The 72,089-nt window shown below is 36.8% G+C and overlaps 1 protein-coding gene and 1 long non-coding RNA gene across 3 annotated transcripts in view; both read right to left on the bottom strand.

The window, feature by feature from the left end:
- Positions 1 to 6,209, bottom strand: part of LOC147916317 (uncharacterized) — a 21,403-nt gene extending 15,194 nt beyond the window's left edge. The window contains exons 1-2 of the long non-coding RNA XR_015553233.1: positions 6,059 to 6,209; positions 4,776 to 4,921 (exon numbers count right to left, since the gene is read on the bottom strand). This is a non-coding gene — a long non-coding RNA (uncharacterized LOC147916317). The remainder of the gene's footprint in view (positions 1 to 4,775; positions 4,922 to 6,058) is intronic.
- Positions 6,210 to 31,891: 25,682 nt separating this feature from the next.
- NUP35 (nucleoporin 35) lies at positions 31,892 to 60,341 on the bottom strand. 2 transcript variants are annotated; one of them, XM_087435462.1, is made up of 10 exons: positions 60,234 to 60,341; positions 56,737 to 56,907; positions 54,491 to 54,618; positions 51,275 to 51,335; positions 43,139 to 43,177; positions 38,909 to 39,050; positions 36,403 to 36,472; positions 35,230 to 35,358; positions 33,747 to 33,911; positions 31,892 to 32,548 (listed from the first exon to the last, which is right to left on the bottom strand). In XM_087435462.1, the coding sequence occupies exons 1-10, from the start codon at positions 60,271 to 60,273 to the stop codon at positions 32,471 to 32,473; spliced, it is 1,023 nt and encodes a 340-aa protein (XP_087291588.1). In that variant the 5' UTR covers positions 60,274 to 60,341; the 3' UTR covers positions 31,892 to 32,470. The 2 variants fall into 2 exon arrangements, with proteins under 2 accessions (XP_087291588.1, XP_004426765.2); XM_004426708.3 differs by lacking the exon at positions 43,139 to 43,177 and having other exon boundaries at positions 60,234 to 60,340.
- Between the last annotated feature and the right edge of the window lie 11,748 nt (positions 60,342 to 72,089).

Genomic DNA, 72,089 nt, shown 5'->3' with positions numbered 1-72,089 from the left:
TCTAAAAATGCTGATTCTAGAACCCTTATCCAGAGATTTAATTCAGGGGCTGTGGGATGCACCCAGCGATCTATACCTTTAGCAAATACTGGGGGTGATTCTGAAGCAGCAGTCCTGCATCATGCAAGTGCACTTTGAAAAGCAAAGAACTCTGCAAGATTTTCTTTACTGGACGAATAACATAGGGAAGAAAAGTCACGATTTAAGATCTGTCTTCCAGCTATGTCTAGAATGAATTGAGATTACAGAAAAACAATTAAAGCTTATTATATTAACCTATTCATGAAATTCTCAAGGACTAGACAAGACCAGTTGAGGTGATAATGGAACATAAGTGGTGGATATGAAGCATATTTCTAAACAAGAATCAAAAGGACTCTGATTAATTGAATTTTGAAAATAAAGGCAATAAAAAAATCCGGAAAATAATACCAAGGTGTCAGACCTAGAAGACTGGGTGAACGGAATTAAAGAAATTGGTAAGAGACATTGATTTACAAAGGAAAGGTGATAGAATTCCATTTCCAATATGTGTAGTTGAGAATAACAGTGGGAGGACCCCCTGGCAGAAATAAATACTTGAGTGAGAACACAAGATTAATAATAAAATATTAATAATAAGATATTTAAAATCTGGAGTTAGTGGGTAGTTAGTGGGTATGTCAGTTGGGTAGTTGGGTAGACAGTTGGGTAGACACATTGCAATATGAGGACTAGGACTATACAAGTTAAGTATGCAATGGTAACCCACATGATTTGTGTAGCTGACCCTAGAACCTAATTCCACTTTACATGTAAATACAAAGTATTTTTTGCATTCTTTTATGCAATGACCATATATGTGGTACCACGTAATCAAGGAAAAAGTGCATTTTTTAAATTCAGAACTTAACCAAGAGTTGCTCATCATTTTGGAAAATCATATCATCATCAGTCATGCTTCCTCAACGTATTAGTACAATACAATCTGCATTATGAGCTATTGCATTCAATATGCTTCTACGTACACGTGCAAGCCCCTCACGAAATCATTCTGTCTTCCAGTGTAACCGTGCTCATGGATTTACACACTGAAATACGTGTTTATATTATTTTATTTTTATTCCTTTTTTATATTACAATTATGGCATTATATTTATTTTCCTAAATTTGTGAGCGTAAGTAGGTTAAATTATCTATGAATTCCATGTTAAGGTAGTAAACGAAGCATAATGAAACATTTGTTCTGTAAAGGGAGCCTTAGAACTGTGCTGGACTTTCAGGGCTGTGACTAGCATTGATCTTCACTTTGGCATTGATTTTATGTAGCCTTTGAAAATTACAGATGCTTTTTACTACAATCACCAAATAACTTTGAAGATTTTGCTGGCCACTTTTAAACTTCAAATAATTTAGTTGGCTGCTTACAGCTTTGTTATATACCATGGTTAATGGTCTAGAATGTGTCCCTCTACTAGACCCCAGGGACTTTTTCTCCAACACTACTCAGTCTACAGTTGTGGACTGTGGAGACTATAAGAACATTAAACGAAAGTATTTTATTACACTAATAATATAGGATAATAATAAAATAGATCCAAATTTTTAAAAATAGAGAAATGTTATGACATCAGCTGTCTAGAAAACTACAAGAATTTGATTTGTGTTAAAAGTGCATTTTATTTCAATAAGATAAACAGTATGTTCATAAAAAGGAGTTAGATGTAGAGTTTTAGGCAGTAGGTGTCTGTAGAAGAGATAATGATTTATTCTCTTTTTTAAAAAATGAATTAATATTTTGTATTCCTATCTTCAAACTTGGGGAAATAATTTTCCATCTCCTAGAGAATTCTTGATGTACATGGCGAGTTCTTAGAGGGAAGGATCATTCTTTTAAAAGGAAATATACTGGATAACCCTAGGTAAGAGGAGATATACCCATAACCTAAATATACCTAGGCTTCCACAAAGCCTATTTCTGCTCATCAACCAAAAAAAAAAGAAGAAAGTATTGCAGAAGCCTTTAAAAATGATGTATTTACCACAGTTTTCCTACAAGAGGCAGTACAGGGTAAGTTTTACATAGCACATCACACAGAAAGTTGCCTAAACTTCCTCTTGACATTTCTCCCTCCTCTCAAAGTGTCACCTACATGGCCGTTATTTAACTTTCTTCACAGCCCCTATATATTTTCAAATTATGAGACTTCTTACCAGCCTTTTAGGATAAGGATTTGTACCCCAGGATGACTGCTTTTCTTAAGAGACCAGTCCACCAAGAATGCTGCCAAATAAAATTCTTCTCAAATTTCTAAATTAAGGTTTATTAATCATACATCCCAGTTGGTTTACAAGGCTTCTGCTCCCCGCCTTTGGCTCTGTCTTAGAGACCATCTTAGTCAGATGCTCTGGGCCCTTCTGCATCTCATCAGTCTATAATACCACTTGCATTCTCCCAAATCAGGAGCCAGACCAGAAGTTTCTAAATCTGAGATATCCTATGGTATCTGAGCCATTATAGTTATCACTAGAGTCTACTCGAATATGTTATTCTGTGCTTGTTTTCTTCATGTGCTTTCTTTCCATTAATCTTAGACCCAATTCCACCATCTCCAAAATCCATCCAAGATGAACTTTCACTTCTTCAGGAACTAGCCACATTAAACAGATTAGGAAGCAACCATTTCAACATTCTCCTTTCCTATGAATTTGTCACACACTTTTGATTTCTTAATGGTGAGACTATTTAAATATTCATTTTAAATTTTCTAAAATATTATTTACTGTGAAACCATTTATATAGTCTTTATTGTAAGAAAAGAATTAAAACTTTTTGGAACTCAACTCTAATAAATACTTTTCTTTGCCTCTGTTACTCAGCAATGTGAGATTAATTATAGTTTCTGTTCAGCATTGCCCAAAGAAGACTTCGTATTTGGAAGACATGACTGAATGTTGTAAATAGAAATATGCACCCTATAGAGAAGTGTTCTAGACAATCTACATTAAAGAGACCACAGAATTACCCAACCCTCTGCTCTGATTCAATTTGATACCAAAGAGTAATCAGTGGATTGGAGTTAACTGGATGGATATTAGATAGATAGATAGATAGATAGATAGATAGATAGATAGATAGATAGATAGATGATAGGTAGGTAGGTAGGTATGTAGGTAGGTAGGTAGATAGATAGATAGACAGATAGATCTACTGATGACTTTTTATTCCTGAAAATTCTGCTTTGCTTAGGTAGTTCAACCTGAAAATGGGACAGCCACTTCTCAGAGCTAGTATATAGTCTCCTTATTACTAATTTGGTAATATCAGCTTTCCCATAACACCTGATTTTCTATTCTATGCAAAAAATCCTCAAAGAGAAAACCAAAAGTGGAATAGACAAAATGAAGAAGCAATTTCCTATTTATGTTCTTCAACTGATGTTCCCTTTAAATAATTTTTATCCTGTTATATTGTATATATTTTTAGAAGCTACTTAAATGCTTTTTGGAAAAGACCAGAGTACAAATATAGACATATATACTCACATAACACAGTTATATTATACTTTCTTCTGACCCTTCACATTCTAATTCCTGTAAAAATATTTTTCCCCACTCTGGAAAAACCTCTCTTTTACACAGACTGTGGTTTAAAAAAAAAAAAAAAGTTAAAGCAGCATCTATCAAGCTTAATATAAATATAAATAACTATTTTAGGAGCCTCAAATATCACCATCTTTAGCAGGATGCAAAGGGCCTTATAGCCGAATGGTAATATAATTAGCATTACGCCCAGCAAAAAACCAAAGCTAAAACTTTAAGGATGTTTTTAAAGCTATAAGGATCACATTATTTTGTACAGTCACAGAATTGCTAACCTCAAACTTCTATAGCTCTGAAATCCCTCAGGGAAGTTTGCTTTAGAACATTTAACAGAATGGACATTTGCTCCTTGAGCTGATCTATAAGTGCTATCACTTTTCTTCTGCCTGCTTCCTACTCTCTACCAGCAAGTAAGTCTAAGCAGCATTTTGAGTGCAGTGATTGGAAACAGAATAAAATATTTCAAGCACATTAAGATTTATCCACCTCACTAATAAAATCATTTCTTGAAGACTTATCTCTTTATGAAGTAATTTTCTGCAAGTACATAAGCTTTGTAATTTCCCACTAATAGGAAGTCTACACTTAATAATACTAAGAATAACTTGCTTAACATTTATGTATATAACATTTATTACTTGCCATGCACTATTCTAAGCACTTTACATACATTAATTCATTTAATTCTTTCAACAGTCCCATGCGATAGATATCATCTCCCAAGACCATACAGCTAGTGAGTGGAGGAATCTGCCCCAGAGTCCACACTCAGAATCATTAGACTAAACTGTCTTTCCTTTGTCTCTGTTTGGGAAACATATTATTTTTAGAAGCATTACTGAATGGGATGCCTTTTTTAATGGATATAGGTGATCAAAGTTGGGATGAGGGAGAGATGTGCCTTCACAGGGAAACATGACCTTTTGTCACCACAAAATTTGTGATACCTTGAATTTAATTGCCTGAAAGTCTTTATAAGCTTTTTTTTAGTGTCTATATATGTTTCCATGTAAACATACTTTGGGTAACTAAATTTAGGCTTCGGCCATATAGAAATTATCAATTGTCACAATAATGCTGCTTAATCAACAATCCCAAAACTTAGAATCTTAAAATAACAACCATTTACTGTTTCTCATAGGTCTGTCAGTCAGCTGGGCAGTTCTTCTGGTCCCAGCTGGCTTCACACATACCTCTGCAGTCAGTGTGGGGCAGGCAACTCTGCTGATCTGGGCCAGGCAGGGTTGATTCAATTACCTGGGGTGACTCGGCTTTGTTCTACCTACTCTCTCATCCTCCATTAGGCTAACCCATTCTTGCTCTTATGGTGACGGCATGGCTGCAAGAGAGAGAAAAGAAAAGGGCAAGGTTCTTCAGGACTTGGGACTTTAACACTATCACTTCCATTGATTCCATTGGCCAAAGCAACTCACTAGGCCATCCCAGATTCAAGGGGTGGGGAAATGGAGTCCAATTTGTGAAGCAAGAAACTGCCAAGTCACATTGCAAGGGGTATGGACATGAGGTGAATAATTGGGCTTTTTTGTGATCTATCCACCATTTAACATGTCATTTCTTTTGTAGTATTCTGAAACATTCTAATATATGGTCAATTCCCAATTATTTCCAAGTATATAGAGAATATGCAACAAGATATATTCAAGGCCATAAAACAAATCTTATCAAATTTAAAACAATAGAAATCATAAAAGTACATTCTCAGACCATAACAGAAGTAACTAGAAATCAATAATAGAAAGGTATATGGAAAATGCTCAAGTACATGGAAAGTTAACAACACATTTCTAAATAACCCATAGGTCAAAGAGAAGTCTCAAGGGAAATTTAAAAATATTTTGAAGTAAATCAAAATTAAAATAAAACATTTTGAAATTAATAGAATACAGCTAATGCAGTGCTTAAGGAAAAATTTATAGCATTAAGTGCCTATATTAGAAAAGAAGAGGAGACGGCGGAGTCAAGATGGCGGCGTAGGCAGACTCTGAACTCACCTCCTCCCGTGGACACAGCCAATTTACAACTACTCGTGGAAAAATTACCCCTGAGACAGAACTGAAAACTGGATAAGAGGAACTCCTGCAACAACGGACAATCCTAACTGAGGAGGAAGAGGCAGAGACTCCCTTCTGGAGAGGAAAAACGCCGCCTTCACAAGCCGCCAGCCTCACGGCCACCGGGAGCAGCTCACAGGTACGCAGCCTCCCTGGAGGCGCGGGGCCCTGAGCCGGGGAGCGCCCCCGCTGGGGGCATTTTGTGGACCCAGCACAATCGAGACCAGCGGCATAATATCTGACTGTGCCTGCTACTAAAGCATTGGGGGTACCCCCAGAACCCGGTTCACAAAGAAACTAATACTGGCTCTTAAAGGGCCCACGCACAAACTCACCCGTTCCAGAAAGCATCCTAAAATCACCAGAAAGAAAGGTGCACAGTGCTTTGGTGACAAGAGACTCACCTAATAGGCCCTGAGTGCATCTCGGTGAGGGGTGAGACCTCTCCAGGGACTGGGACATTGGCGGCGGCCATTGTTGTGGCCTGGTGTGAGCGTGCTGACACAGACGCCATTGGAGTTCCCCCTGAGGCCTGCTAGCCCAGGGTCTGCTACACCCACTAGAGCACCGATTTAATCCAGCTCAGCCAGGGCAAGCAGCCCACCCTAGAGACTGGCCCCACCCAACAACAAGCCCTCAGGCAACGTGTGGGCCTGCATAGATTGGTGACTGGATTCTCTGCAGCCTGGCAACTGAGCCGACTTGAGCAGGGCAGGGTGTGCACAAGGCACGGGTGGAGAGTGTGGGGCGGTGGCGGAGTGTGTGGGGATCCCGCCGTGGTGAGACTGGGTCCGCTTGGGGAGGTTGAGGCGCTCACACGGGGCAGGACTGTGTTGACTGTGTGTGTGGACCTGTGGGCAACAGGGCTTGTCAGCTGCAGAAGACTTGTGCTTCTCAAAGACCCACATAGGAGGTTTGCCCCACCTTCCAAAGCCTGAAACAATTGGGTGCTCCTGTGCCTGAGGCCAGCCCCACCCAGCTGCAATCCTCAGAGAGCTGACAAGAGACCTAATAGGCTAGAGGCTTACAGCAATTGTAAGGCCCTGAGCCTAACAACCTGCCATGCTGGGGGCCTACTCAGTTAAAAGAAATACTGCAACACAAATGTGGTATTAGAACTTACAGCCAACTGTGCTGGGGCTCCCCACACCTGATAAAGAGACTGAAGGGCCCACAACAACTACAAGCAGCTGAGCATAACAACAGCTGGCCAGGAGCATAACTCAGCCTCCCTGGGCGCCTATAGGGAGAGCTAACAGGCCACAATAGAAGGACACACGTAGCCCACATAGGGGCCACCCCTGGAAAATTGAGAACTGAGGGAAGCACACTGGAAGCCTCCTAAGTCATCACTTAAATAAGGTCACCTATCCAAGAGCAGGAGACGTAGCTGACCTACCTAATACGTAGACACAAGCACAGGGAAAGAGGCAAAATGAGGAGGCAAAAGAATACATTCCAAGTAAGGGAACAGGACAAAACCCCAGAAAAGGAACTAAGTGAAACAGAAATGAGCAACCTACCTGACAGAGAGTCCAAACTAAGAGTGTTAAGGATGCTCACTGATCTGGGGAGAAGAATAGATGAACTCAGTGAGAATGTCAACAAAGAAATGGAAGATATAAAAAAGAACCAATCAGAAATGACGAATACAATACTGGAAATGAAAAATTCATTAGAGGGACTCAAAAGCAGAGTAGAGGATACAGAAGAATGGATCTGTGAGCTGGAAGAAAGACTAGAAGAAATTACCCAAGGTGAACAGGTAAAAGAGAAAAGAATTAAAAAGAGTGAGGACAGTATAAGGGACCTCTGGGACAACATCAAGCGCACTAACATCCGTGTTATAGGTGTCCCGGAAGGAGAAGAGCGAGACAAGGGGGCAGAGAATCTATTTCAAGAAATAATAGATGAAAACTTCCCTAACCTAAGGAAGGAAACAGACATCCAGGTACAGGAGGCACAGAGAGCCCCAAACAAGATAAACCCAAAGAGGCCCACACCAAGACACATCATAATCAAAATATCCAGAATTAAAGATAAAGAGAGAATCCTAAGAGCCGCAAGAGAATGTCAAGTTACATACAAAGGAAACCCCATAAGGCTATCAGCTGACTTCTCAGCAGAAACCTTACAGGCTAGAAGAGAATGGCACGATATATTTAAGGTGCTAAAAGGAAAAAACTTACAGCCAAGAATACTCTACCCAGCAAGGTTATCATTCAAAATGGAAGGAGAGATCAAAATTTTCCCAGATAAGCAAAAATTAAAGGAGTTTGTCACCAAGAAACCAGTGCTACAAGAAATGTTAAAGGGACTGATTTAAGGGTAAAAGAGAAGACCACAAATAGGAAAAATTACCTATTTCCATGATTAGAACGTAATGGATACAAATGCACAAAAAAGAGGTTAGATATGATATCAAAAACATAAAAGGAGGGAGGAGGGGAGTTAAAGAGTACAGCTTTCAGACAGAGGTCAAACTAAAGTGACCATCAATTCTGTATAGAAGAAGTAAGGAACAGAGAAGGACTACTAAAACACTGAGGAAAAAAAAAAAAAGTTACAAAATGGCAGTAAGTACATACTTATCAATAGCTACTTTAAACATCAATGGACTAAATGCTCCAATTAAAAGGCATAGGGTGGCTGAGTGGATAAAAAAACAAAACCCATATATATGCTGCATACAAGAGACACACTTCAGACCTAAAGACACTCACAAATTGAAAGTGAAGGGATGGAAAAAGATATTCCACGCAAATGGCAATGAAAAGAAAGCTGGGGTAGCAGTACTCATATCAGACAAAATAGACTTTAAAACAAAAACTGTAAAAAGAGACAAAGAAGGGCGTTACATAATGATCAAGGGAACAATCCAACAAGAGGATATAACACTTGTAAATACCTACGCACCCAATGTAGGTGCACCTAAATATATAAAGCAATTATTAACAGACATAAAAACAGAAATAGACAGTAACACAATAATAGTAGGGGACTTTAACACTCCACTTACACCAACAGATAGATCATCCAAACAGAAGATCAATAAGGAAACATTGGCCTTAAACGACACACTAGAACAGATGGACCTAGTAGATATATACAGAGCATTCCATCCAAAAACCGAAGAATACACGTTCTTTTCAAATGCACATGGAACATTCTCCAGGATTGATCACATATTAGGCCACAAAACAAGTCTCCTTAAATTTAAGAAGATTGAAATAATACCAAGCATCTTTTCTGACCACAACGATATGAAACTAGAAATCAACTATAGGAAGAAAATCAGAAAAGCCACAAATACATGGAGATTAAACAAAATGCTACTGAACAACGACTGGGTTAATGAAGAAATCAAAGAAGAAATCAAAAAATACCTGGAGACAAATGAAAATGAAAATACGACACGCCAGAATTTATGGGATACAGCAAAAGCGGTTCTAAGAGGGAAGTTTATAGTGATACAGGCCTATCTCAACAAACAAGAAAAATCTCAAATAAACAATCTAACAATGCACCTAAAGGAACTGGAAAAAGAAGAACAAACAAAGCCCAAAATCAGTAGAAGAAGGGAAATCATAAAAATCAGAGCAGAAATAAATGAAATAGAGACTAAAAAAACAATAGAAAAAATTAATAAAACCAAGAGCTGGTTCTTTGAAAAGATCAACAAAATAGACAAACCTTTAGCTAGACTCACCAAGAAAAAAAGAGAGAAGGCACAAATAAGTAAAATCAGAAATGAAAGAGGAGAGGTTACAACAGACACCTCAGAAATACAAAAGATTATAAGAGAATACTATGAAAAGCTATATGCCAACCAATTCGACAATCTGGAAGAAATGGATAAATTCTTAGAATCATACAACCTTCCAAAACTGGCTCAAGAAGAAGTAGAGAATTTGAATAGACCAATCACCAGTAAGGAGATCAAAACAGTAATCACAAACATCCCCAAAAATAAAAGTCCAGGACCAGACGGCTTCCCTGGTGAATTCTACCAAACATTCAAAGAAGACTTAATACCTATCCTTCTCAAACTCTTCCAAAAAATTGAGGAGGGGGGGAAGCTCCCTAACTCATTCTACGAAGCTGACATTACCCTGATACCAAAACGAGACAAGGACAACACAAAAAAAGAAAATTACAGGCCAATATCACTGATGAACATCGATGCAAAAATCCTCAACAAAATACTAGCAAATCGCATACAACAATACGTTAAAAAGAGTATACACCATGATCAAGTGGGATTTATTCCAGGTATGCAGGGATGGTCTAACATTCGCAAATCAATCAACGTAATACACCACATTAATAAAATGAAGAACAAAAATCACATGATCATCTCAATAGATGCAGAGAACGCATTTGACAAGATACAGCATCCATTTATGATAAAAACTCTGAATAAAATGGGTATAGAAGGAAAGTACCTCAACATAATAAAGACCATATATGAGAAACCCACAGCTAGTATCATCCTCAATGGTGAAAAACTGAAACCTATCCCTCTAAGAACAGGAACCAGACAAGGATGCCCACTGTCACCACTCCTATTTAACATAGTATTGGAAGTCCTAGCCAGAGCAATCAGGCAAGAGAAAGAAATAAAAGGGATCCAAGTTGGAAAGGAAGAAGTGAAACTGTCACTATTTGCAGATGACATGATTTTATATATAGAAAACCCTAAAGAATCCACCAGAAAACTTTTAGAAGTAATAAACGAATATGGTAAAGTTGCAGGATACAAAATCAACATACAAAAATCAGTTGCATTTCTGTACACTAACAACGAAGTAGCAGAAAGAGAAATTAAGAATACCATCCCATTTACAATTGCAACAAAAAGAATAAAATACCTAGCAATAAACTTAACCAAAGAGGTGAAAGATCTGTACACCGAAAACTATAAAACATTTCTGAAAGAAATTGAAGAAGACAGAAAGAAATGGAAAGATATTCTGTGCTCTTGGATTGGAAGAATTAACACATTTAAGATGTCTGTACTTCCTAAAGCCATCTATAGATTCAATGCAATCCCTATCAAAGTTCCAACAACATTTTTCACATAAATAGAGCAAAGAATCCTAAAATTTATATGGAACAACAAAAGACCCCGAATAGCTAAAGGAATCCTGAGAAAAAAGAACAAAGCTGGAGGTATCACACTCCCTGATTTCAAAATATACTACAAAGCTATAGTAACCAAAACAGCATGGTACTGGCACAAAAACAGACACACAGGTCAATGGAATAGAATCGAAAGCCCAGAAATAAACCCACACATCTATGGACAGCTAATCTTTGACAAAGGAGCCAAGAACATACAATGGGGAAAAGAAAGTCTCTTCAACAAATGGTGTTGAGGGCCGGCCCCGTGGCTTAGCGGTTAAGTGCGCGCACTCCGATGCTGGCGGCCTGGGTTCGGATCCCGGGCGCGCACCGATGCACCGCTTCTCCGGCCATGCTGGGGCCACGTCCCACATACAGCAACTAGAAGGATGTGCAGCTGTGACATACAACTATCTACTGGGGCTTTGGGGGAAAAATAAATAAATAAAATTATAAAAAAAAAAAAAAACAAAAACAAATGGTGTTGGGAAAACTGGATAGCCACATGCAAAAAAATGAAAGTAGACCCTTACCTTACACCATGCACAAAAATTAACTCCAAATGGATTAAAGACTTGAATGTAAGACCTGAAACTATGAAACTTCTAGAAGAAAACATAGGCAGTACACTCTTCCACATCGGTCTTAGCAACATCTTTTCAAATACCACATCTGACCAGGCAAGAGAAACAATAGAAAAAATAAACAAATGGGACTACATCAAACTAAAAAGCTTCTGCACAGCAAAGGAAACCATCAACAAAACGAAAAGACAACCTAACAGTAGGGAGAAGATATTTGCAAACCATACATCTGATAAGGGCTTAATCTCCAAAATATATAAAGAACTCATGCATCTCAACAACAAAAAAAACTACCAACCCAATTAAAAAATGGGCAAAAGACCTGAACAGACATTTCTCCAAAGAAGATATACAGATGGCCAACAGACACATGAAAAGATGTTCAAAATCACTAACTATCAGGGAAATGCAAATCAAAACTACAATGAGATATCACCTCATGCCCGTCAGAATGGCTATAATTAACAAGACAGGAAACAATATGTGTTGGAGAGGATGTGGAGAAAAGGGAACTCTCATACACTTCTGGTGGGAGTGCAAACTGGTGCAGCCACTATGGAAAACAGTATGGAGATTCCTCAAAAAATCAAGGATAGAACTACCATATGATCCAGCTATTCCACTGTTGGGTATTTATCCAAAGAACTTGAAAACACCAATTTGTAAAGGTACATGCACCCCTGTGTTCATTGCAGCGTTATTCACAATAGCCAAGACTTGGAAGCAACCTAAGTGCCCATCAAGGGACGAATGGATAAAGAAGATGTGGTATATACACACAATGGAATACTACTCAGCCATAAGAAACGATGAAATCCAGCCATTTGTGACAACATGGATGGACATTGAGGGTATAATGCAAAGTGAAATAAGTCAGAGGGAGAAGGTCAAATACCGTATGATTTCCTTCATTAAGTAGTAGATAATAACAACAATAAACAAACACATAGGGACAGAGATTGGATTGGTGGTTACCAGAGGGGAAGGGGGGAGGGAGGAGGGTGAAAGGGATAATTTGGTACATGTGTGTGGTGATGGGTTGTAATTAGTATTTTGGTGGTGAACATGATGTAGTCCATGCAGAAATAGAAGTACAATGATGTACACCTGAAATTTTTACAATGTTATAAACCAATGTTACTGCAATAAACAAAAAATTAAAAAAAAAAAAAGAAAAGAAGAAAGATCTAAAATCAATAACTTAAGCGCTACTTTAAGAAACCAGAAAAAGAACAAATTAAATCTAAAGCAAACAGAAGGAACGAAATATTAGAGCAGAAATCAGTGAAATTAAAACTATAAAAACAATTGAGAAAAATTTATGAAATCAAAAGTAGCTCACACTAAATGAAGTTGAAATGAGAACTTCCTTGAGATATTATAGGGCACTGGGTCTCACACTTCTTAGTCTCAGGATCCTTTACACTCTTAGAAATTATTGAGAACTCCCGCACCAAAATTTAAAACATAAGAATACACAATCACATATTCCATTAGCCATCATAGAGATATTATCATCACATGTCATATAGCCTCTGAAAAATTCCACTGTGCACTCATGAAAGAAGAATGGAAAAGGCAAATAATGTCCTATTATTATGCAAAAAAGCTTTGAGCTCATGGACACCAGACAGGCTCTCAGCAATCCCCACGTGTCTCCAGACAATACTTTCGAGAATCTGAAGAGGAAGCTATCAAAGGATTAGGTAGACTGGAATGCTAGAGTGAAGTTATCATATAAGACCTGCTCATCTACCCCCTAACTGTATCCCCTGCGAGGGTCTAGAGGACATGCCTTTCACCAAGGCTGTGCAATATACATTCACAAGGAGAGTCCCAGCATCCTTAAAGCTCTATGGTGGCTGTTCTCTGCAGGCCAGGAAAGGTAGAGGAAACTGCTTGCCATTGAACTGGGCTCCTTGAATTCAATAGGGATAGTGGCAGAGTGATGGAGACCAAGTTGCAATACTTAATTGCCAAAGACAAGGTTGATGTGCTTGCCTTAATGGGTAGTAGAGCCAAAGCGTTAATCAGAATAGTGTGACATAAACAGACATCTTCGGCATAGGTAATTGATCCCGGTGTCCCTAGAACTGAATTATACAGGCAGCCTGCTAAAGTCTTAATTTGTAGAAGTGGAATATTGTAAGTCTGACTTGAATGGTCACAATAGAGTCTGGGTTCCTTAACAAAATTCCCAGAGGGAAGCCTCTTAACTCATCATGAATAAGTTTGTATTAAATTTTACAAGCCCTCACTCTCCTTGGTTTTCAGTTTTGCACAGTACTAACTTTTCTTTCCTAAATTAATCGTAATATTAATCATTAATATTTCAAAAGTTATAGTACTAACTTTTCTTTCCTAAATTAATCATAATATTAATCATTAATATTTCAAAAGTTTTTACTTAAATCTGACAATGTTACTTTGGAGTTGGGGTTTCAGTGGGAATAGGAACTTGCTGCTAAAAGAAATTGCATTATGCTAAAAATTCCACGTGAACAGGGTTTATTGAACCTTAGAGAACCAATTGCCTTAGTGTTTGGTGCAATTTACAATGCTAAGTGAATTTAATCTTAGGTAAGTAACTTCATCTTTCTTAGTTTAGAAAGAATTGTGGAAGCAGCATATCCATTGTGCCCAGCATTTTACCACAAAGAAAGAGGATTAAATTCTTTCCTCTCCAGAGGAATGGGAATTTCTCCCTAAGAATGCTTATATAGTATAGTTCCAAAAAAGTGATTTTTTAAAGCTAGCGGCCTTCTAGTGCACAGAGTTGGTCAATTTATTTTGAAACACAAAAGCACATTAGAGGATTAGCTTCCGTCGATGTGTATACAATAGTGAATACAGATGATTTTGAGGAAATCTCTTTTTAAGAATATTCTATTAGTAACTGTTAAGTCCCATTTTAGGCCTTTCTGAATGTTGGCCCAGAGGCTTTCCTCTGTCATATTCTCCTACAGCTACCACTTCTCATCCGTAGCTGATTGGAGAAGCTCTGTGGTCCCAAGCTGAAATGCGTTCCCTCAAACGGAGCTAGGCTTTATTGAGCTGCTATTCCATACAAATTTAGAAGATAAATAGTTACTTACTGAACTCACAAAACTCATGTGCTGTTTCTGCTTGGAATGCTCTGGAAAATATATCCAAATTTTAAGAAACATGGAGACAGGAGCTTAAAGACAATCTTAATCTCTTTTTACTCCTCAATCTTTAGTAACTTTGGTTTTAACGTGGACTTAGTTTGTGGAAAGAAAAATGCAAAAAACAGAAAAAAAACTGGAAGTAGAGGATTAGGATTGGCTTCAAAGATAATTCAGGCTTGGCTTTGCTAATAAGTATTATTTTTCTCTAAATGAATGAAATAATTTTAAATTCAATTAATTGTTCCAGATCATACTAATCTGGATTTCCCAGAAAAGAAATATATACTAATGCTGAAATTCAGACAGTGTAAAAAAAAGACTTTTCAAACTGTCAAAATAGTGTCTGATATCAAGGATGTAAATTACTTGCCTTTCAACTACCAAAGTCAAAAGGTGATTACCCCTAGTGAGAGATTAATTGTAAAAACCATTTGTGTTGTCAAGAGATCACAGAAATTTACATAGTTAGTAAAAAAGATACAAGTCATATCACGATACTCGTCTACTAACAAGTATCCAATCACTCCCTATTTCACTCACAGTGTATTAGTTTTCTATTAACTGCCAAATCAAATTACCACAAACTTAGTGGCTTAAAACAGGGCAAGTATATCATCTTACAGTTTCCGTAGGTGAGAAGTCTGGCGAGCTCGGATGAGTCTCTGCTTAGAGTCTCACAAGGCCAAAATCTAGAAGTCAGCAGGACGTGTTCCTTTTGGAAGGCTCTAGGAGAGAATCCGTTTCCTTGCTCATTCAGGTTGTTGCCAGAATTCCGTTTCTTGCAGTAGTAGGACTGATGTCTCCTTTTCCTTGCTGGCTGTCAGCTGAGGGCTCTTCTCAGATTCCAGAGGCTCTACCTCTGATTTGGGGGAAAGAGGGGTCCCTCTGAGTTTAAGGGCTAATGTGATTAGATTGGGCCCACCTGAATATTCATTGATACTCTCCCTATCTCAAGGTCCGTACTTTTGTGTTTGTTTGAGGTATAATTGACATATAACATATATTAGTTTCACGTGTACAACATAATGATTCAGTATTTGTATATATTGCAAAATGATCACCACAATGTCTAGTTAACATGTCACCATACATAGTTACAGAATTTTTTTCTTGTGATGAGAACTTTTAAGATCTACTCTCTTAGCAACTTGCAAATATGCAATACATTATTTTTAACTATAGTCACCTTCTGTACATTACATCCCCATGACTAATTTATTTTATAACTGGAAGTCTGTATCTTTTGACTCCCTTCACCCGTTTTGCCCACTCCCACCCCCAACCTCTGCAACCACCAATCTGTTCTCTGTATTTATGACCTGGTTTTGGTTTTTTGTTGTTTTATTTTTAGATTCTATGTATAAGTGAAATATGGTATTTGTCTTTCTCTATCTGACTTATTTCACTTAGCACAATGCCCTCAAGGTCCATCCATGTTTGTTGCAATTGGCAAGATTTCATTCTTTTTTATGGCTGAATAATATTCACACATACCACATCTTCTTCTTTATCCATTCATCCATCGATGGAAACTTATGTTGTTTCCATATCTTAGCTATTGTAAATAATGCTGCAATGAACATGGGAGTGCATATATCTATTTTAATTAAAGTTTTTGTTTTCTTTGGATAAATACCCAGAAGTGGAATTGCTGAATCATATGACAGTTCTATTTTTAACTTTTTAAGGAACCTCTATATTGTTTTCCATAGTAGCTGCACCAATTTACATTCCCACCAACAGTGCACAGGGTTCCCTTTTCTCCACATCCTTGCCAACACTTATTATTTCTTGTCTTTTTGATAATAGCATTCTAACAGGTGTGAGGTGATGTCTCATTGCAGTTTTGAGTTGCATTTCCCCGATGATTAGTGATGTTGAGCACCTTTTCGTGTGTCTGTTGTCAAGGCCCATACCTTTAATCACATCTGCATGGTCCTCTTTGCCATATAATGTAACACATTCACAGGCTCTGGGGATTAGGACATCAACGCCTTTGGAGGCCATTATTCTGCCTACTACAAACAGTAAAAGCCGAAATCCTTCTAAAGGTCTAGAAGATCCCATGTGATCTGAGCCACACTACCTCTGATCTCTTTTCCTACTACTTTTCCCCTTGCTCACTCAACTCTAGCCTCATCGATGCTGTTCCTTAAATACGCCAGGCAAACTCCTGCCTTTTTCTTTGCTGTTCCCTCTACCTGGAATGTTCTTCCTCAGATTCCTCTCTGACAACCTCATCCCCTTCAAGTCTTTGTTCAAAGTTCACCTTCTCAATGAGGCCTACCATGAGTGCCCTGTTTAATACTCCAGCATTTCTGATCACTTTTTCCCCCAGAGCAACTATGTACCCTTTAATTACTCCATAACTTATTTACTATGATTATTCCTGCTGACTCTTTCTGCTGGAATGTTAGCTCCACAGAGTAGGAACCTATCTTTATTCCTCTGATGTATCCCAATGCTCTAGAACATATTAGGAGTTCAATAAATATTACTTGAATTGGCTGTTGAACAAAGTTTTCCAAATACTGACTGATTGATGGGACTACAGGTATATATTCTATGTTCCTTTTGTAGGTCATATAAACTGCAGAGAGCTGCTTGAAATACTGAATTATATCTTCTTGGTCCTTACTAATTTCTCCTTTTTAAATCAATGACACACCTCAATGTTTCCATATTTCAATTCATCCAGATCAATATTCCTTTTATTCTGGCTCAAAAGAAAACTTTGAAAAAGAAAAATGACTTATTTATACATGTCCATTCCCTCCAAAAAATATTTTTGATTTTTTATGATAAAAGCAAATATGTACAAGATGACTAACATCAAGCCTCAAAAAAAGGCAGAAAGAAACAAAGATGCAAAAAACAAGTTGTCAATATTTCCAAAAGCTTAAATACAGCAATTGCTTTTTATCTCTGATTTTCCAGCTTCTGTTTTTAAAGTTTACTCTAAAATCTTTTCATTTTGGACACCTCTGAGAGTCACCACAAGATGGAGGTACATCTGCATTTTGAGTTAAATGTGTTTCTGAAATATTATGAACATGAACGTTATTTTAAACTATAGAAAATCTAATCATTTAAATTCCACTTGAAATTACGCCTCACAAGCCGCTGCTGCAAGACTTAAGAGCTACCTATAAGAAACAATCAGGAAGAGACAGATAGTTAAAACTTATCAAATATGTTCCACAGATTAACCAAGAAATAACCTGATAATTTAAGATGTGACCCAAAGGCTCCAAAGAAACCTGTTTCACTGACCCACCTCTTAGAAAAAAGCTCTGAGTTCCTTCCCAGTACCAGTGTCCCCACTGCACTGCAGCACACATTGCCCTGAGGTTTCTTCCTGTTTGCAGAAACTTGGAGCTAAAGGATGCATATGTGTCCTCAGGGCCAGAGATGCTTTTTTGTCCCAAGAATTTCCCTATGCCCGAGCCTAGATAATAAGTGCTAGGACAAACAAATATATGAAGAATTCAGCAAACTTTAATGATATTTAAATATTCACAATTAACGAATGTGTACAGTGATTTACATTGAGATAATCCTTTTTATATTGTAAATTTTTAAACAAACTTTATATGGCCAAAGATAATTCATTTATTTGGCTTTATATTGTTTTTAATACTTTCTTTTCAAATACTCTTTTACACGGTAGTTAAATCTAGACCTGCAATTGGAACCCAGGAGATTCATTTAAAATACTCTTCATCTCCAGTGCATCTTAAATTTAAATGATTTAAAAATCAAGTAAATTATTGAAGAAGAAGAAAGAATTGAATAAATATTAAATAAAATACACTATAATTTCACAACGCTAAATTCTAGAGTAAAGAATCTGGGTTTCTGTCCTATTGCTATCAATACATATCTATATGATCTTAGATGAGACATTTATGTGTTCTGTGTTCTTACCCTCTGTTCCAGTTGCTGTGTAACCTACCTCCCTAAAACTTAGTAGCTTCAAACAACCACCATTTTATCATATCTCACAATCTTGTGAATCAGGAATTCAAGCAAGGCTTGGCTGGGTAATTCTCCTGCTTCACGTGATGTGAATGGGCTCTTGGTGATAGTGAGCAGGCAGTTGGGCCGTGCAGAAAGGTCTGTGACAGCCTCACTCACATACTTGGTACCCTGGTCCACTGGAAGGCTGGGTTTAGTTGAGTCCCTCCCCCACTCCATGTAATCTCAGGCCCTTTCCATATCTCTCCTGCAGGGTAACAGGTCTTCTTACACGGAAGATCAGGACTTCAAGAGACCAAGGTGGAAGTTGTTGGTCCTCTTACAGGCTAGTTCCGGAACTGGCATAGCATCACTTCCCCTGTACTATATTGGCAAAAAAAAACCCACAAGGGAGGAGAAATAGACCCTGTCTCTCAATGGAGAGGAATATCAAAAATTTGCAGCCATCCTCAATCTATCGCATACTCAGTTTTTTAAATGAGGCTAATTAGCAAGCAAATTAACTAACCTTGCTAACTACTTAATAATGATAGTTAACATTTAATGGGTGCTTGGTACATGCCAGGCACTATTCTAAATTATTTACATATATTCATTCATTGAATCTTATGAAGAAGATACTATCATTATCACCATTTTCTGGATGATGAAGCTGAGATAGAAAAAAGCTGTCGAAACTTGTCCAAGGTTATAGAGCTAGTAGACAGAAACAGGATTTAAAACCAGTCTCGGGCCGGCCCTGTGGCTTGGTGGTTAAGTGCGCGCGCTGCGATGCTGGTGGCCCGGGTTCGGATCCCGGGTGTGCATCAAGGCACCACTTCTCCGTTCATCCTGAGGCCGAGTCCCACATACAGCAACTAGAAGGATGTGCAGCTACGACACACAACTATCCACTGGGGCTTTGGGGGAAAAAATAAAATAAATAAAATCTTTAAAAAAAAAAAAAAAAACCAGTCTCACTCAAAAATCCATGCTCTCAACCATCATAAAAAGCAAATTCTAAGATTCCAGTAACTTTAACCACTACTTTTTAATTAACCAGTTAGTACTACAGTAACCTGAACCACATAAATTCACTGCAGAATGTTTACGGAAATTAACGTAAGGACATCAAGTCAAGAAAATGGGTATCAGACAGTTAGATAGTCAGATATCCTCTTTGGAAAGATATTTGAGATTATGTCAAAGGGATTGTTTCTACTTTAAATCATTACCTTTTAATGATCTAGCTAAAATATTGTAAGTTAAAATAATTTTGATTCAACTTATTTACTAACCTGCAGTTAATGTTCAAAACTGGATCTCTGAGGTACGATACCCACACTTTTCCTGCATTAACATTCAAAACTCTTCCAAGTTCATTAAGAACTTTAACTTCAATCAGCTTTCTACATCAAGCAGAAATCCCAACCCTTTTAAAGCCTGTTTGTACCTAGAGTGTCTGGACAAGATATACTAGTCTATTTTACTTCTAGTCTATCCTTACCTTTTAGGGATAAAAAATTTATTGTAAAGTACTTGAGGTTTAAAAGAATATTCATATTTAAGACTAACTTTGTAATTCACAGGAGTGTCCTCCTGCCCTAAATTACAGAGCTATTGCCAATCAATTCACAGGAAATGAGAGAAACAGACTCACCATTCCCCACACTATCAGAGCATGAAAGTATCCAGTGTTAGGAATAAAATAGATGAAGCAGCACAGAAAGCACTTGCCACTTAAGTTACACTGGAAGTTCAAGATACAGATGAGCTAGAAAACACAAATCTGAAAAAAAACACAATCAAAACACAATGTAATCTAGCTCAAGATTTGTTTATGACCATAAACTTTCTCTTACTTGCAAATACAAGCTGTATTTCAAAATTAAACTTTGTTTTAGAAATCACAATGCGATGAAAGTTTTTTAGTTTTTTTTTTTTCCTATTATTCTATTTGTCTATTATTCTTCATAGTATGAAAAGAGATGGGGATTGGAGAACCATGAAAGGTAGTGAGACTAAAGGAAGACTATGGTAAATTCGGGGTAAACAAGGGTAAAAAATGGTGGTGGGGGTGGGGAGGGCACTAAGTAAACTAATCATCCTGAGTCCCAGAAAAAAAGATCCAAGTCCCATGTCTCATTTCTGCTCCATCTCCAGCACCTAGCATAAAGGATGAGACACAATAAATGCTCAATAAACATTTGCCAAATGAATGATCAAGAACTTCAAAAGAGTCAAGATCAGGTAGAAAGAGGAAGCAGGGAAGGGAAAGGGCTCTTTAGACTGACCACACCTTAGGAAGACCCGATTAAGACATTTTGGAGAAAAGGCAAAACATTTCAGAAAGGAATGAGGGGATTTAACTGCAAATTTTCAAGCTACAAATTACCATATTTTTAGCCAACAATGGGTTCTTTGTGGAACTTCAGCTCCTAAACACATTCCTACATTTCTTCACTCTGATTGCTAAAACATATAGTTGGTAACAAACACCACAGTTCACCATCTGCAAAAACACCCAACAACTCAGCAGACAGCGCGCGCGCGCACACACACACACACACACACACACACACACTTCTGTCCTCTCTCATGCAGGACCAGAGGTGAGTGGATAGGGGGCCCTTAGACCAAAGCTTCACTACATGCGCTTCCCTCAAAAATCCATTATGGCTTCAAATGCTGTTCATTTCAATGTTCCTATTTGCATACATAATGTTAAAATTTCAGTGATAGTCTCCTGAGAAATAACTTATACTAAGGGAAGATTAAGTCAAGTAGATTAATTTGGCCTACTATCAAAAGCAATTCTGAATACGATACGATGTTGCCATTTAAATTTGTGTTGAGACTCCATCCGTCATGAATCCAGCTCTGAGTCCTAAGAGCTTGTGAATAGGAAGGAACGTGAAGATGGGTGTGTTTTTGAGAACTTAAAGAGACTCTGGTTCAAGACAATAGTCTGAAAAACACTTTTGCTTCATCTCCTTTCTGATAGCCAACCTAAATAACTGTAGTAAATGCCAAAATAAACATAACACCAAAGATAAAAGGAACAATCAGCACCAAAGAATTGTAGAAAATTTCTACAAGACAGCAAACATGTGGAAGCGTACAAACAGCTACAATAGCCCACAGTGTACAAGTGAATGGACCTCAGTGAAAATGGAAGCCACTCTTCAAAGCACAACCTTGCTGTGCACATTAACTTATTTCCTCTCAGCTCCAAACCCACCCTTCTTTACCCTGGTTTGTGATACTAGAAGTAGGTCCTGCAGACGACATTTCTCCTTTTCGGCAAATTTGATATTGGACTCTGCCAATAGAGGGTGCAGAAGGAACAATGCAAAGCTGGAAGAGGAAGAAAGGTGAAATCAACATTGAGCAGGATAACAACAGTGCAGATAAAAGAAAGAAATCTTGAGGCCGGCCCGGTGGTGCAAGCGGTTAAGTACGTGCACTCTGCTGCAGCGGCCCAGGGTTCGCCGATTCGGATCCCAGGCACGCATTGACGCACCGCTTGTTGAGCCATGCTGTGGCGGCGTCCCATATAAAGTAGAGAAAGATGGGCACGGATGTTAGCCCAGGGCCAGTCTTCCTCAGCAAAAAAAAAAAAAAAATAAAGAGGAGGATTGGCATTGGATGTTAGCTCAGGGCTGGTCCTCCTCACAAAAAAAAAAAGAGAAATCTTTTTAAAAGTGGGGGAGTCAAACAGAGTCAGAAAATAACAAAAAGCAAGTGCTGTCTTTTTGAACACTACAAGAAAACAAAAGAAAAGGAATCACTGTGAAGTTAGAAAGGGTTCCCTGAAACGTACCTTTTCTAAAAGTTCAGGAAAACTAATTTCATATAAAAATAAGCAACAGCAAACTATTGAGGTCAAGTCCCATACAAAGTTATTATGAGAAAAAAAAGAAGAATGACATCCCTAAAGACAGTGAAAGCATGCCAGAAAGACATGACCCTGAAAAGATCAAAACTGTGACCTTCTATTTCAAACTGAGATAAAAGACATCAAGAAAACGATACAAAGTATGAAAGAGCAACATAAATCAGAATTTGAAAAACTAAGAAATGAGGTACAAAATTTAGAAAAGAATAAAAAATTACAGAAAAAAATCATTTCAAAATGAAGACTAAACCAGAAGGAACACAATACTGAAAAAATACAAGAAATAAAGCCTTAAAAAAAAAGAGTAAAAAGAAGAAATATTGAAAAACTCAAGAAGCTATAGAAAGTATTTAATTTAGTTTCTCCCACTTTCTCTGTTTTTACTAATTTTGCCCTCTCCTACTCAAGTGGACAAGATTACATACTCCAAGAATGTCCAGGATAGTGCTTTTATTGGTTTTTAATTTATAAATGATAAAACGCATTTCTACTACTACCTTCTTCTTGTGTTTCCAAACACTCCTGTGCTGTCCAAACACTGACAACCAAATAATCAAATTGAAATATGATTAACTTCTCTATAAAACTTGCTCTGAAAAAAATGTCACATGGGGAATAAAGCATTTGTCTAGATTCTCCTGTATATTCACGTGCTTTTTCAAGAGAACAACTGCATATGAGAAACAAATTTTTCTAAAGTCACTCCCTCTAATTATTCAAGTTAAGTAGAAAATTAAGTAGATTCTACTACGTATGTTAACATTAAACAACACTATAATTACAAAAACAATTTAAAGATGAGCACATGTATAAAGGGTGTATGAGATATATTAAAATAAATGTATTGTTCATATATTTTTAAATGCATTTAAGAAAAAGCAATGAATACTGAAGATAGGCAAAGAAGATCCAACATACCAATAATAGGGGTCTCTGCAAAGGAAAACCATCTATGGAACACGACAAACAGTAAGAACAGTAAGTCAAGAAAATTTTCCTAAAATTAAAAAAAAAAAAATTTGAAACCACATATGAAAACCTTCTGGATCAGTATCCTTACGTACAATAATGAAGGTTTTGGGTCAAAATTCACAGGTACTGCACTGTGTATCTGAGAATATTGACCCAGAATGACCAACACCAAAACATATTCTAGTAAAATTACTAAATTTTAAATTTAAAACAAACTTTATTCATCTAGGCAAAAAAAAATATGTGACTTATGAGGAAAATTAGAATATCATCAGATGTTTTGACAGTAACACTATATGCCAGAAGAAAATGGAGTTACATATTTAAGATACTTAAGGAAAGAAAATATAAACCAAAAGTTTTACATCTAGCAACACTGATTTTCAAGTATAAAGGGCAAAATCTTATCTACATGTAATAATTCAGTGGTCACATTTCCATGAACACTTCCTGAGTATGTACTAGAGGAAGAGTTTCAACAAATAAAATGAATCAAAAGATATCTATGTAAGCATGAACATTAAATAGTTACTTGCACAACTAAGATCAGATAAAGTTAAAAGGGAGAGGGTATAGTATTGTAAAGGCCAAATGCTCAGAAAATGTACATACAGTACAACAATTAAAAATGGATGGGGCAGGGAAGAGCAGATTAAAACAAATGGTTTTCAACTATTCTCAACTATTACATAGATGGAAGCAGTATTAGCATTATTATTCTGATGTGTATATAACATAATGTGGGATAAAGTAAATGATTAATAATCATTCTATCATTACATACGCCTTTTTCTTTTCAGCTTTACTAAAGTATAATTGACACAGGAATTGTATATATTTAAAGTGTACAATTTGATGTTTTGATATTTGTATACATTGTGAAATGATCACAAGCAAGCTAGTTAAGATAGCACCACAGTTACCATCTTTCTTTCTTCCTTCCTCCCTCCCTCCTTCCCTTTCTTCCTTCTTTTCTGTGTGTGTGGTGAGAATACTTAAGATCTACCCTCTCACCAAATCTCAATATGTACCTTATACAGTATAACACCGTTAATTGCAGTCACTATGCAGTACACTAGATCTTCAGAACTCATTCATCTTGCAAAACTGAAACTTTGTACCCTTTAAACAGTATCTCTCCATTTTCCCTTCTCCCTTACCCCTGGCAACCACCACTCTACTCACTGCTTCTATGAGTTTGACTATTTTAGATTCCATATATAAGTGAGATCATGCAGTACTGACCTTGCTGTGTCAGGCTTATTTCACTTAGTATAACGTCCTGTAGGTTCATCCATGTTATTGCAAATGGCAGGATTTCCTTCTTTCTCACGGCTGAATAATATATTATGATATATATACACACCACATATTCTTTATTCATTCATCTGTCAACAGACATTTCGGTTGTTTCTGTATCTTGGCTAATGTGAATAATTCTGCAATTAACATGGGAGTGCAGATATCACGTCAATATCCTGTTTTCATTTCATTTGGATATATACCCAGAAGTGGGATTGCTGAATCATATGGTAGCTCTATTTTTTTGTGTGTGTGAAGAAGATCAGCCCTGAGCTAACATCCATGCCAATCCTCCTCTTTTTGCTGAGGAAGACCGGCCCTGAGCTAACATCTATTGCCAATCCTCCTCCTTTTTTTCCCTTTTTCTCCCCAAAGCCCCAGTAGATAGTTGTATGTCATAGTTGCACATCCTTCTAGTTGCTGTATGTGGGATGCCGCCTCAGCATGGCCGGACAAGTGGTGCTTCAGTGCATGCCCGGGATCTGAGCCCCGGCCGCCAGTAGCGGAGCACACGCATTTAACCGCTAAGCCACGGGCTGGCGCCAGTAGCTCTATTTTTAATTTTGAAGAACCTCCATACTGTTTTCCATAGTGGCTGTACCAGTTTGCTTTCCCACCAGCAGTGTATGAGGGTTCCCTTTTCTCCATATCCTTGCCAGCATTTGTTATCTCGTCTTTTTTGATAACAGCCATTCTAGCAAATGTGAAGTGATCTCATTGTGGTTTTGATTTGCATTTCCCTGATGATTGAACACCTTTTCATGTACCTTTTGGCCATTTGTATGTCTTCTTTTGAGAAATGTCTAATCAGGTCCTTGCTCATTTTTTTAAATCAGGGTTTTTTTTTTTTTTGCTATTGAGTTGTATGAGTTCCTTATATACTTTGGATATTAACCCTTGCCAGATATACGATTTGCAAATATTTTCTCCCATTCCGTAGGTTGCCTTTTTGTTTTGATGGTTCCTTTGCTGTGCAGAAGCTTTTTAGTTTGATGCAATCCCACTTGTCTATTTTTGCTTTTGCAGCCTGTGCTTTTGGCATCATGACTAAAAAGCTGTTGCCAAGACCAATGTCAAGAAGCTTTTCCCTATGTTTTCTGCTAGTAGCTTTATAGTTTCAGGTCTTACATTTGTTAATCCATTTTGGGTTAATTTTTATACACGGTGTGAGATAAGGGTTCATTTTCATTCTTATGCATGTAAATATCCAGTTTTCCCAACACCGTTTATGGAAGAGACTATCCTTTCTCCATTGTTCTCGGCTCTCTACATTACCTATGTCTTTAAAAACCAGAATTCTAGAGATATGAGTGTAATACAGAAGATACTGTCTATCAAATAAACGAAACTGTAGTCCTAAGTTTGAATTCTATCAGTATGAGCTCATGAGATACTTTACTAATATAACCAATTTAGTAGAAATGAGCAATTCCAAGTACCCAGATTATGGTACTGAAAAATTATTTTCCCTAAAAGAAGCCAGGGTCTATTGGAGAAATGTGGCAGTAAAATGTAACCAAGAGGACTATAAAACACCTTTTCGTAGCAGATAATGAAGAAACTATCAAAAACTACTAGGCTCAAGTTAAAAGGACTCAGGAGCAACCTTGAGCCAACAAAGAAGCTCCCAGGGATGGGATGATTTGAGCTTCAATGTGTTTGTTATAATGGGCTGAAACCATGAAGCATACTTAATGCCAGGAGTTCATAATGAAATAAATGTATTGGTCACCTCCAGAGGATGTATAGGGAACCAATTCATTAACTTGAAAACTGATAAGTACACATTCTGCTTTTTGTATATTAACCACACCATTTGGTTAACAAAAGACAAGCAAAGGGGAAGTGTCTTTTTATAAAAACACTATTAAATATAATAATAAAATTAGAATATCATCTTTTTTAATCCACAGTGAATTAACAGAATCTTGATAAAAGAACACAACATTAGGGCCCAGCCCAGTAGCAAAGTAGTTAAGTTTGTGCGCTCTGCTTTGGCAGCCCAGGGTTCACAGGTTCAGATCCAGGGCACAGACCTACATACTGCTCATCAAGCCATGCTGTGGAGGCGTCCCATATACAAAATAGAGGAAGACTGGCACAGGTGTTAGCTCAGGACCACTCTTCCTCAAGTAAAAAGAGGAAGACTGGCAACAGGGGTTAGCTCAGGGCCAATCTTCCTCACCAAAAAAAAAAAAGAACACAACATTTGCCAAGAGATCTGACCTGAATCTGATCAAGTCTCTGGATCCATCTGTCAATTTGCAAAACAGAGGACAGAAGAACATGCAGAACTGCTCAAGAGCATACAATCAGCAAATCTTGAGCGTGGTAAACTCTGTATGTCAAATGACACTGATTCTCCAACTATAAATTGTAAGGAAAGAAAAGGATGCAGGAACAGTCTGTAGATTAAGAAAGATTAAAAGACATCAAATTTTTTTTTTTGCTGGGGAAGATTCACCGAGCTAACATCTGTTGTCAATCTTCCTGTTTTTTTTTAACATGAGCCGCCGCTACAGCACAGCCCGACAGACAAGTGGTGTGGTTCTGCACCCGGGAACTGAACCTGGGCCGCCAAAGTGGAGCCCGCTGATCTTTAACCACTAGGCCATCAGGGCTGGCCTGACACCAATTTTTTTTAAAGGGCAAACTATAGTGTCTAGTAATGCACATTTGGATAATAAAACTATTAAAATAGAACAAAGTAATTATAAAAGTTATATTAGTTTTGTGGGGAAGGAGAGGATAAACTGGAATGGGGCATTTTGGTGGAGACAGCTGGTAAAATTCTTTCTTGACCAAGTGGTAGTTACAAGATTATTCACCTTATAATTTATTAAGCTGTGTTTTAATTTTGTGTATTTATATTTTATTTGGTAACTAGAACGCTTTTTAAAAAGGAGGAAGGCGAGGGAGGCCAACAAAGGTATTGCTTTATATATAATTTAAAAATTAAGAGCAGATATGCAGAAGACTGATGTCAGCTGCCACACAGCCCAGTTTCCAGATGTGAGTCAATTCTTAGACCCAAACTACATGGCAGGCCAGTTCCAATTGAGGAAGGAATTTTCAATGCCACAGCCAAGTATTTACAGTAGCAATTCTCCCAGGACTTCTTCATTTCTCAGAGTAACTGTACGCTGAAGAAGAGGTATACCCAGGTATTTCAAGGGCTGTTAGATACAAGGGTCTTAGTTGACACTGATGAACCAAAACATTCTCACGGTTCCTATTAGAGTGGGGCCATAAGGAAGCCAGGTGATAAACAGAACCTTGGTCCATGTTTGTCTCACAGTGGGCAAGTCACAGTATAGTCAGAGAACTCTTGATCATTTGGACATTGTGTTGGTCCACTACATTGATAGCATCATGTTCACTGAACCTGTAAGAAATAAGTGGCAAATACTGTGGACATCCCAGTGAGGCACACGTATGCCAAAAAGTGAAAGATAAGCCACAAATTCAGGTTTACCATATTGGTGAAGTTCTAAGTGGTCCTGTGGTCTGGGGCATGATGAGACATCCCTTCCTAAAGGATAAATTATTCACCTTGCTCCTCCTACCACTGAAAAAGAGATACAGCACTTGGTAGCTTCTGGATTTTGGAGACAACACAAAATATAGATGGGAAAAATGCTTTGACTCATTTCTCAGGTGACTTGGAAGATTTTATTGGGGCCCAGAGGGCACTGAACAAGTGACTCAGCATCTAACCATCAACTACATCATGGCATAATAACTATGGTGGCCAGAGCTATCCATCATAAGCTCAGTATTGTCAGATCTATCAAGCCATAAGACTGGACCAGCATAGCAGTAACCCATGGTGCAGTCAGGATGGGGGCCAGGCACGTCCAGAGGCTCCAAGTTTCGTGAAAAGGTGGCCCAGAGTCCCACATCACTTACCTCCAAGACACTAACATCTCTCCCTCAACTCACAATCTATGACTTCATTGAAGTTCACTACCATCAGATGGCAGAGGAGAAAAAAACCCAGGCTTGGTTCACAGATGGATTGGCATGATATATTGCTGTAAGCCAAAACTTGACTATTACCATATTAGACTCAGAGCAGACTTGAAAGACAGTGATGAGGGAAAATTCCTGATGAGGGAAAATCCCCTCAATGGGCTGAACTTCAAGCAATAAACCTGGTCAGTACTTGGTCTAGTGTCGTGATGTCAAATTTAATGGTTACCACACACTTTATATCAACATCTTTCTAGTTATTTAGCCTGTCTGAGGGCATTCTCGCATCCACTCCTTAGGAAGCACTCAAGGGAAACACTGTTTCCTGAATTCTTGAATGTTGATAATGTCTGAACTGTGACTTTTATACTGAAAAATCAGTTTTGTTAGATATAAAATATTTTGCTCACATTTTTCCCCCCAAATATCTTAAATGTGTTACTTTCTCCTGGCATAATGCTGCTATTTAAGTCTCTCTCTTGTACATCACTTGCTGTTTTTGTCTAGATAGCCAAATCCCAACATTTTATCTGGAATAATATTCTCAGGTAAGCAGGGTGTTCTTGCAATATATAGCTTCACATATTTTTTTTCCAGAAAAACATTCTTCATATAATTTTGTTCTATACATGTTTTTTTCTTTTATCTCTAAAATTTGTCGATTTTCCCACTAATCTTTTTTTATCTTTTCTGATTTCTAAAACCATCATCCTTTTTTACATTCTATTTCTCTTAAGGCATCATCTGTTGTTGTCTACCTGCTTTTGTGTTGATTCTAGTTTAGCCTTCATTTCTAAATTACTTTTTCCCTTTATCTCTATTATTTTCCCAAGTTTTTCAAATTCTGATTTTTGGTATTCCTTCATATTTTTTTATCATTTTCAAAATATCTTGTAACTCATTTTTAAATAATAGGTCACAGTTTTGATCTATAGCCATGCACCGCATAATGGCGTTTCAGTCAACGACAAACCACATATACAATGGTGGTCCCATAAGATTGGTACCATATAGCCTAGGTGTGTAGTAGGCTATACCATCTAGGTTTGTGTAAGTACACTCTGTAATGTTCGCACAATGACAAAATTGCCTAACAACACGTTTTTCAGAACGTATCCCCGTCATTAAGCAATGCATGACTGTATTTTATGGGCATGCTTTTCTGGTGTGCTTTCAATGTCTACAGGATGATATTTTGTTCCTTATCCTCTATTTTTGGTAACAACTTTGCATGACTATCATTTTATGTTACTTATTTTTGTGTGAAACCAGCTTTTCTAAATTTAGAAAGAGGCTTGGTTCAAGGTAACTTTTCTAGCTTCACAGAGTTCCCACTTTTGTTGTTTTTCTATAGTACTGGAAAATATGGCAGCTTGATTTCTGAGACTTTCCTGGCTCTTTTTGTTTTTGTTTTTTTGGTTTATTATTAAATTTTTTTAATTGAGATATAATTAACATAACATTGTATAAGTTTGAGGTATATAACATCTTGGTTTGATACATTTATATATTTCCTGGCTTTTTAAATAAAAGATGTGATGGATACAAAGATAGGTAAGATACAATATTAGGTAAAAAAACAAACCCAAACATAGCAAACAAATATTTTTTGCCAGAAAGCAAACTTCATGGTCCACAAAGATCTATGGAAATAAAATGCCCTCTCAAAAAAATCAAAAACACAGCCCTTATACAAAAATGTATATAACAAGTACAAATGCAAGAATTTAATGGGATTTAGTAGCCAGTTCCACCTTGAATAATTGAGTTCTGTATGTAATGAAATAGGATACAAAATATAATCCTATTTTAAGTTGTAAGAGAAAGACTTCAATATAAAAGTTCCAGATGAAAAATACTCTATAAATGTAATAAATGGATTTTCATCCATGTCATTACATTCCTTATTATCACTTCATGTCAGAGAACTAAACAAGACTTCAATGTTACTTCGCTGTGATTTAAAAAGCATATCAAAATCTTTCATACAATGTGTTATTTTAGTTATTCTTTATAAAGATGTATTAAAGATAAGGAAAGATGCAGATTCTCTAGATACATGTACTATGGTGAAATATTATTTCAATTAAAAACTTCCTTTTCAGACAAGAGCCAACTTGATGAGGTTCTCACTGGTCAAGGGGGATAATCTGAACAAAAGAATAATGACTGCAAGTGATTCAAGTGAATTGAAAAAAAAAAAGCCATGAGTGGATAGTGATACCAAAGGAAAAAAAAATTTTTTAATTCATAGGACACCAGTGGAGGTTGCCAGGGTATCAAAAATTATTCTGAAAACTGATAAAGGAAAAGGAGTAAATATTTGTCCTGCCATTCTGGTATCAATGTATTCCATAATAACCAAATAGCTCGATGGAGCAAGGTTCTTCTATCTAAAAGAATTCCAGCTAATAAATGCAAAAGGAATGATAGATTTGGAAAATCATCATTTTGCAAACTTTAATGAAATAACTGATTCAGGCAAGTCTCATATTTAATCCATGCTTTTAAAAGTATTATGTAAAAAGGCTACAGGGAACTTTCCAATGAGGGCGTCAGGCCTGTGTGCCCAATGACCAATCTGAGTATCATTAAAACCAGACAACCAGAATTAAGTCCCTCTTGATGTAATATAATATAAAGTGCACCATACTACTATCAAGTACGGTTTCTCAAAAAAAATGAAATCAGAATCTAATTAATCCTCTCTAGATCTAACTTCTAAGATATGGGATAAATGATGAATAAGTAAACAAGAAAGCAATCAACGAAATTGAGTCTGTGGGACACTCTGTTGGCAACTCACATGGTTCCTTCAACAAGTCATGGTGTGTTAGACAAGGGAGAAGAGAGGGATTTAGATTTCAAGACACTCCAAAGACAAAACAATCAAACACACTGTCTAGACCTAGTCTAGATAATGATTCAAACAAACAAACAATAGATACATTTTGGAGACAACTGGGAAATTTTAAAATTGACTAGATATCAGATGTTAAGAAATTGTTAATTCTGTTAGGTGTGATACTACCATTGTAATTACATACAGAAATGTTCTTTTTTGATATATCCTCAAGAGTTTAGACTAAAATGGCATTACATCTGAGATCAGCTTTAAACAAAATAAAAGGGGAAAAGAAGAAACAAGTATGGCAAAATATTGATTGGTATTAAAGCTGGATTACAGGTATATGGTGGCTCATATTTTGTCTATTTCAGCAAACACTTAGAACTTTTTGTAATAATTCATAAAATAATAAATCACTCTTTCAAAAAATGTTCAATACGTACAATTGACAAAGTTTATTATCAAGAAAGTTAGCAGGTTTTTTAAAAAGACTGTTTTGGTTTTAGAATACTAAAAGATGACAATCCACAATAGGACAGATACAAACAAGGATAATTAAAATATTAAATACTATCTAAATTAAAAGACCATAATTCAAATTGTTAGTTATCTTTGTGTCTTGTTAGAAGCAACTGTACAGTTACTCTTCATGAAATTCACCCCACCAACTCATGAAGACTACAAAGCCTCACCACAAACTCAATTATATAATTTATAGTAATCAATGCTGAGTTTTTTGTGCTAAGCATGCACTATCCCAGAAAGCACAAAATCCTATTTACAGGGATTTTTTGTTTCTTTAAAACGTATCTCAAACATCTTTTAAAGTGCAAGCTACAAATACGCTGTATCCTTAAAGAAAAAGGCTTCTAAAGGAAGTATGAGATAGCGATCCCATACTGCCAAGAGTGGTTATACAACTAACCGAAGGAAACCCAGCAGTACTCTGCTAACTCTGTTTTAGTGTAGCAGCCTCCTCCTTTGTAGTTGAGTTCTTAGCTCTTACTATACTACCAGCCGAACATGTACTCCATTGCTTTGGATACAAGACTTTCGTCTTTTTTTGGCGTTTGTCTGTCAGAAATAACCTATTAAAAAAAACACACACAATTGTTAGGTTATGGTTTCTTCAATATCATAGCCAATTCTAGAGTTAATGGCTAATTTAAAAGAGCCAAACACTAAAATGCATTTGTAGCAATGAACTGTATATTTAAAAATTAAAATATGAATTTAGTTAGAACATCCTTATGGTAGGAAGAATGGCAAAATCTTATTCCTTTGGCAAGGCAAATTAACAACTGCTCCTTAAACTAGGGAACCGACCAACAAATAACACAAAAGCTACAAGAGATGAGGACTTTAAAACATTGGTTACGGCCGGCCCTGTGGCTTGGTGGTTAAGTGCTCGCGCTGCGATGCTGGCGGCCCGGGTTCGGATCCCGGGTGCGCATCGAGGCACCACTTCTCTGTCCATCCTGAGGCCGAGTCCCACATACAGCAACTAGAAGGGTGTGCAGCTATGACATACAACTATCTACTGGGGCTTTGGGGGCAAAAAATAAAATAAATAAAATCTTTAAAAAAAAAAAAAAACATTGGTTAAAAAAGAAAGAAGAAAAAACTAACGGAAAAATTTTAGGGGAAGTCAAAAGATTAAATTGTCACTACCCGCCCTATAAAAGCACCACTGTTTTATCTGCTGTTTCAAGACCTGTATCTGCAGCTAGGCAAGTTCAGAACTCCTGGCTAATTAAACAGAAGACAATAACATAATGAATGAGTCACAATACTTCTACTACTCTTTAATGAATATAATGAACTTCTCCTTTAAACTATTTTGAAATGGGAGCTGATCAATACTCTTTTGATAACCAAAACCAATGGCTTTGTTTGTTCACACTTTGTTGAAGTGTGATGGTATCACACTTCATTTGTGATACCATCAGATTTAGTCATCCATTTAACAGGGTTTTAATATTTCTTCATGCTAGAGATGTTCACAGGACAAACTTTTTATGTGTGTAAATATAACTCATACAAACTCTCAAAATGTCTTAAAAAATGGCAAAGAAATTCTTTTTAAATCCAAGATAACTTTCCAATTGGCCAAAATTCTAATTTTTAAAATAGGAAATTAAGAATGTGATGTTTACAGGTTTCATCAAGCCAATCACTTCAGTAGGAAACATTTAATGACACACATATCAATCCAATGAAAAAGTTAAAACACACCATGCACTTCAGTCTTTAAAGTACATCCTTTTTATCCAATCTTTAAAATACCTGATAGTCACTAGTAGAAGCTTTGTATGCTGTAGCAAGAGGTCTCATGGTAGAAATCCTAGGAGTACTTCCAGGTTGGGTTGGTGTACCTAAGGTTTTGATTGGTGGTGTAAAGGCTAGAGATGGAGATGATAAAGCACACCTGTCACTGTTTTCCATAACACTCTGGAGAAACAAAGATAAAGAACTTCTCTGTTTACAAACATAATACATATTATACAATATTACATCCTACTTACAAAGAAAACTTTATTAAAAGATGCACACCGGGGCCGGCCCGGTGGCTTAGCGGTTAAGTGCACGCGCTCCGCTGCTGGCGGCCCGGGTTCGGATCCCGGGTGTGCACCAACGCACTGCTCCTCCGGCCATGCTGAGGCCACGTCCCACATACAGCAACTAGAAGGATGTGCAGCTATGACATACAACTATCTGCTGGGGCTTTGGGGGAACAAATAAATAAATAAAAATCTTTAAAAAAAAAAAAAAAAAGATGCACACCTTATTTGATTTAATTTACCTTTCAAATAATTTTAGTCTTGATAAAACAATATACGCTTCTCTGCTAGCATTTGAGATCTAATGCTCAGCCAGAAATCTCACTTCAATGACCTCAAACATCCTGAAGACTACAGACTCACAAGAGTAAGAGTCTCCTAACAAATACTATGGAAAATCAGCAAGGAAGAAAAAGAGAATTCTTGGGGAAACCTGGGGACATAGGGGAATCAAAGTCCAATGCTATTTAGTACCCAGTAACCCCAAATTCTCCTCTAGACTCTGCAAATACCTGTTACAGCACAGTATAAAAATTACACAATACACAGGGACACTAGATGTTGAGAACAGGAGCCTTGTCTGCTTTGTGCACTAATGTACACATACAAGCACCAAGCACAGTGCCTGGTAGGTAGTAGAAGCTGACATATATTTACTTAAAGAATGGCCATCATGATTTTACAAGTCACAAAGAAAAGTTTAAATTGTGTTCAGTATTGTTTTATGAGTATATAAATTATAATAATTTTTTAATATTTTAAAATAGAAATGACTAATAAAAAGCTTCAGCCATTTAAGTTAACCTTCAGTTACCATTCATGTGAAATATTTCATTCTGAAATAGCACATTTCTTTAAAGTACTTAAAGAATCTGATGTTGCTTTGCACAAGAAAGAATGGGTTACAAGTTAAGAGACCTAGAATCTAGGCCTCACCTTTAACAACTCTGGATAAGTTACTTAAGTCTTCTTGGCCTCTTATCTTTATCTGTAAAATGAAGGAGTCGAGATGGATTATCTCTAAATTCTAAAGTCTTGTGACTAAATACCTTTGCCTTACCATTAAAAGAATACCATAACATCATTACACTTTACAAACTAAGAAAAAGAGGCACAGTGAAGCAAAGTGACATAACCACCCATGTCGATACTCAGACTTGTGCTCTTCAAGAGATTAAGCTCTATTCCTTACATCAGCAATAACTTACTTTATCTATACATGGTTTTACACCAATCATGATGGACTCTCCAAAAATCCTCCCATCTTTGCTTAAGGCTTTCCGGGCCTGCAGTTTAGACTGGTAACGAATGTGCATCCAATTTCCTGTGTTAGACATCTGCAAAGAATGAAGTTGTCTCTTAAAAATATAAAATATAAAAAAAATAAAAATAAAATACATAAAATCTAAACTTAATGAATTCTATTGGAAAACAGAAAATAATGAATGTAAATCTGCTTCCACTCTTTATTTGATGCCCTGTAAAAAGCTGTATACTAGAATTCACAAAATCCTATTAAACAATAATCTCAATAATAATTTCAATAATCCCTATCTTGCTCTCAATTCTCTAATATAAAGAACATGTGGGGGCCGGCCCAGTGGCGTAGTAGTTAAGTTTGTGCCCTCCACTTCGGCAGCCCGGGGTTCACAAGTTTGGATCCTGGGCACGGAGCTACAGACCGCTCATCAAGCCATGCTGTGGCGGCACCCCACATACAAAATAGAGGAAGGTTAGCACAGATGTTAGCTCAGCGACAATCTTCCTCAAGCAAAAAGAGGAAGATTGGCAAGAGATGTTAGCTCTGAAAGTAAAGTAATTCTCAAAAGATAACTGTTTCTGTAAAAAGGTCATATCAACACTTGCTATGAAATTTTTTGACACTGTATTCATCAATCTGATTTTGTGTAGGAGTTAATAAGTCAATCTCTAGTAACAGAAAAAAGATTTGTTATTTATAACTTGTGCAAGGTAAAATAATTTTTTTTAAAAAGCTCTCTACAAGCCAAAAAATCTCTAAGAAATCTGTAAGTCAGGAACTTCTTCCTTTTCCTTTATCCCCAACAAAACAAACTCAAACTGAAAAACAGTAATATAATATTTGGCATAATCTTTTTTAAGAGACTGAACTATTTAAGAAATGGGGTGGAGGGAAGCCTGAAACTCTCACTCTCTTATCTTCTCTCTTTATCCCTTTTTATCAAATAATATGCAACTCCCAGCCTTCCAGACTCCAAAAGACAGTCTACAAAAACTTAAAAAAAGAGAGAAAAACATTTAAGTTTGGAAAAAAAGGATAAAATTCAGCAGCAAAGTTTCCCTCAATTCACAGTTTATCTTTCCTCAGCCTAAACCTTGAATTGAAAAGAATCAAGCCTTACCACATGTTTTAAGATATTCCCATACTGTGCAAACTGTAGTAATATATAGGAAGCAGATGCTTGAGGAAACCTGAAAGAAAAAGAGTTGCCCAAAAAGTCAACTTCCACAATAAATACAAATGTAAATTGCCATACTCACAAGTGTTTCAAGATAAATTCCCCCCAACTATCTAGAACATTAATAGGAGATCCTTGATCATCCTGTTTTCCCCCTTTATCAGCTAAATCTATCATTGTCCATCACCCAAAAATGAATAGGTTAAAATTAGTTTTGACTCAGCCATTGTTCTCGATCCCCAGGTTCCACCTCCAAAAGCTCTAAAATTCTACTCTCACTGCCATTATCAGAGTCCTTAGAAAAGAACTGTGAAGTTGCAGTTTAGTTTATAATTTATATTACAAGCGTGTGTGTGTGTTTGTGAAATATTTAAGTATACTACGGTTATTAAAAGGAAAAGAATTTTAAATTATATAGAGTTTTTTCATTATATATTGAGCACCACCTGAAAATTCAGAAATTTAGTCCTGAAACAAAAATAAAAGCCAGTACCAATATTAATGGTATAAAAACATTTAAAAGGAGCGTTACCAAAATTTTAATAGCCATATATCTCTGAATGGCAAAATTATAAGTGATTTTTACGTTCCTCTTTATAAAGTTCTGTATAGTTTGAATAGTTTACAATGAGACACTATTACTTTTATAGTCCAACAATAAATTGATTTTCAATTTGAAAGTCTGAAGTTTCATTAACCAGTAACTTCAGTTACCTGGAGCTTAGACTAGAACCCTAAAGAAAAAAATGTGAATCGCAAAAATAAATGAGAAGCTTCATACATTAAAATCTATATGAGTAAAATACTGCATTCATAACTGGAATTTTATTTTATAAGTTTGGATATAAATTTCTAACCCCAAATAAGAACACAAATGAGGCAGGGTGCCTACAAAGCAGAGCTAAAGAAAATAAAAATGAAATAGAGAAATAATGGTTGCAAGTGAGGGAGGTACTTGAGAAATACAACACAATTCCAGGACTCTAGGACTGCACTGAGTAAAAACATTCCAAACTTCTGTAAAAGAATCACCCTAAAACAATGAAGGATATTTCATGATGACCCTGACTCAGCAGGAAAAAGTTAAATTATCAAAGAAAGAACATATATAATGTATTTTAGATGTACTTTCCTATAAATGATCAAAATAAAACGTTTTATCCCTTAGAAGAAATGGTTCAGTTCTTGCAATTTAACTCATATAAAGGGTTACTAGAACATAAAACCAACAGAAAATAAATAGCTGGGAAAGTGTATGTCTTAAAAATCAAAAAAAGGACTAGCAGAAGTACTTGAAGTAATTTATCTAATTACTAAGGAAACTTAAAAGTGACACCATTACTAATGAGTCTAAAAAACAGACCTGGGAGTAGACATCCAAGCTCAACAACATATAGCCATTTCATGAGAGAATACAAAAACATAAACACAAAAGAACAACAACAACAACAAAAAATCAAGAAGGGGAGAAAATTGTAGCCTGGGACAAAAGTGGGAAGGCAGATTTTTCACTGTATATTCTTATATTTTCTTTGAATTTTTAAATTTTAAATAAATTGAACATATAAAGTCCACTAATATTTACTGTGCATTGTTCTTTCTTCAAGGGGCTCATGTGTTATTTTTTACCCCAGAACTATATATAGTACGGCCCAATATCACTATGTCATATCACACTTACAGAAACAAATCTTATGTAGTGTAAACAATACCAGCTTGAAAGAATCAAAAGACCTGGGTTTTTGCCGAAGCTTTAATAATAACTAGATGTAAACCTCTAAATAAATCACTTAATCTGTCTACACCACTTTTATCATCTGTAAATGATGCAATATGATCTCTAACATGCCTTAAAGTACTTTTTTGGACCTAAAAATCTATTCAAAATGCATCTAGGACTGTCATGCACAATTTCTATTAATATTCAATATTCTGTGACTAGAAAGTATCAACCCTGTAATATAGTACATATGTTACAAATGAAATTCAATTTGTTAGTTCAAAACTGGTTAAATCCACTAGAAGCAGAGAAATAGCCACTAGAAAAAGAGAAAGGAGCTCCCTAAGTCTAAAGGGGCAACTCTATTCCAATATCCAGCAAATATGCTGAAGAGAAAATAATTTAAGGAGACGCAAACAGATAAATGATGAAAAAACTATAAACAAATATTGAACACTAGTTAATCATATGCATGCTTAAGTGTCAGGGTGATACCTACTGATGTCTGCAACTTACTCTGAAATGTACCAACAACAAAAAAATGAATTAATAGAAGGATAGATGGATAGATGAAACAAATGTAGCAAACTGTTAACAACTGCAGAATCTACATGGTGTTTGCTGTGCAATTCTTGCCTTTTTTTTTTTTGTATGTTTGATAATATTCATTATGAAATACTGGGGAGGGAGTATTCTTTTTTTAAAAGGTAAATGATCCAGAAACCTTACCCGAATACAGTCACCCAAGTGTCATCGAGGTGATCTTCTGAAGTCAGAGAATCTCCTTGAGTATAAAAAGGATCCAACTGGGCAGGAGATAATGTTGTCTTTCGTGGCTGACCAATGCTTGCTGGACTAAACATACTTTGCCCTACATTAGTATATTTAGTAAGTTAGTTATGAATATAAACATCTTGGTTTATTTTAAATCAAAGCTCTTAGTTTCAAATGAAAAAGTACATTAAAAGATGGAAATTGCATAAATAGTTCAAAATATCCAACTGTAATCAAATGATAATTTTATATTACTGTACAGTTTGAGAGGAAGTCATTAATAATTGAGCATAATTTGTGATTTTGCAAATGTTTTATTATTTATTTCAAATTTGCTAAATGTTTTATTAATTTCAGGTTAAGCCTATGCCAGAAGAATCTCCAGTCAGTCAATCTCAAGGACTTCTGTTGGATTCATCTTCCAAACCTACCACTTTCATCATGGCGCTTCGGCCTTAAAAATATTCAATAACTGCTCATTACCCACAAACCAAAATTCAAATGCCTTGGCCTCCACAATAGAGTTGCAATCTTATTTTTCCAATATGCCCCTAAACAGTATCTACCCTAGTCCCTAAGGTGTGAATGCAGTTTCTTTTATTCAGATTGTTTCTATTTGAAATGTCTGATTTTGTTCTTTCTTTTCTTATCCTGCAATAACAGCTACCAATTAACGAGTACCTCTACATGTCCAACATGCCAAGCTAAACACTTTACATGTTCATTTTATCTCAGAGACACTATCCTATTGAGACCACACATTTCTGAAAAGCACAGATTATTTTTCTTTTATTTTTGGAGTAGTAATTATGATTTACTCATACAAGAAATATTTTTTCAGCACCTAAACAGGCACCAAGCATCATTCTAGGTATTGAAGATATAGTAGTAAACAAGTTAGACCAAAAAAAACCCACCTATCTCTAATGGAGCTTAAATTCCAGTGGAAGAGAAATAAGTAAGCAAATACCTAGTATGTTAGAGAACAGAAAATCCTACAGAGGGAAAAAAGAGAAAAACAGAGAAGGGAGCTAGGGAGTAGGTATGCATGCATGTACGTACATATGTGGAAAGGTTAAATGAAAAAAAGATTTCACTAAGATGTCATTAAAACAAAAACCTGAAAGAGAAAGGAGGCAAAATATGCCAATATCTGATGAAGTGAATATTAGGTGGAGAAAAAAGCAAGTACAAAGGCCTGAGAAAGGACACGACTGGTGTTTGAGGAACAGCAAGAAGACAAGTATTTGCACAGTGAGGAGGGGGATTTGAGGTCAGAACAGGTATGTGAGCACAGAGAGGTAACAAGGTGTCAGATTATGAAGGAAAACTTTGTAAGCCACTGTAAAGACTTTGGCTTTTACCTCAAATGAGTTAGGAAGCCAATGGAAAATTGTGAACAAAGGTGATATAACAGGATAGAAATTTTGAAATGATAATGAACGGTAATGTTTTATTGAGTACTTATTACACCAGTCTTGACATATAATTTTATTTAATTCTAACAATTTTATAAGACAGGTTCTATTAGTACCTCTATTTAAATTAGGAAACTGGGTGATGTTAACATCCAGAAGGGAAGGTGGAATTCCAATCTAGGCAATCCAAATTCAAAGCATGAGCTCTTAAGCAGTACTCTAGTACTTGTATTCACTACAGCAGCAGTTCTACAAGTGTAGTCCAGAGACCCTGGGCTTCCCGAGACCTTCTCACAGATTCAGCCAAGTCAAATAATACCAATTTTTAAGATTTTCATATTATTTTAAAGTTTCATTTGCCTTTTTGACTATCACTCTCTCATGAGCGGGCAATGGACTTTTCCAGAGGCTACGTGATGTGATTCAATCGATTCAGACTGAATACAGATGCAGATATGAGAATTCAGCTATATTTTAAGCCAGACATTAAGATTTGAAAAACATAAAACAATGTCACTCTTCTCACAAAAACCTTTTCTTGTAGAAAAGTTATTTTTTACTTTAAAAAATGTTATTATGTTAACATAAAACATTTTTAAGTGAATTAATACATACTTTAAAATGTTCTCAGTTTTAATTTCTAACGCAGTAAATATCGATAGCTATAATCCAAAACTCTTTGGTCTTCAATTTTTAAGAGTGTATTAAGGGCTCTAAAATTAAGAAGTCTGAGAACAAATGTTTTACAGGGTCTTGCACATGATTCACACTCCATGTTTACTGATTTTCTGGAGGATTTCTGCTCAACACATTCTAACTCTATTATCTGCTGCCTTGTCATTTGTCCTGAATCTCCAACTGAGTTGAAAATATCTCTAAGACATTCCAGAGTGTTTATAGTCAAATGGATTTTCAAAGTATGCTCTTAAAAAATAAAGTACTCTACAGAGGGGAAAAAAAGCTACTGTGGTAAAAGTTTTATTAAAGGCCATATACTGTATTGTCCTAATGGGAGATTTACAATGCACATAAAAAACGCTCAAAGGTTATTCAATAAAGAAATATTTATAACTTCATTCAACCCAAAATTTCCTACACTATACCCGACCACATTTTACCCTCATAAAACACATATTTTGGTAAATGCCAATCTTGTGTCAAGTACCTCCTATATGCCTTTTAAATGCTTGACTAACACAAGAATTGACAGGCACCAAGCCTATGAGGAAATGAATAGTAAAGCTCCTATTCAAGCCAAAGCTGAGGTGCAAGAAGGGTCACCAACTGAGTTTTAATTTCCTATTCATGAATGTAGACTGATTTCCTCAGAACCATACAAGAAGTTCTCTTAACAAACAAGCTTATATTCAGGAACCAGTCACAGTGACACACTGTTAACCCATAACAGACAAGGACCGGAGAGTCAAGCTACTCAAGATACAACTATAACACTCAACAAGTCAAAGTAAATTAAAAAAAAACCCTAAACAGCCCCCCAAAATTAACTTGGGAAATTATTATTTTATTCTAGAACCTCTTGTTCCAACTGCTACTGAATTACAATAATGAAAGTATCTTTAATGTATAGACGGAAAAAGGCAGCACAACATCTTGCCTTTTGGAAAGCAACATGTAACTGGGTTAGGAGCGCAGCTGGATTGGACTGGATGGCAGATGGCTAGCACTGCTAGCCCTGAGCCAATCATTCACCTTGCTAGAGAGCATCATGTAGTGGGAAGAGAGTAATACGCTTTGTAGTCAGTTCACATTGCAGTTCTATTACTTACTGTCACAACTAGAGTAAGTTATCAAGCCTCACTTCCCAAATATTACAACAAAAATAAAAACAATAACAATATTAATGCTGATGATTGCCAGCATGTATTGAGCACTTATACTATATACAAGGTGCTATTGCAGATTCTTTGCATGAATTCATATTTTCCTAAAGCAATTCTATGAGAGCAACTACCATCTCCATTTTATACATACGAGGAACACAAAGCACAAATGTATATGAAGTGCCTATCCAACATAGTTGAAGATTAACTGAGAGAGCATGTTTAAGAGGTTCAATAAATGTTAGTTTCCATTTTAAGAGGCCAGCATTACCCTGATTCAAAAGCAAGATAAGGACACTGCAAGAAAAGGAAACTACAGACCAATATCCCTGATGAATATAGATGCAAAAATTCTCAACAAAATATTAGCAAACCAAATTCAACAGCACATTAAAAGGATCATACACCATGATCAAACAGAGTTTATCCTTGGGATGCAAGGAAGGTTCAACACATACTCAAATCAATAAACATGATACACCACGATAATAGAATGAAAGATAAAAATTACATAATCATCTCAATAGACACAGAAAAAGCATTTGACAAAATATAACATCTTTTCATGATAAAAATGCTCAACAAATTGGGTATAGAAGGAACATACCTCAACATAATAAAGGCCATATACAACAAGCCCACATCTATCATCATACTCAATGGAGAAAGGTTGAAAGCTCTTCCTCTCAACAACATGACAAGTGTGCGCACTCATCACTCCTATTCAACAAAGTACTGCAAGTCCTAGCCAGATCAATCAAGCAAGAAAATAACAGGCATCCAAATCAGAAAGAAAGAGGTGAGAATTGTATTTTTTTACACATGACATGATATGATATTTATAGAAAATCCTAAAGACTCCACCAAAAAGGTGTTAGAACTAATCAAGGGATTCAGTAAACTTGAAGGATACAAAATCAACATACAGAAATCAGGTCCGTTTCTAGACACTAACAACAAAGTATCTGAAAAAGAAATAAAGAAAAAAATCCCGTTTACAATACTATCAAAAAAAATAAAACACTTTTGAATAAATTTAACCAAGGAGGTGAAAGATTGGTATCCTGAAAACCACAATACTTTGATGAAAGAAACTGAAGAAGACACAAAGAAAAGGAAAGAAAACTCATGCTCATGGATTGTTTAAGAATTAACATTGTTAAAATGTCCGTACTTTTCAAAGCCACTGACAAAACTATCAAGATGAAAAGGCAACCTGTGGAATGGGAGAAAATATTTGCAAACCATGTATCTGATAGCAGTTAATATTCAAAATATATAAGAAATTCATACAACTCAATAGCAAAAAGACAAACAATCTGGGGCCAGTCCTGTTGCCTAGTGGTTAAGTTCAGTGCACTCCGCTTCGGCAGCCCTGGTTCAGTTCCCGGGCATGGACCTACACCACTTGTCAGCAGCCATGCTGAGGTGGCAACCCACATACAAAATAGAGGAAGATTGGCACAGATGTTAGCTCAGGGTGAATCTTCCCCAAGCAAAAAAAAAAGAAGAAGATTGGCAACAGATGTTAGCTCAGGGCAAGTCTTCCTCAAGCCAAAAAAAAAAAAAAAGATAAACAATCCAATAAAAAAATCAGCAGAGGAACTGAACAGAAATTTTTCTAAAGAAGACATACAAATGGCCAACAGGTACAAAAAAAGGTACTTTATCAGGTACATTAATTATCAGTGAAATGCAAATCAAAACCACAAGACATCACCTTACACCTTTTAGAATGGCAATCATCAAGAAAGATATGAGATAAGTGTTAGGGAGGATTTGCAGTAAGGGGAATCCTTGTGCACTACTGATGGAAATATAAATTGGTACAGCCACTATGGAAAACAGTATGGAGGTTCCTCAAAAAATTAAAAATAGAACTACCACATGATCCAGCAATCCACTTCTGGGTATATATCCAGAGAGAATAAAAACAGGATCTCAAAGAGATATCTGTACTTCCATGTTCATTACAGCATTATTTACAATAGCCAAGATATGGAAACAATCTAAGTGTCCATTTATGATGAATGGATAAAGATGTGGTACAAATATACAATGGATGTTATTCAGCCATGAGAAAGAAGGAAATCCTGCTATTTGCGACATACAGATGGACCTTGAAGACATGATGTTCACGTTGTTAAGTGAAAGTCAGAGAGAGAAAGACAAATACTGTAGGATCTCACTCATATGTATAATGTAAAAAAGCCAAACTTATACAAACAGAGAGCAGAGTGGTGGTGACTGGGGGCTGGGGTATATGGGGAGATGTTGGTCAAAGGGTACAAACTTCTAGTCATAAGATGCATAACGGGGACCTAAGGTACAATATGGTGATTATTATTAATAATACTGTATTATATACTTGAAAGCTGCTAAGAGAGTAGATCTTAAATGTTCTCATCACAAAAAAGAAATGATAATTATGTGACATGACAGAGGTGTTAGCTAACATTATGGTCATTTTGCAATATATAAGTGTATCAAACAACACATCGCATACCTTAAACTTACACAATGTTTTATGTCAATTATCTCTCAATAAATAAACCTATAATAAATAAATGTTTGTTTCCGTTAGTTGTTATATCCATAAATTAACCTGTAACACAAGACTTACCTGCTACTCCAAGAATTAAATGAAATAGTAGATAGACAAGAACTCACAAAAAAGAACTATTTTAACAACATATAACTTCAATATAAATGATGCACTTGGTACAATTATTCTTTTGCATCAACAGCACAAATATATTCAGAGTTAAGTCTAAAACACTTCTAGAAATGACATCCATCTCTTGTCTCCAAACAGTACTACACCCTCAAAAGGATCAAAAGCTAAAAGTATCAATCAAGTAAAAACTATAATGCAACCATAGATTATAACTAAGAAGAAAAAAATATGGTCACCGAAGGATTTCAAAATTCTTAACTCTTTAAGTATGCCATACAACTTGAATCCCTTCACTTCATTTGGACTCAAATTTAGAAACCACAATTAATCTAATTTAATCTAAATTAAAGAAGACCAGAAGAAGACCAGATACATTCTGAGAAATGCATCATTAGGCAATTTTGTCATTGTGTGAACATCAGAGCATACTTACACAAACCTAGATGGTATAGCCTACCACACACCTAGACTATATGGTACTACTGTTATGGGATCACCATCCTATATGTGGTCCATTGTTGACTGAGTCTTTGCTATGCAGCACATGACTGTATTTGATTTTTTAAAACTATCTGCATTTACACTGCCTGAAATACAAAATATTACCCCCGCCAAAACTAGAGACCACTCAAGGGTACTATGGTTAGTCTGGCATGAGACTAAATAAATTTTGGTGACTAATTTTAAAAAGTCTCTGTGGTAGGCAGAAAATTCTCCCCCAAAGATGTCTATGTCTTAATACCCAGATATAAATTACATTACATGGTAAAGAGGCATTAAAGATGCAGATAGAATTAAGATCACTAATCATCTGATCTTAAATAAAAAGATTATACTGGATTATCTGGGTAGGTCCAACATAATCACAAGGGTCCTTAAATGGGGAGGGAAAAGAGAGTAATGTAAGACTCCACTGGCCATTGCAGGCTTTGAAGATGGTAGGGAGCCATGAACCAAGAAATATGGGCAACTTCTAGAAGCTGGAAAAGGAAAACAAAAAGAAAAAAAGATCAAAGAATGCAGCCTACCAATGCCTTGATTTTAGCCCATTGAGACCAATTTCGAACTTGGGACCTCCAGAATTTTAAGATAATAAATTTGAGTTGTTTTAAGGCACTAATTTGTAATGATTTGTTTCAGTAGCAATAAGAAACTAATGCAATCTAGAACAAGGTTAATGTTTAATTATTATTAAAGAAAAACTACGCCATGCCAAGTTGGATGCAAAGCTTCCAATCCTTGTTTGGTGTCGGGATGTCATTGCCTCAAAACACTACATACATATATTAGTTTCCTATGTGTACTGTAACAAATTACCACAAACTGGGTGGCTTAAAACGACAGAAATTTATTCTCTCACAATTCTGAGGTCCAAGATGAAGTTTTCAGCAGGGCCAAATGCCTGCTGAAGGCGGTAAGAGAGAATCCACTGCTTGCCTCATCTAGCTTCTGGTGACTGCTGGCGTGTTTTGGTGTTCATTGCCTTGTGGCACAGAACTCCAATCTTCATCTCAGTCTTCACATCAACTTCTCTGCATGTCTCTCCAGTCTGTGTCAAATTTCTCTCTGCCTCTCTCTTATAAGGACACTTATGACTGGGTTTAGGGACCATCCAGGTAATTACCAGGATTACCTCCCCACCTCTCCAACTCTCTCAACTCTCCCTGAGAGCCCCTCCTCTCAAGATCCTTTACTTATTTATTTATTTTAGCCACATAGTAATATTCACAGGTTCTAAGGATTAGGACGTGGACATATCATTTTGGACCACCATTCAACTCACTACAACTTACATCCACCAATCTATTCAGACAACAAACTTTTACTGAAGCTCCTTTATACCCAGCTCTGTGATGGGTAAATAATGAAGATACAGAAAGAATCTCTGTCCTGAAGAGACTTCATAATCCAGTAATGACAAAAGAAAAGAGCTGAGCAGAAGGAGCTTGATAGAAGCACATACAGAGCAGCTAACCCACATCAGAAAAAGAAGTGTCAGGGAAAGGTCCCTCACAGATAAATTAGTCCTTCTTCCCCGCTTCTGGGAACACTATCAGAACTCTGAGCTCCTAGCACCAATAAAAGCAGCCAGAAAGTGCTATGGTCTATCACACTTAATCTGTTAACAATACGTTAACACAAATAAGGATTCTAATTCAGTAGACAGACGTGGGATACCATTTGAGAAGAGAGATGACAGATAAGTGAAAGAACTTCTCAAGAAAAAAAATAAGAAAAAATTTAAAATAGTGTGAAAAGCAGAAGCATATTTAAATAGCAGACAAAAATTGAGGGGTGATCATGGGGAAAGATAGGGCAAATATATTCAATATTCTTTACCAGGGCAATAAAATACCATGGTTGAAAAGAGTTTCTGAAATTCTTTAATCCAGATTTCCCACTTTGTCATATAACCAAGGTTTTCCAGGAGCAGAAACAAGATTCTAAAAGAGATTTTAAGGTCAGTTACAGAATTAAAAACAAAAAAACTCCTTATTGAACACAAACATAAAATACCACTTCTGCGGGCCGGCCCTGTGGCTTAGCGGTTAAGTGCGTGCGCTCCGCTGCTGGCGGCCCGGGTTCGGATCCCAGGCGCGCACCGACGCACCGCTTCTCTGGCCATGCTGAGGCCAAGTCCCACATACAGCAACTAGAAGGATGTGCAACTATGACATACAACTATCTACTGGGGCTTTGGGGGAAAAAATAAATAAATAAATAAAATTAAATACCAGTTCTGCCATTAAATCCAATGACATCTCTTTACAAAAGCTGCCAATCTCAGAAAGTTAAAATTTACAAATTATACAAGAAATTTTCATTTATTTAACACTAAACATAGGAGCTAAAAAAATAGCTCTAGGGCCAGCCTGGTGACATAGTGGTTAAGTTCTCACGCTACACTTCGGCAGCCCGGAGTTCACTGGTTCAGATCCCGGGCGCGCACTGACGCACCGCTTGTCAAGCCATGCTGTGGTGGTGTCCCATATAAAGTAGAGGAAGATGGGCATGAATGTTAGCCCAGTGACAGTCTTTCTCAGCAAAGAGAGGAGGATTGGCATCGGATGTTAGCTCAGGGCTAATCTTCCTCATCAAAAAAAAAAAAAAAAAAGCTCTAAGTGAAAAGTCTACATCTTCCCCTAAATTTTCTCAACATCTTTTTTCCATTTATTGCTTATTATTGGCCATGCATGATAGCTCCTCACGCCCGTCACATCTTTTGAAAAACGTTCTTTTTCATTTATGCCCCATTAAGACTTTATATACATAAAATCCTTAAACTCAAAGCAGAAGCAGCAGTGGCTCCCAGTGGCCAATTTACGAAAAGTACATTTTCCTATCACAGTTCTTGTATTTTCATATATGATTTCTAAAATTACAAGAACCTCATAGAAATTACAGTATTAGAAAAAAGCAAGTTAACAAAAGAATATTTAATTAACTTTAATCCTGTGCTCTTCCCCTTGACAACAATAAGAATATTATCATGCATGCTTTTCAGACAACTAAGACATCCTTTAAAGCACAAAATACATTACTTAACATTATGTTTTCACATTTTCAATGTCCCTGGGATCACTTACTGACTCAAAAACTGAATAGTCACTGTGTAACAGTCACATAACAGAGCACTGTTATCTACCTATTTGTTTGATCAGATTAAGATTGTTAAAACCTAAACTAATTCCCCTAGAACATTCCACCTCAAATATGTAACTGAGGCTGAAGTGACATCCTAGATTTTTCACCATGATATATGTGGTAGACAGAAATCTAAAAATGTCCCCCCAAAGTTTCTGTCCCCTGGTTTGATTGATTGGTTGGTAATTCAATGAAACACTAATGTAGGTTTAGCTGTGAAGAAACTTTCAGATAGAATTAAGGCTACTAATCAGCTGATCTTAAAATAAGGAATTACCCTGGATTTCCAGTGGGCCCAATGTAATCAAATAAGCCCTTAACAGCAGCAGATGGCAAAAAAGTCAAGTCAGAGATACACCAGAAAAAAGGCAGTCAGAGATTCCAAGGATTAAAAAGGACTTGATCTGCCATCACTGTCTTTGAAGATGGAAGGGGAGCCACAAGTGAAGGAATGAGGGCAACCTCTAGAAGCTGAGAACCTCCAGATGACAGTCATCAAAGAAAAACGGACCTCAGTCCTACACCCACACGGAACTGAATTCAGCCAACAACCTCAAGAGCTTGGAAGCAGATTCATCCCAAAGCCTCCAGAAAGGAACACAGCCCTGCTGACATCTGCGCTCTAAAGCAAAAAACCAAGCTGTGCCCAGACATCTGATCTAGAGAAATTGAAAGAGAATAAATCTGTGTTGTTTTTAGCCACTAAATTTGTGGTTATTTACTATGACAGCAACTTAAAACTAATACAGATTTTGGTACCACAAGTGGAGTGCTGCTGTAACAAAAACCTAAAAATGTGGAAATGGCTTTGGAATCGAGCAGTGAATAAATACTCTAAGAAATTTGAGGGGCATTATAGAAAAAGCCTAAATAGCCTTGAACAAACTGGTAATAGAAATTGAGACTTTAAGGATTCACAGTGAGGATTCACAGACTGCCTGAAGAAATCTGGATTTGGAGGATAAAAAGATCTAACTTGTCATTGGATATTGCTTTTGTTATCCATTCTGACACTCTCTGCCTTTTAACAGGAGAGTTTAGTACATTTTGTTTTATATAGTTGTTGATTTAGTTCATTTTAAATCGACTGTCCTGCTATTGTTTCTTTGGTTCCATCTTTTTGTTGTTCTTTTCCTCCTTTCCCGCCTTCCTTTATGTCTAAGCCACCACCTCCTCTCATCTAAATTAATGCAGTAGCCTCCTGTCTGGTCTCCTTGCGTCCACCCTTGCCCCTTACAACAAAGTCTGTTCTCACCACAATAGCAGTCTCATCCTATTTATTTTCCACCCTTTCTGGGTAAAGACCAGTTGTTACAATGACCCTGTAATATCAGTCTCCATTACCTTTCTGACCTCATTTCCTACTCTCCCCGCCCTCATTCACTCCATTTCACACTAGCCTCCTTACTCTTGTTTGAACACCCCAGACACACTCCCACCTTTGCACTTGCTATTTCCTCTATCTACAACACTTTCTCTACCTCCCTTACTTAGTTCAGGTTTTTGAGCAAACGTTACTTTTCCCCTAACTATCTGTAGTAGGCAGAATAATGGCCTCCCCAAAGACATCCACACCCTTATCCCTGGAACCTGGGAATGTTACATTACATGGCAAAGGAGAATTAAAGTTGCAGATGGAATTAAGGCCGCTCATCAGCTGACCTTAAAACAGGGAGATTATTCTCGATTATCCAAAAGGGCCCAATGTATTCACAAGGGTACTTAAAAGCGAGAGAGGGAGATGTGACTACAGAAGAATGGTCACAGAGATGCAAAGTTGCTGGCTTTGACGATGGAGAAAGGGGACCACAACAGAAATGCACAACCTCTTAAAGATGGAAAAGGCAAGAAAATAGATTGTCCCCTAGAGCCTCCATAAACTAACACAGCCCCACCAACGCCTTGATTTTGACCCTTTGAGACCCACCTCACACTTCTAACCTCCAGAACTGTGAAACGTATCTGTATTGTTTAAGCCACTTTTAAGTTTGTGTAATTTTGTTATGGCAGCAACAGAAAACTAATACACTACCCTATCTAAAACTATAAGCCCTCACCTCCTACTCCCCTTTGCTGCTTAATTTTCCTCCATAAAATGTATTACCTTCTAACAAACTTTACAATTTACTTACTTTATTTATAAATATAAATTCTGTAAATAAATAAAAGCTCCATAACGCAAGGGTTATCTATTTTGTTCAGTTTTCCAGGGCCTGGTACATGGTTATGTGCTCAAATATTTGCTGAATGAACATTTGATAGATTATAAATATGTGAGTATGTTAGAAGAGTGGTGCTAATGATAATGCTGATGGTGATAAAAATACCATTAATCTTAAAGAAAAACTAAATATAATCAGTGGCTGTTTGCAATCAACAACATTTAGATTTATAGCTATGCGTTAACACCTCTCAAAACACCTTTATTATTCAGTCTCTGTACTCCTTTTCTTCCCAATTGCAACAGCTTTTTTTAATTACAGTTTTTGATAATTCAGGAGATCCTATTAAGTATGTATATTTTTAATTCTTAATATTTTGAGTAGAATATCACATCTTATCTATAAACTCAGAAAAGAATCAATATACCAAGTATTTCCTTCCTGAAGAAAGTTATTGACATTTGAGAAAGTCTCCAAATTTGAAATAGAAAAGAAAAAATTTTGGCAATTATCAACAAACATCGTATATTATCTTCATTCAAAGAGCAGAGAACAGTCTGTTAAAATTCGTTGCTTACCTGTTCCAGGAGTAGTTGTCATCACTCCAACAAGAGGACTCTGCATTACAGAAATGTTTGGCTACACAAAATCAGAAGAAAGTGTTAAGGTAAGAACGCAAAGTTCTAACCATACCATACACACAGTAAGTGTTGAAATGCTTCCTTCAATAGACAACTGAATGTCTATCAGGTACTGAAGATGTCTCTAATTAGCTCACAATCTAAGAGTACTATAACTTTTTTTTTTAAGTTGAGTAGTATTAATCTAAAATATGCTAGATCTTTTAGCATATTATTTGTTTAAAATAAAAAAGTTACATTAGGTAAAAAGACATTATTAGTAGTAGAAAGTAACACTGCTATTTGTTTTTAGTTGCTAAGGTACAATATTTGAAATAAGAGAGATAATGGTGATTCTTCAAATCACCAAGCTCACATAGAAAAATAGCAAGATTGCAGAATTCTATTTTTAAAAAGACACTTATAAACCATGAAACAGTACAGATTCAAATCAGTCTACATAATAAAAGACAGCATACTTATGCCTCTACTAGCTGAAAGGTACAAAGCAGGAAAATTATCAATACTAGTTCCTTTAAATGTGAGAAAACTAAAGATTAAATTAAAGTAGTTAAAAGTCCTTCTATAAACAAAGACAACAATATCCAATCAAGAATGAGAACAGACTCTTTCTCCAGAAGTAAATATATAGATATAGATTTTTTTTTTTTTTAACCAGATTCTAATTAAACGAAGGAAATTTAAAATCTGGCTACTATCTAGCAACCAGAACCAAATGTTGAGAGGTGGTTAGGAGAGACACAAAATGTCTTGTTCAGTTCTTAATCCCAACTTCTTTCATGATTAGAGAGAGGTTGAACAAAGTCTCAGGGGGCAAAATTAATTTGGGCTTTAATCTAATGATAATATTCTCAGCAACTTTCAAGTCAAACATATTCTCTACAAATTATGACCCACAAGACTTTTAAAAATTCTGAACATAGCAATGACTGTAAACTACCCTTCTTTTCATGTATCATCAGAGGAGTAATGAAAACTAGCAGATATTTATAAGCCAGTGGTTCTCATACCAAACTAAACATCAGATTTACTTATCAACCTTTAGAAAAATATCATGGACCACAATATTCTGGATTGAGTAAGTCCAGAACACCACTGTCCCAATATAACACAAGCCATATAAGTAATTTTAAATTTTATAGTAGACACATTAAAAAAGTAAAAATAGGTATAGTTATTTAACCTAATACATCCAAAATATTATCATTTCAATATGTAATCAATATAAAAAGGTAAATGATATAGTTTACATTATTTCTAAGTCTTCAAAGTTTACTGTGTATTTTACACTTAAGTATATCTCAATTAAGTATAGGACTAGCCACATTTCAAGTGTCAACAGCCACACCTGGCTAGTGGCTACTGTACTGGACAGGAGGGCAGGTTTAGAAGTGTTGCAAAGAGAAAGTGCAAAAAGAAAGTATTCTGTTCAACACAAAGAGTTAATTTTGCTTTGCTTGATAAGCAGGCCTAGTACGCTAGACATATCAAGTCAATAAATAGTCAAAATTTACTGAAAGATGCTTTCTACCATTCTTAAACTTTCCAACAACCATGCCATATTTTATTTAGGGAAAGGCATAAAACATTTCTCCAAACCAAACAGCAGAAACGTCTATTTTTTATTTTTTTTCCCCCAGAGCCCCAGTAGATAGTTGTATGTCGTAGGTGCACATCCTTCTAGTTGCTGTATGTGGGATGCGGCCTCAGCATGGCCAGAGAAGCGGTGCGTCGGTGCGCACCGGGGATCCGAACCCAGGCCGCCAGCAGCAGAGCGCTGCACGCACTTAACCACTAAGCCACTGGGCCGGCCCAAGAAACATCTTTATACCAAGAACTTATCAGCTTAACTGACACTTTGTTTATATGTCCTACTAAGCACGATAGTGATAGGAGGGAACACTTGTGACTATAAAAGCTACTAAACTTTCTACTTCAAAGAAAAACCCATAATACCTTTCAAGTGACAATCAAGAGTTATCACAGTAGTGTTAGCACAGCATGACTGTTACAAACATTGGCTCTAGATTCAAGACTGCCTGGATTTAAAGCCTGGCTCTGCTAGACTAGCTGCCTTGCCCTTGACAACGTACTTAAGCTTTCTGTGCCCTAATTTCCTCAATGATAAAATGAAGCTCATAATAGCTACCTCACAGATTCACTGTGAGGATTAATTGACATAATACATGCGAAGTTGTAAGATCAGGGCCTGTGCATAGTAGGTACTTCATAAGTATAGACACTTCCTTGTAGCTATCAATCCCATCAAAACAGAGAATCTCTACCTTGCAATAATCTATGACTGAAAATAACACCATCAGAACACCTACACCTGCACCAACCAAAACCAAACATCACCATCAGGACACCTACACCCAGAACATACCAAACCATCAGTTCATAAATACACAGGAAGCAGCATTTTTAGTAAAATAAGTAAACAGTGAACACAGCTCTAAAAGGATACTGGTCTTATAATAATAAAATCGTCTGAAAACAAAGATTTCAAATCATTACTAAGTGCTCTACATCTGGACAAAACCCTGAATCTTCATTTGTTCTTTCACAAAATTATGTATAAATATTGAACTTTTTAAACAATTGGAATGACTTAAACCATAATCATTTCTACTTATATATTAAGTAGGTTGGGGGCATGGACAGATGAATGAGGCATATCTATAAAAACCTCAGAGTTGCTTATATGAGAAAATAATCTGGAGTTACATCACATTTTAAAATATATTTCATGATAAATACAATCTAAGGGTCGGCCCCGTGGCTTGGCGGTTGAGTGCGAGAGCTCCGCTGCTGGCGGCCCAGGGTTCAGATCCCGGGCGCACACCGACGCACCCCTTCTCCGGCCATGCTGAGGCCGCGTCCCACATACAGCAACTAGAAGGATGTGCAGCTATGACATACAACTATCTACTGGGGCTTTGGGGGGAAAAAATAAATAAATAAAATCTTAAAAAAAAAAAAAAAATACAATTCAAGGAGAGTCCATGATAAATGTCCTTAATGCTTATTCTGTGCAATAGTTACACTAAAATAGACCTCAGGGAACCATTTCAATTTCTGACCCTCACTGTATAGCCACATAAAAACATGAAATTATTAACTGTGGATTGTGAGTGAGGGTATGTATATCACCTGTTTTCTTGAAGTTAAAGGTGTTGATCCAAGTCCGGGGCTGGAAATGTCATCGTATATACTTCTAACTGGTGGAGCTCCACTTTTATCTTTATGAGCTGGTACAACTGGTTGCGGTGGTGACCCACCTACAATGTACAAAAATTATAGTCAGGTGAATAAACAAATCTTTCATCTCTCTGATAAAATTTTTTTAATTTATATTTTTAAAATATTGACAAACTCTTATCTCCTAGTGCTTCTCAAACTTTAATACATGTAAGACTCACCTGGAGATCCTGTTAAAATTCAGATTTTGATTCAGAATGTGTGGGGTAGAGCCTGAGATTATGAATTTCTAACAAGCTCCCAGTAATGCCAATGCTGGTGATCCACAGACTGCACTTAAGTTTCCAGAATAAGCAAATAGAAAGATGAGGTTTTAGTAAACACATCTAACTTTTGCTTTCTCTACAAAATGCTTAACATTTCAATATAAAACTTGATCTTATTTCTCACTTGAAAGTAGGTATTAAACAGCTCCAGTTTGTATACACTTGAATAAATATCACCCCCTAATGTGGAATTTGACTGTCACGATTAAACAGATCTCATTCATGTTTCTCACAACAGAAATATATTTAAGTACATAATAAAGATATAGGAAAAGAATCAACTTTTGGGGACATAAAGATGTCTTTATAAGTCAGAGTATCAGCAATGCCAAATAGCGAAGCAGCCTAGGCCCTCTGTAAGACTAACATCTGAGCCTAGACAGTACAGCATATTTAGAACACAGGCTATACAACAAGACTGACCTGGCTTTAACCTCCTGCTCTGTCACTTATTAACAAGTGAGCTTCAGCAAGTTCTTTATTGTATTTAGCTTTAGTTTTCTTTTTGAAAAATAGGGATACTACTACCTAGCCTTTAAGATTGATAAAAGAATGAAAGTAACATAAAATGCTCAGCATACTGCCTTGCTCATAAGTATTCAATATATGGTAGCTACAATAATAAAATAATACATCTGAAATGTATAAAAAACAAAAATCTGGGGGCCGGCCCAGTGGCGCAAGCAGTTAAGTGCACGCGCTCCGCTGCAGCGGCCTGGGGTTCGCTGGTTCGGATCCTGGGCGCACCGACACACTGCTTGTTAAGCCATGCTGTGGCGGCATCCCACATAAAGTAGAGGTAGAGGGGCACGGATGTTAGTCTTCCTCAGCAAAAAAGAGGAGGATTGGCATCGGATGTTAGCTCAGTGCTGGTATTCCTCACCAAAAAAAAAAAAAAAAAATCTGTCCAGAATAATGTTCTCAACTACTTCAAATGTAATTTATGTAATTCTCCCTGATCAATCCTAAAAAAATTAATAACCCACTTTAAACCGAATAATATCTTAAGGACAATTAAAGTAAGAAGAGTTTCCATTTAAACACCTACTAAAAGGATATCAGCTCACATTTGGAATTCAACCATTTTTGTAGCTAATTCTCACTACTCATAGTCAAAACAACAAAGTTATCTTTCAAAACATTTCTTTGCTAAAGGAGTCTTATAAAAGATACATGTTGCATTTAGATAACAATATTTTGTGCTGACAATCGCAAATTCTGCGTAAAAAACTTCCCCACGGTTTATGGAGTAAGTCCTTTCACAAAACACGCTACAAGTGAGAATCTTAATTCACTATGACTAGAAGCAGAACTTACACCTGCAAATTTCAAATTACACTTCTTTTGAATATTTGCCATTATTATATTTATGATGAATTATTTAAACTGAATTCAGTTGAAGTTAAACGACCATATTTCTTTCCTTCCCACACTTTAACATCTCTGAAACAGGGATAATTTACAAAAACTGGCATCTTGGTATTGTATCATATTTAGTTTTTTTTCTTTCTCCGTGGTACTTAAAATAATGCTGAGACAGGGATAATTTACAAAAACTGGCATCTTGGTATTGTATCATATTTAGTTTTTTTCTTTCTCCGTGGTACTTAAAATAATGCTGAGTTTTACAATCAATAACATCTTAGATTGGATGAAATGTAGTATGCATATTTTTAATAAGTAGTTCTTAGAATTATAGTAGTTTATATTGCTTACACCTCTATTCCAAGAGTCTTAAAATAACAAACAGATGCATTACTTAATTTTTTTAATAAACGTGTTGATGAGGGTGACTGTTGCACCATTATTCTTTTTAAAATTCTAGTACATGTACTGATAGCACTGTGAAACTATTTTAAGCAATTTACCTACCTGCAAGTAAAGGTGACCTCATTTCCATTACTCCTACTGAAGGGCCACTAATTGATCGAGGTTGTGGAGTCACTGGAGCTGGCAAATCCCCCATTAAAAATCCAGGTAAGAACTGGGCATTAACCCCCGGCTTTGGTGACGTGGGTGAACCCAGCATCATTGGTTCAGATCCTAAATGAATCAAAAAATAAAATAAAACAAAGTAAGGATTTCGATGTTACAATATCTAACAAAAAGATGCAAGAATCTAGCATAAATAATTTTGAGAATTTAATCAAAACTGTTAAATATTAGAACCACAGTTATTATTTTTAAAACCAATAAAAATTATTTCCAGAAAAATGTGAAAGTATTTTGTGTTACCAACACTAACCTTTGACAGTTGTTTTTGTTTACATTATTTCACAGGTTTAAGAATCAACACATTTTTAAATTTAAAAACTTCAGTTTAGGGGCCGGCCCCATGGCTTAGCGGTTGAGTGCGCGCACTCCGCTGCTGGCGGCCGGGGTTCAGATCCCGGGATCGCACCGACGCACCACTTCTCCGGCCATGCGGCGGCCGCGTCCCACATACAGCAACTAGAAGGATGTGCAGCTATGACAGACAACTATCTACTGGGGCTTTGGGGGAAAAATAAATAAATAAAACCTTAAAAAATAAATAAATAAATAATAAAAACTTCAGTTTATTATTTAAAAAAAAAAATCCCTAATACATACAGAATGACCTCGTTCCATTTCTGGGTCAGCTTCTACTATATAACAAACAAAAACCAGGACATGGTGCACTAGCTACTTACACAAAGTTGCTTAGCAAATCAAACACAATGGGTTTAGCTTGCTATATGTCCCATTTTTTCTTCCCCATACACAAAAACTGTAAATAACTTTTGTAATAAAAGTGTAATCATGCACACATTAGAGCATATATGACGTAACAATGATGATTAGCATCCCAACTGAGAAACATATTGAAAAGATACGGAAAGTTTATTTTTTGGATCATGCTTAAAAATCATTCATTTTGAAGTCAGAAATAATCAATAAAAGTCTCCCTAATATAAAACCAATTTAAAAAGAGAACTGACACTTCACAATCAATTCAAAATTAATCTTCACACCAAGTACAGGGTAGGTATTATTATTCCCATTATGAAAATAAGGAAGTCATACTTACTCTAATTTCAAAGCAAAATAGCACAGTAAGGAAAACATGGGCTCTGGACTCAGAGACCTGGGTTCAAGTGTCTCAGCAAAATGGGCCTAATCGTAGCCCTGACTCACAGAGCTCTGATTAGAATTACAGCACGTAAAGTGCTTGACCCAGTGCCTAATATACAGTAAGTGTTCAACAAATATTAGTTATTATTATTCTAACAATATCTTATAATGATAGCAAAAACTGACTAAGTAATGTATAAATGTAAAATTTGCAGTTTCTGCTTACGAAAATTTAATTTTTCAACTACGTGACAAGACTGAATGTGACTCATGGCACTCAGAAAAGTCAAACATTTGGTATGTTATTTATATGGGCTTTATTAACTATTCCTTCTAAATAGTATCAAAAATTTGTTTCTTGCTATCCAAATGCTGTCAATTATCTAATCTTCCTCTTATTTCTCATTAGAGTAGACCTAGATATTAACAATGCAAGCATATACAAGAGGAAAAAGACAAAGTAATTCAGGAAAAGAATAAAACAAATACTGAAATAGGTGTAAAGAACTATAACTACACTGTAATTATTTTGAAGTGCTAGTTATTATGTTACTACGGTACTATTACATATTTCCAAAGAACATTACACACGGAAAGACTACACAAAAGCATAAACAAAAGCATATTCCAAACAGACATTTAGGAACCCACCGTAATAAATACCGAGTTTTAGGTCCCACCAACTATCTTCACTCTCCCATCCCCCAGAAGAAAAAATATATATGGCAAGTATAAGAAGAATTAAGTCAAGAAAAGTTCTGATATATCTGTATGTATATTGTGAGACAGTAGAAAGCACCAGAGTGAGGGGGACAGAAAGGACTCAGACTGTCATCAACCACCCCTCAGGCTAAATTTCCCTTAAAGAGAACTACACCAATGGATCGTGCAAGTCTTTCATTCCATTTCACAATCTGTACTCCTAAAATAAGTACTGTACCGTGCTCAGCTAGCATTGTTTGTTGAAGTAACCCTTAGTTTTAACATACCATTGGGTGCTGGGAAAATGTTTATTCTTCACCTGGAATATCTGCAGTATGTGGACTTGAACAATTAATATCAGCTAATGTCATATTTCTGACCAGGCAATAAACAGGAAAAGGTTTATTCACATTTGTAACCCTAAGAAATACGCACTCCAAAATGTTTTTGTTGAGTAGAAAACTCTGGAACCGGAAATGAACAGTTTTCTGATCTCTAAAATAATACAAAACAAATACCTAGACCAACATCTGTACATAAGTTTAAATGTAGCAGAGTATCTGCATTGACATTATGCATTTAGTTTCTTATGACTAACACTAAAACAGTTCGTTACTCTATTCTCAAAAAAAACTTACTTTGCACAAAATATGGCATTATATAGCCTTCAAAGCCAAAAAAAACCTCATTCTACAGACATACATCGCACTTACTCTTTTCCAAACTCAGAAAGTTGTAACCCAATTTTCAAATACGTCTATGATAGCAGACGGTTTATTTTCCGTTCTAAAATTTTCGACGGTTCTCACAAGTCCCCAAACTCAGCAGACAAAAAGGAAATCGACATCCTGTTAACTTGGTCGATTCTTTCAACGACAACACATTTCAGCGAGGCTCCCCATTAAGCAATGGAATGAATTTTCATTACGTCACTAATTAGAGCAAAAGATCTCCTACAATACTTGGTCGCTTTCCCAAGATAAAGGCGGGTGCGAGCTCCAGGCTTCCTATTAAGGCCACTATCTCGATGGCTGCCATCACCTGGTTAAATAAATGTCGCTCGACTCAAGCTTCCATTGCTAACAGATTCCTTTTTGCAAAGCCCAGAAAAGGGAAGCACTCAAACATGAACTAGAAGCCTAGGTGACCAAAGAGCGGTGGCTGTAACCCCCCTCCAGGGCACCGCCCACCCACGTGTACGCCGGTTTCTTCCCACCCACGCTGCCCGCGACGCCGGAACCCAGCGGCGCGTTTGGGGCGCTGTGCGAGTCACAGGTATGGGCAGGTGGGGCACGGCCGGCGTGTGGAGGCACAAAACGGCTCAGTCACCACTCGACGGCAGTTTTCTCACCCTCCCCTGGGCCCGCAGCTTCCTGGAGCCGCCTTCGTAGCGGCAGTGTGGCGACGCCTCGGGCAGGGGGCCTCCCGGGAACTTGGGGGCGAGTCAGGGACTCCCCCTCCGCGACTGAAACTAGCAGACGAGAGCCTGGTGACTACTGCCTTTCAGTCTTGCCCGCTTCCAGGCCTACGGCGTGGATCGAAGTGCCAGCGAGGAAAAGCAGTTTTTCACTCACCCAACGTGGGTGCCTGAGGTTCCACGGCAAAGGCTGCCATCGCGGCGGCAACTGCACTTAGCCCCAGACCTTCCCGATTTTCAAAAATGGCGGAAACTCTCCCCACGGGTAGGGGTGCGCTACTTTATGGGGTTGCGTAACTTCCGGACATGCGCTATACTTAAGTTGTAGGCGCTGGAGCCGTCATTTTGGAATAGGGCAATAATCTTTGCGCAATCTCAGCGTCTGGAAGAAGGAGTTCGCTGGTAAGGTGATCAGCCAGCGTGGAAACTATGGTTCTGGGAATGCTGCTACTCCCGCTGTGAGCCTCCTGGTTTGTTGGTGTTTGAATTTCATAGAAGCACAAGTTCTTTTACTCACGGTTTCATAATTAGCGTGAGTTTACCTAGTGCTCTGTTATCTGTCAGCTTTTCCAAGTGACTGCTCCATTCTCAAAGCGTATTTTCTACCATCCGTATGCCACGTTTTTAAATTTTATGTTCTATAGGCACAGTTTTATATTAAAACATAACGCATACTTACTGTTTTATTACACACTAATACATACAAAAGATATTAAATAACGGAGGCTAAGAAATATCCGTGAACCCACCAACGCCGCGGAACCCTGTGTGCGCCTCCCTATCCCATCCCGACGGTCCTCCTCCCCTCGGTCTGGTGCTTTTCTTTAGAGTGTATTCAAATATCACACACACACACATTCTATATTTGTGTGTACAAAAATATGTTTAGTTTTGCTCACTTACTAACTTTATAAAAGTGATGTGCTACGTTGTTTATATTCTGGGATGCTCTCTGGTCCGTACCAAACTCATTATCCTCAAAATACCCACCCATCCTCCGTCCCTGTTTCCTTTGGGATTTCCTGAAATCCCACATCCAGCAAGAATTTTTTAATTTGAGTGAGGCAATAACAATTCCACCATTAAATGGCAACTTCCCAGAAATCAAAATTTAAAACCACTTACAGATGAATTGATCTTTTTTTTTTACAAGCGTGTAAGTTAAACTGTGTCCCCCAAAAAGATATGTTTAAGTCCTAACCTCCAGTACATAGGAATGTGACCTTATTTGGAAGTCTTTGCAGATGTAATTAAGTTCAGATGAGGTCATACTGAATTACCACCAACTTGGCAACTTAAACCAACACAAATTTATGTTTTGTGGTTCTAAAGACCAGAAATTCAAAATGAGTCTTATGGGGCTAAAGTCAAGGTGTCAGCAAGACTGGTTTCTTCTGGAGACTCCGAGGGAAAATATGTTTCCCTGACTTTTCTAACTTCTTGCGGCTAACTATATTCCTTGGCTTTTGGCCATGTCCTCTCCTTTCCAAGCCAGAGGCATAGCATCTTCTCTCTCTCTGACACTGCTTCTCTTTGCTTCTGTCATTACAGGGCCGTCGTCTTCTGTAGTAAAATCTCCCTCTGCCTCCCTCTTATAAGAAGAGGGATGTAGGTATGTAATGAAGAAGTAGGTTTGTAAAGAAGAGGGATGTAGGGATGTAGGTAGGGATGTAGTTAGAAATTACATTTAGGACCTACTCAGATAATCCAAGATAATCTTCCCATTTCAATATCCAGTTGTGATGATTAAGTTAATAATCACATCTGCAAAGTACCTTTTGCCATATAGGATAACATTCATAGGTTCCCGAGATTAGAGTGTGCATATCTTTGGGGGCTGTCATTCAGCCCACCACACCCAGCAATTCCATTTTTATAACTTAGGTACCAAGAAAGGTTCATCAATGAAGGAATTTCTATATAAATTATGATATAGCCAAACAAAAGAACATTAGGCACCTGTTAAAAAGAATAAGATGGATTTGATATGTGAGTACGAGTGTGTATTCACCTAGAAAAATCTCCATGATTGATATACTGAAAGAAACAATTTGAAAACATGTATATGGCATCATTTTATTTTCATTTAACAAAAAAAGGGTATTTGGGTATAGATGCAAAGAGAGAGAGAGAGATGCTTGTTTAAATAAAGGAAGAAGTTGGGAAACATTTGTGCCAAACTATTAACAGGAAAGATAGAGTTGGAGAGGGGTTTGTAAATTGGAGGGCTTAAGAAGGGCCTTTAATTCACTTTATATAATTTTTAGTGGCTGATTAGAGGTGTTATTTACTATTTTTAGTATTCTTCAAATTAAAAACTTTTTTTCCTTTAAGAAAGAAAGTCATTTTCCTTTCTTCACTTGCATTTCAATATTCTACCTTTTTGACTGGCTCTTTCCTTATCAAATTATAAAAAGGCCCAGTTTGCCCTATCCAAAAACCTTCCCTAGAACTTGCTGTTTCTTCTGGCTACCATGCATTAATTTCTGTCATATTTCTTCTCTTTTTTTCAAGATCTCAAAAAAAGGTTTACAGACTTTAGTAGATGGTCTGTTTCCTTAACTTCACCATTTTGTTTTTTAATTCATTAAACACTGCCTCCTGTGTAAATTCTCTTCTGAAACCACTGACCGCAACTATTTTTCTCCTGATTGCCAAATTAGACCTGTCTCCTTGACATCTGCAGTATTCAACAGCTTTGACAACCTTTTCCTGTATATGGGTGTTTTCCTTGTTTTGGTGATGCTATACTTCCTACTTCTCCTCCCAACTTTCTACTCTTTCCCTGGCTTTTCCGTACCTGATCCCATTTCATTCTAACCTGGACATATTATTGTTAGTCAAGCCTTTGTCTTCTTTCTCTTCCTCAATTCCTTATGGTCTCCTTTGGAGTCCTCGTCAATTGTCACATCTATGCAAATAATTTCCAATATTGTCTGCCACCCTTCTCTAAAGCCAAATGATACTTTTCCAGATGCATGCTAAGCAACCTACCAACACATCAAACCTCAAAAACAAACCCATCCCTAAAACCAGTCCCATTCCAGTTGTCCCTTTTTCTGTTAGTCTCTTAGAAACAGAAGATTAAAAGCACAGGGTGTTAGAGCAGAACTTAAGGCCAAACAGACCTGAATTCAGGGCCCAACTTTCCTGCTTAAATCTTGTATTGCTTGGATTTGTACTAAATCTCTGTAGATTTTATTTTGTGTAAAATAGAAACAATACCTACTTTGAAAGGTGGTTATGCTTAGTACAGTGCCTGGTCCACTTTGCTTTTTTTGGCTTCCACCTTCCCTGCCATCAAACATTCAGATACAAGTCCTGTTCTTTCTCTCTCCTCAATTCCTAGACAATTGCAGTCAACTCTTAACATCTCCTTGCCTTCAGTCTCTCCCAGCAACTCTAACACATCACTAGCCACTTTGTACACATTACCTGGCTGGCCAAAAACCCTCAGTGACTTCCAGTTCTCTACAGCAGCTTTTCTTTAGCTCCACAGGATTCGCGTGTGCAGTGCATGCCAACCAATAACGTCCCTCATTACACTACATACATTCTCACCTGGCTAGCAAGGAAAGCAGGGAAACCAGAATCTCTTAGGGTAGACAGTGTGATAGACTGAATGTTTGTGTCCCCCAAAATTCATCTGTTGAAATCCTTATTCCCAATATGACGGAAACTGGAGATGGGGCCTTTGGGAAGTGATTAGGTCATGAGGGTGGGGCCCTCATGAATGAGATTAGTGCCCTTATAAAAGAGATCCCAGAAAGCTCTCCACCCTCGCCTCCACCTGGGCCATGTGAAGATATAGCCACAAGACTGCTGTCTGTGAATCAGGAAGCAGGCTGTCACAGGACACCAAATCTGCTGGTGCCTTGATCTTGGACTTCTCAGCCTCCACAGTTCCCAGAACTGTGAGAAATAAATTTCTGTTGTTTATAAGTCACCCAGTCTACGGAATTCTGTTATAACAGCCCAAACAGACTGAGACAGGAGGGTAGAGCATCTCTTTTAGAGATTTCAGTAGGTACCCCTAAAGGGAATACATGTGGTCACTCTACCTTCATCTGGTGTGATTGAGAACCCTGGCTTCAAAAATAAAGTCTCTTCACCCTTTCACCCTAACCTTCTGCTCCAGTTAATTCTCCCACTATTCCCCTTTGCAAACCTTCAACCTCTTGTGCAAGATCTTCACGTTGTATTCCTTGCTTTGCAGCATCCCCCTGCCTAGCATCTCTTTGCTTTCCACCCCTTTACAAAGTCCTATCCTTTCCACAAGTAGCAGGTCTCTTGCACCATGAAACTTGCCCCAGCCCTGCCAGACCTCAATCACTCAATCACAGAACACACTACTTCTACAACTCATTTGCTATAAGATACTTGTTTTGTAAATTTCAGCCCCACTAGATGGATTTTCTTGAGGACAGGGACCATAACTTTTTCTTTTCTGTATTTCTATCACTTTTCAATAAATATATGTTGAAAAAGTAAGTGAATGAACAAATTAACGCCAATCTCTAAATAAATAAACATTGAATAAAGGATAGTTATCTGACATAACTTATTTGATGCAATTTTGCATGTTTTCAGATTTTTTAAATCATAATTTTGCATATTAATTATATTAGAAGTGCTTATTATTTATATTATAAAGTGAAAACCTATTTGTAGTTCCACTTATTTATCCTTTTTTTTGGTAAAATGAGATTTTCATACTTGGATTATCTTGAATGAGAAACACTTGTATGGCACAATTTTACTTTTTTATAAAATTTCTTGTTAAACTGCAATCTTTAGAAATAATGCATGTTCACCATATTCTTCTGCACATGAATATTATCTTAATTACAATGTTTGCTTTCCTTCTTTCTTTTCTGAACATATTAAATAAAATATCACATCAAGTGGAACACCTGGATTTGTGGTTCCCTGAATGCTGCCCTCAGGTGACAAAAGATTTCATCAAAGTGCTATTTTTGCAGACCATTGAGTTTCAAACTTAGATGGGGAACCCTTTCTTTAAACAAGATGTTGTGCAGATACTTAATGTATGCAACAGAACTGCTCTGGTTGGGGGAAAAAATGGAAGAATGCAAGCCCTACTAACTCAGGGTTCTTGCCCCTAAACTGTCTGCTGACTCGCACAGCTCCAGGTGACCCCAGAAACACTTGGATGGAGTACCTAGGGCTGCAGAGAGTCCAACCTCAATATTAGCTCTGGGCTATATATACTTTAACTTTCTTCTAGATTCAAAACAAATTTTTAAAAAGTCATAAATATGTGAACTCTCAAAATTTATTTATTTTCAATGTATTTGATATATTCACAGCCAGACTGCTTGTGTATCTATCACATATGCTGAATACTCATCATCCTATTTGTAAATGTCTATTAATATGCAGTATTTGTGTATAAATATAAATTCAACTTGTTTGTCTTAAAATCCCACTCTTAGTCTATTTTAAAAATAAAAACAAAGAATTTTTAAAAATTGAAGTGAAGAAAAAAGATATCCACCTTTCGTAAGACTTTAGGAAAAGGATGGAGTTTGTCACCTTCAGAAAGAAAGCAAGGAGAGGGAACATCTTGTCACTCATGTCCTTATCATCTCAGCCTTTGGCAGCTAGTGTAGCATGGGCTGTCAGTCACTTAGACTGTGATGTCACATAAAGCACACAGAGGAACCATGACTTCACAGGGCCCAAGGCCAAGTGATCCCCCAAAGAGGTTCGTGGTGTTTAAGATGGAGGGATCATGTCCAGAAAAATATAAATCCATTAGGTGTCATTTGCCTCTATAAATAATAATGACCAAAACTATGTCTTTATAAATTAAAATAAATATTACATTTGGAAATTTATGAATTTTTTCTGATCATTACAGTAAACAACTGGCAGAAAGGGGGCAGCCAAACACCAGAGGAAGCATCAGTTTAGCTGATTCACCTGTTGTCTTTTAACCAATTAAATGGTTCCTATCGCCTGTTGGAAGTGAAATAGTAACATCAAAACTTACATAACTGTGGGAGGGAAGAATGAATAGGCGGAGCACAGAGGATTTTTAGGGCAAACTGCTCTATATGATATTATAATGGTAGATATATGTTATTATTAATTTGTTCAAACCCATAGAATGTACAACACCAAGAGTGGACCCTAATGTAAGCTATGGATTTTAGGTAATAATGATGTGTCAATGTAGTTTACCAATTTAATAAATGCATCACTCTGGTAGGAGATGTTGATAATGAGGGGGCTAAGCATGTGTGGAGGCAAAGGGTATATGGGAAATCTCTGTAGCTACTGTTCAATTTTGCTGTGAAAAACTCATCTAAAAAACATAACTTTCAGGTGTAATTTTATTTCCTGCTTTTACATTTGAACTATCAGATAGGTTTAATCAGATTTTTGAAAGCCCCGAGGAAGTTTATAGCAGGCAAAATGGATGTTGAAACAAAACCAGGATTGACTTTAGAAAGAGCTTTGTGTGGGATTTGCCTTGAAATAATCTTCTGGGGTTGGGGAGTGCAGGAGCAGGGGAGGAGGAGAATGGCTGACGGTATCCTTTAAACAAGAAAAGCCATGAGCTGATAATTGTTGATGGGTAATCGATTATGCTTTTCTCTATAATTTTGTGTATGTTTGACATTTTCCCTCATTAAATGTTTTTTTAAATCAATAAGCCTAAATTCTAGTGTGTTCCAAGGTTATACATTCTGTCCCAGCTTGTATGAAAAAATGAGAGTGAAAAAATCAATGAAAAAATAAATCTTTCGTTACTTGATAATGTCTTCATTTAGAGAAGTAGCATTTTGGTGAGGACAGGTGCAAATCTTGACTTTAAATACTTAATAGTTATGTGACATTAACATCTGGACTTAGTTTTTTTATCTGAAGAGTGGAAATAACAGTAGCTACCTCATATATAATACAATGACTTATTCACCCCATGATAGATATATATTATATATAATATATATTCAATAACTGAAATTTGTCCTAATGCTCTTATCTGTCATTCAGCATATTTTAATAAACTAATTTGGGTTCTTCCTCCATTAATCCACCAAAGACCTCCATGACACTAAATCCAAGACATTTTCAGTCTTCATCTTATATAGCTCTCAACAGCATTAGTTCACATTAAACACTCTTTGAAATTCTCCTTAGTGTCTTGAACTCTCTTGGTTTCCCTCCTACCTCCCTGACAATATGTCTAAGTCTCTTTTCTTGATTCATCCTCCCCTACCCAGCCTTGAAATGTTGTTCCCAAGGCTCAATCTTATGGTCTGGTCTTACTCTAAACTCTTTCTCTATATGACGTCATCCGCGTCCATTGCCCTAATGACTCTCAATTCATACCACCGACCCAGATCATTCTCTGAGGTCCAAATTTATATATTCAACTGTCTATATGACATCTCCACTTGGATATCTCAAAGGCACCTCAAAATCACATAAAAAGCCAAACTTATGGTCTTTTCTGCGAAGCATGAATATTTATCTCAGAGAATGGCACCACCAACTATCTAGTTGTTAAAGCCTGAAACCTTGGAATGGTTTTGAAAACCTCTTTCTAACATCGATCCAATGCCAGGTACTGTGAATTCTACCTCCTTAAATACTTTTAAAATACACCTACTTCTTTCCATTTTTACTGCTTAAATCAAATCCCAGCTTTACCATCTGAGACCTGGATTTAGTTTCCTGGTTAGTCTTGCTCTCCCTTCCTAATCCACTCTCCACAGTGCAGCTAGAGTGAGCTTTTAAAAATAGTATTCTGAGCAAGTTGCTCTCCTGCTTTAAACCTTTCGATTTCTTCCACTGCTCTAAAAGACCAAAATCCTAAGGCTGCCTACAAACCTTTGCTTGATCTGGCCTAACAGCTAAGTCTCATCTGATACCATCTCATCTCCTTTTGTTCACTGCTGCAGCCACTCAGCCTTCTCTCCGTTACTCCAATGTGTCATGCTCCTTTCTACCCCTGGGTCTTTACATGTGTTCTCTCAGTTCTGGAAGATCTCCAACAACCCACTCCCTCTCACTTAGTTAACGCCTACTTATCTTTTAGAACTCCTCTCAAATGTCACTCAAAATCAGGAAAGCTTTCCCTTATAACTAGACAAGGTCACAATTTGAATTATATACTTCTCTAATGTTTAAAATAATATCTATCCCCCCAACTACGTTGTAAGCTCCATGAAGTCAAAAACTTGGGGTTTTTTTGTTAAGTTTTTTCTAAGTTAAACTTTTTTATTTTGAGATATTTGTAGATTCACAAGAAGTTGTAAAAAATAATGCAGAGAGATCCTATATACCCTTTACGCAGTTTCCTCCAATGGTAATATCTTGCCAACCTATAATATAATGTCACAGCCAGAATATTGAATGTTGATACAGAATATTTCAATTTGATCAAGATACAGGATATTTCCATTTTCTTGTATAACCATACCCACTTCCCTCTCCTACCACCATGTTCTTAACCCCTGGCAGCCGTTAATCTGTTCTCTGTTTCTATAATTTCATCATTTCAAGACTGTTATATTAATGGAATAATACAGTATGTAACATTTGGGGATTGGCTTTTTTATTCAGCATAATTCTCTGGGAATTCATCTAGGTTGTTGCAGGTATTCGTAGTTTGTTCCTTTTTATTGCTGGGTAGTATCCCATAGAATGGATGCACCACAGTTTGGTTAACCATTCACTCATTGAAGAACATCTGGGTTGTTTTCCGTTTTGCCTAAGACAAATAAAGCTGCTACAAAAATTCATGTACAGGTTTTTGTGTTAATATACATCGTCATTTTTTTGCGGAAAATGTCCAGGATTGCAGTTACTAGGTCATACAGTAGTTGCATGTTTAGTTTTTTAAGAAACTGCCAAACTGTTTTCCAGAGTGGCTGTAGCATTTCACAATCCCAGAAGCAACATGTACGTGATCTGGTTTCTCCACATCCTTGCCAACATTTGATGATGTCACTATTTTTTATTTTAACCATTCTGATAGGTATGTAGTGATGTTTCATTGTGGTTTTAACTTGCACTTCCCTGATGGCTAACGATATTGAACATCTTATATGTGCTTGTTTGCCATATGTGTATCCTCTTCAGTAAAATGTCTCTTCATGTCTTTTGTACATTTTCTAATTAGATGAATTTTTTATTGTTGAGTTTTGAGAGTTCTTATATATTCTATATACTGTTCTTTTGTTAGATATATGGTTTGCAAATATTTTCTTCCACTCTGTTAGCTTATCTTTTCATCCTCTTAACAAGGTCTTTCACAGAGCAAAATCTTTTATTTTGATTAAGTCTAATTTATAAATTTTTCTTTTATGGATCATGAGTATGGTGTCAAGTCTAAGAACTTTTTGCCTAGCCCTGGATCACAAAGATTTTCTCCTTTTTTTTTTTAAGAATTATTATAGTTTTACATTCAAGTTTGTGCTCCATTTTGAGTTAATTTTTGTTGAAGGTATGAGGCTACATCAAGGTTCATTTTTTTGCCTATGAAAGTCCAGATGTCCAAATGCTCCAGCACCATTTGTTGAAAGGCTATCTTTCCTCTGTTGAATTGCTTTGGCACCTTTGTCAAAAATCAGTTGAACAAAGCATGTTTGTGTGGGTCTAATTTTAGGTTTTCTGTTCTGTTCCACTGATCTATGTGTCTGTCTCTCTGCCAATACCACACAATCTTGATTATTCTAACTATATAATAAGTCTCATAGCTATATAGTAAGTACATTTTATTCTTCTTTTTAAAAATTATTGTAGCTCTTCTTGTTCCCTGCCTTTCCATATACAAATTAGAATAATCTTATCTATATCTACAAAAATTCTTGCTGGGACTCTGATAGGAATTGCATTAAACCTGTATGCCAATCTGGGGAGAATTGACATCTTTACTATGATAAGTCTTCCAATCCAAGAACACAGTATATTTCTCCACTTATTTAGATCTTTGATTTCTTTCATCAGCATTTTGTAGTGTTGGGCATATAAGTTCTGTACATATTTTGTTACATTTACATCTAAGTATCTCTCTCTCTGTCTCTTTTCAGTGATTGTAAATGGTTTTGTATTTTTAATGTTGGTGACCAAGTGTTCATTGCTAGTATGTAGAAATACAAATGACTTTAGTATATTTATCTGGTATCCTGCAACTTTGCTAAACTCACTTATTAGTTCTAGTATTTTTGTAGATTCCTTGGGATCTTCTATGTAGACAGTCGTGCTGTCTGCCAAAGGAACACTTTTATTTTTTCCCTTTTGAAATGTATACCTTTTATTTCCTTTTCTTGATTTGTTGCACTTGCTAGAAATTGCAGCAATGTTTGAAGAAGAGTGGTGAGAGTGCACATCCTTGCCTCATTCCTGATCTTAAGAGGAAAGCATTCAGTCTTTCACCATTAAGTATAATGTTAGCTGTAGGTTTTTTGTAGCTGCTCTTTACCAAGTTTAGAAAGTTCCCCCTTTTCCTAATTTTTCTGGGATGGTATTGAATGGGTGTTGAAGTTTGTCAAATGCTTTTTCTGCATTGATGGACATTATCATGTGATCTATCTTCTTTTGCCTTATAATATGGTGGATTATACTGATGGGTTTTCTAATGTCGAGCCAGCTTTGCATCCAAGAAATAAACCCCACTCAGTCATAGTGTAAAATTCTCTTTATGTATAGCTGAATTCTATTTGCCAATATTTTGTCAAGGATTTTTGAAGTTATATTTCAGGAGTGATATTGGCTATAGTTTTGTTTTTTCATACTGTCTTTGTCTGGTTTTGGTGTCAGACTAATACTGGCTTCATAAAATGAATTGGGAAGTATTCCCTCCTCTTCTATTTCTGGAAGAGATTGTGTAGAATTGGTGTTAATGCCTCTTAAACATTTAGTAGCATTCTCCAATGAAATTCTAGGAAAATCTGACCATGGATATTTCTTTTTCGTAGCAGCTTTTAAATTACTCATTCAATTTACTGAATAGTTTTATGTTGGAGGAGGTCATCAAGAGGATGTGCCCGAGCTGGACCCGGGCAATCGGAGGCTTCTGATCTCTCTCCTCCCCTGTTGGAATGTGCATTCCACTTGCCTTCCCCGAACTCGAAGCTGCCTCAAGGACACAGCCTTGAGATAGTAATGTGTTGTTGAGACCATCTGCATGGTATACGTGACTGAACCCAGTAAGGGCCTCTATATAAACTTTTAAGATTCTGGCTGGTGGATGTGGAGATCTACTCCTCCCACAGGTACCCAAGACAAGCCTCATATGTAAGTTCCCTTGCTTATTAAACCTGCCACCTACCAATCTGGAGTGGTCTGCCTCGTTCTTCAGTCTCTCCCTGCCCTCCGTGTACAGGGGCCAGTTTGCAAACCAACATTATAGAGCCATTCAAATTATCTAAGCATGTTGGGTGAGTTATGGTAGTTTGTGTTTTTCAAGGGAGTGGTCCATTTTGTCTAAGTTGTAAGTGTATATATAAGTAGAGTTGATCTGTCCTAGGCAGTTCAACCCTTTTGTCAATAACTTGAATAAAGATATCTATGGCATTCTTACAAAGTTCACAGATTTTATGATACCAAGAATAGTAATAAATGTGGAGGTGACAGAATGAGGATCCAAAATGATTTTGAATGTTTAATGTGCTGGATATTTTCTCTTGGCTCCTATAGATTTACCTTCCACCTTTTTCTGTCCTGCCTTGCACACTAGGAGATCAATATCTAAAGACTGCATCATCCTGGGCTCCACTGACTTCCTGCTTCCAGTTGAGTTTGGACAATTAATGTCATAGGCAAGAGATTGGAGAATGGGAGGGAAGAGAAGTTCAGGGGCTTCCCTCCCTGTCGGGCCACAGTTTGGCAGTGGCTGTGTGCCTCTGCCTAAGGCCACTGCACCTATCCAGCAGTTCCTCTCTATGGCTACAGCTCTCTCAACATTCTGGTACCTTCTTTTCCCCCCTGCACTTCCTGTCCAAGAGGTTGCAATGCCTGTCGGCTATTGTTAGAT

Source organism: Ceratotherium simum, chromosome 9 (genome assembly GCF_057802395.1).
Source record: "Ceratotherium simum simum isolate JZ-2026a chromosome 9, ASM5780239v1, whole genome shotgun sequence".
NCBI lineage: Eukaryota > Metazoa > Chordata > Mammalia > Perissodactyla > Rhinocerotidae > Ceratotherium > Ceratotherium simum.
Note: the sequence above shows the minus strand (reverse complement) of the source record. Positions and strands in the feature narration are given on the sequence as shown.

What these genes read in the sequence shown, in the direction of transcription:
- NUP35 (XM_087435462.1), bottom strand. Translation starts at nt 60,273, where the DNA reads ATGGCAGCCTTTGCCGTGGAACCTCAGGCACCCACGTTGG. An exon ending in GAGGTCACCTTTACTTGCAG is followed by an intron (nt 54,619 to 56,736) that starts GTAGGTAAATTG and finishes TGTACATTGTAG; the next exon opens with GTGGGTCACCACCGCAACCA. An exon ending in CTTCTACTAGTGACTATCAG is followed by an intron (nt 32,549 to 33,746) that starts GTATTTTAAAGA and finishes TTTTTTTAATAG; the next exon opens with GTTATTTCTGACAGACAAAC.